The sequence below is a fragment of the Hevea brasiliensis genome, chromosome 15, assembly GCF_030052815.1.
Source record: "Hevea brasiliensis isolate MT/VB/25A 57/8 chromosome 15, ASM3005281v1, whole genome shotgun sequence".
Classification (NCBI taxonomy): Eukaryota; Viridiplantae; Streptophyta; class Magnoliopsida; order Malpighiales; family Euphorbiaceae; genus Hevea; species Hevea brasiliensis.
In genome coordinates this window covers 64,936,554-65,008,642 of record NC_079507.1, presented here as the reverse complement: position 1 = coordinate 65,008,642, position 72,089 = coordinate 64,936,554, and the positions used below count along the sequence as shown (strand labels likewise).

General features: G+C 34.8%; 5 protein-coding genes and 1 non-coding gene across 7 annotated transcripts; 2 read left to right on the top strand and 4 right to left on the bottom strand.

Annotated features, from left to right (window-relative positions):
* The first annotated feature begins 5,432 nt into the window (after window positions 1-5,432).
* Window positions 5,433-6,431, top strand: LOC110652016 (metallothionein-like protein type 3). Its single transcript, XM_021807510.2, has 3 exons — window positions 5,433-5,593; window positions 5,786-5,833; window positions 6,086-6,431. The coding sequence occupies exons 1-3, from the start codon at window positions 5,544-5,546 to the stop codon at window positions 6,186-6,188; spliced, it is 201 nt and encodes a 66-aa protein (XP_021663202.2). The 5' UTR covers window positions 5,433-5,543; the 3' UTR covers window positions 6,189-6,431.
* A 308-nt stretch (window positions 6,432-6,739) lies between these two features.
* On the bottom strand, window positions 6,740-9,305 carry LOC110652015 (uncharacterized). Its single transcript, XR_009144086.1, has 2 exons — window positions 8,914-9,305; window positions 6,740-7,582 (listed from the first exon to the last, which is right to left on the bottom strand). It is a non-coding gene; the product is annotated as an uncharacterized LOC110652015 (transcript).
* A 33,597-nt stretch (window positions 9,306-42,902) lies between these two features.
* On the top strand, window positions 42,903-44,395 carry LOC131173770 (metallothionein-like protein type 3). The gene is made up of 3 exons (XM_058135947.1): window positions 42,903-43,424; window positions 43,617-43,664; window positions 43,962-44,395. Exons 1-3 carry the CDS (start codon window positions 43,375-43,377, stop codon window positions 44,080-44,082), a joined length of 219 nt encoding a protein of 72 aa, XP_057991930.1. The 5' UTR covers window positions 42,903-43,374; the 3' UTR covers window positions 44,083-44,395.
* Window positions 44,396-44,587: 192 nt separating this feature from the next.
* On the bottom strand, window positions 44,588-46,920 carry LOC110648634 (cytochrome c oxidase copper chaperone 1). 2 transcript variants are annotated; one of them, XM_058135946.1, is made up of 2 exons: window positions 46,754-46,920; window positions 44,588-45,415 (listed from the first exon to the last, which is right to left on the bottom strand). In XM_058135946.1, the coding sequence occupies exon 2, from the start codon at window positions 45,375-45,377 to the stop codon at window positions 45,135-45,137; it is 243 nt and encodes an 80-aa protein (XP_057991929.1). In that variant the 5' UTR covers window positions 45,378-45,415; window positions 46,754-46,920; the 3' UTR covers window positions 44,588-45,134. The 2 variants fall into 2 exon arrangements, with proteins under 2 accessions (XP_057991929.1, XP_021658615.1); XM_021802923.2 differs by having other exon boundaries at window positions 44,588-45,388; window positions 46,754-46,908.
* Window positions 46,921-47,554: 634 nt separating this feature from the next.
* LOC110648628 (uncharacterized) lies at window positions 47,555-48,947 on the bottom strand. Its single transcript, XM_021802917.2, has one exon. It carries the CDS (start codon window positions 48,388-48,390, stop codon window positions 47,956-47,958), a length of 435 nt encoding a protein of 144 aa, XP_021658609.1. The 5' UTR covers window positions 48,391-48,947; the 3' UTR covers window positions 47,555-47,955.
* Window positions 48,948-50,273: 1,326 nt separating this feature from the next.
* Window positions 50,274-59,311, bottom strand: LOC110648635 (probable hexosyltransferase MUCI70). Its single transcript, XM_058136394.1, has 9 exons — window positions 57,936-59,311; window positions 55,994-56,287; window positions 55,351-55,564; window positions 54,328-54,437; window positions 54,052-54,251; window positions 53,674-53,777; window positions 51,653-51,840; window positions 51,363-51,562; window positions 50,274-50,677 (listed from the first exon to the last, which is right to left on the bottom strand). Exons 1-9 carry the CDS (start codon window positions 58,168-58,170, stop codon window positions 50,429-50,431), a joined length of 1,794 nt encoding a protein of 597 aa, XP_057992377.1. The 5' UTR covers window positions 58,171-59,311; the 3' UTR covers window positions 50,274-50,428.
* Window positions 59,312-72,089: the final 12,778 nt, after the last annotated feature.

Below are 72,089 nucleotides of genomic sequence, written 5' to 3'. Positions count from 1 at the left end.
CTGCATGTGAATAAATTTTTTGAATAAATCTTTTACTAAAATGCTCATCGAAATACAATTTTTTTTTTGTTTTATATTATATGTAATTCATTTTTTTTCTTTTTACTTAAACTATTTTACCAATTAATCACTTTTATCTAAACGCCGACATAAATATATATTTAGTCTTAAATTTTGCTCGAAATCTATAATTATCCTGTGTTTTATTAAATTTCTTTCATTTCAAAATTTTAATCCATATTTAGGAATATTTTCTTTTGAAATATTTATGCATTTAGTCATTTTCTCAGAAAATTGAATTTCTTGGTAAGTGATAAATATTAAAATATAATGGCATTTTATCAAATTATATTTGATAAACTAAAAAGATACCATTGCCTTCCATTTTTTTACTTAAATTATTATTAAATGCATTTTTGTTTTTCTTATTTAACTTCCCCAAGATTATTGAATTAATAGCATATAATTAAATATTAATTTTATAATAAAAAAATAATGATTCAAAATTTAATAATCTCATCTCTTTTAAAGAATTTTAAAATATCTAAAAAAAAAAATGTTGCTGCTCATGCATTCTCGAGATTCAGAGCGAATTTTCAAGTTGAAATGTATCAATCCGGGATAAAATCTCTTCCTTGAGGGATATTATATAGTAGATCCATAATTTTATGTTAGCATTAAATTAATTATAAAAAGATAATTAAATATAAAAATTAATTATTATTTAAAAAATTATTTTAATACATTAAAAATTAAAATTTGTATGATACATTATAATTTAATTATTATTTAATAATTAATTTCTCATTTAATATATGATTCCCTGCATGAAATAATTGATTCATTATATAATTTTTTCTTTTTTGGATGTTTATTTTTTTTTTTTGTCGAACTTGATTTAGTGTGTTTAGTCAACTTAATAGATTATAGTTTGTATTATATTTGATAGATGATTTTTTATTATTTAGATTATATTATATTTTTTAAATTTATTAATTAATTTTTTATTTTAATAAATTATTTATAATTATAAGAAATAATAAAAAACTATAAAATATTATAAATAATAATTCAATTAATTGTAATATTTATTATTATATAATAAAAAATATGTATTACAAATAAATAATATATTAAATATTCTTAATAATTATTTTATATATCAATAATAATAATCGTTGAATTTAAATATTCTGATATATTTATTATAATAAATTATTAACTATTAATTATATTTAATAAATAAATTAAACATATTATTATATATCTCTTCTCATGAATAACTTTATTTATGAATTCAAATAAATTTTGTAAAATTTTAAAATTTTAATGAGACATTGATGTTATTAAACCTAACTTAAAATTTAACCTAATAGAGAAATCTAAATATAAAATTAATTGAGTATATTTAATTATTTAAAGTCGTTTCTTTAACTTTTTTAATATATATATATTATCTGATGCGATTGAAAACTCCGCCCAATTTAATAGTCAAATCAATAATATACCTAGACAACTCAATATATGAAGCCAAATTTAATAAATTTAATATTAATCAAACAAGCATAGCTTTCAATGTACACAAAAACTCTAATAGAAATGTCACCCTTCTTTTTTTTATTTAAATTTAAATTTCATAAATTTAGAGTCTGTTTAATTCAATTCAATTAAATTTTTATTTAAAAAATTTATTGAAATCGACTATATGGATTCTTTTTTTTTTCATTCTAAATAATTTTAGGTAATTTAAGTCTGTTTGTTTTTAAAAAATAAATTTTAAAAAAATATTTATATATTTTAAGTATTTAAAATACTTAATGAAAATATTTTCTTAATAAATAAATTATTTTTTTAAATAAAAAATTATTTTTTAAATTTTAATAACTTTCTTAAAAATGTAAAAATTTTTATAATAACAAGATATAAATACATATTATTAATTTAACATTCTAACCAAATATTTTTTAAAACATAATTTTTATAAAATATATTTTTTATATATAAATTATTTTCTTAAAAAAATAGATGCTTAAAATTACTTTAATATCAATAAAGTAAAACTTATTGGTGCATCATTCCATTTTAAACCTTATATAAAAAAATTAAAAAAAAAAAGGGTCCAGAATGTTCTAATGCCCAAAAATATTTCTTTAGCAGCGCTTGCTGCCCGATGCACATGTTTTTCTTTGTTGCTAGAGATTTTAATTGGCCCATTAGGATATTTTTAATTGGGCCTGTGCCTTAAGGCCCCTTTCCTTTGTTGAAATGTAATTTTATATTATATCAAGTGAAAACAAATAAAATTTTATTTTTACTTTTTAATTCAAGTATTGAATAATTATTTTTAAAAATATTATTTTTAGGATATTTTTAATAAAATAAAATCATAATTAATATATTTTTATATTTATTTATTAAATTAATCATATTTAATTTATTCTAAAAATAGTGTAAAAATTTTATGAGAAAGGAAATTTTCTTGAAGTTTGTCAAGTGAGATATTTTTTAATTCCTTGGTCATACAAATTAGAAAATCTTGATTTGGACATGAAGAGAAAGTGGAGGGGCGAAGAAGAGGACAAGCATATGATATCTTAATATTCCCACTTGCAGAAGATGGATATAAAGATTGAAAGCATGTATGTAAGGCTGTAATTTATTTGACAATAAAATTTTGAAAATAAAATTTTTTTTCAATGAAAATTGAAAATAACAGTTGGCTACTTGGACAAGCAATTGTTATATGACCACTCCTAAGTTTTTCTGTTTTGTTTCCATATTACACAGTCACCCGAATTTTATATTTTAAGGGTTTCGTTGAAAAAATACATATTATTTTTTAAAAAATACATATATATTATATACAAAGTCAAAAATTATTATTTCTCTTTAGATAATCATTGAGATTTGAGACTGTCTTTTAAAAGTTGACAATTTAAAAAAAAATCCTATTAATTAATAAAGTTGCTATTGGCTCTTTTTTTTTTTCTTTCTCTCTTAACAGTTTTTTAAAGTTATTCTTGATATAAATATATATATATTTTAAAAATTATGTATTTAACATGTCTAAAATTATTTTTACAAACTTATTAAATTAAAAAAATCTTTAAAAAATTAATGAAACATCACAATGATTGAATGAAATAAAAATAAAAATATGTGTTAAAATATATATTTTATTTATTAAAAGTTATATAAACTTTTTTACTTTAATTATTCGATGTTTCGCACTGAAATTGAAAATAGTATTTAAATGAAATATTTAAAGAATTAGACTGCTGACTTCGCAGACAAGTAATCTAACTATTTGTTGGTATAAATAATTTTTTTTTAAATAAAATTTTATTTGCTTTATATATTCATTCCTTCAATTTAGTCCATTATAAATTTTTAGTTCAATTTAATCTAAAATTTTTATTTTATTTCCAAATTCATCCAAAATTGAGGAATGTGTAACTCCCTCACCACTTTGGTGTATGAGTTGTTTTTTTTTAAAATTTTTAATACTTTTAAAATTAATTATTTTGTTAATTATTTTTAATATTTATTAAATAATTATAATCAGTTAATTTTTTATATTTAATATTAATTAATAGTATGGAAATAAAAATTTAATATTTTATATTTTTAATTTTAATTTAGTTATAATTTTCTAATTTTAAATTAAAAAATGAAAATATAAACATAATTTTTCTAATTTAAATAATTAAAATTAATTATAATACTTTTAATTTTAATTAATTATATGAAAATAAAAAATATATTTTTATTAATTTTTAATTTAATTAAATATAATTTTATAATTTTTATTTTTAATTAATTATATGAAAATATAAAAATAATATTTTTATATTTTCAGTTTAATTAATAATATTAATAATAAAACATAATATTTTTGATCTTTTTATTTAATTAACTTTATAATATAAAAATAATATTTGATTATTAAAAAAATAAAAAAATAATTAAATATTAAAAAAATAGCTCATGTAATGAGTTTGACCCGATTTGAGCTTAAATCAAAATTTATGAGCTAAATTAAATTAAAAATTCAAAATTAATTAAATTAAACCTCTCCAATAAGTATACCACTAAAATTGAGTTTTATTCCTTTAAATATCATTATTTATTAGTCTTTTATTTTCATAAAAAATTTCTCTCTCATTATTTTATTCTTCTCCAACCATTTTTATTATTTTTCATGGGTGTATTTTTCACACTTACTAAAACTTAACTAGTGACGAAATTCGCCATTAAAAACTTCGATGTAAATTTAGCTAAAAGCTTAAAATTAAGCTAATTTAAACTTTAAAAAAATATAAAGACTAAATTGAGTCTTATTTTTTTTTGTTAATAAAAGGTAAAGGAGTTTAATTAATTAATATTAATAGATTCTAAAAGGTGATTATATATATATATATATATTAAATTTTTAGCACCCAGTCCTTGATGTCACATCAACTCTAAAAGATAAAAAGAAATAAATTTTTCTTTTTGAGCTGGCTTTCTATCCATAAAGAAAGGAATGTTAAATTAAAATGAAAATAATTATTATATCTTAAAATTGTATCATTTCTGCTTTGTCAAAAGTAAGTTGATTGGGATGTCAAAGCTCTGAAATCATGGGAGCAAATAAGTGGGTGTCCCAGATTTTCTCTTAAAATGAAGAACCGATATTTTCTTTTATCAAAAAAAAATTGAAAGAACCGATTTACTCGAGAGCAAAAATATAAATATTATTATTTTGATAAAAGGCCTTATTTGTTGTTCAATTCGTTAATGTAATAGTTCTTATTAATTATATTCACCTTACAGATCGTTGTGATAATATAAGCAGGGATAATTATTAAATTTTAATATATTATATTTTCTTTAAAAATTTAGAGTATAAGGTGATAATTACTCATCCAAAAATGAAGAATAGGCATCTAATCCTTATATTAAGAACGTCATGTCAAAATAGAATCTTTAGCATTTGGATGGTCAATATTTAAATTAAGGGCCCTTATATAATCTAAGAAAATGAACGACAGCAGAAGAATTTCACTTTTTATATGCACTGAACGCAAATTATTGGATTAAAAAGAAGTATTGTATTTGAAAATTTGAATAAGTAAGGAGAGTAGAAGAAGATTCATATCTCTACAAATATTTTTCGAACTAATTCCTGTCTGTAAATGCGTGCAGTTTCTTGGATTGTTTAAAGAAAAGAAAAGAAAATACATGCAGTTTCTTGGAAAGGGAAATGAAATAGACATGAGAGGAGGATAGATGGCCGAGCACCTCCATTATCAAGATTCCTTCGGACTCTTCCTAAAGAGGCGTGTGTTCCTCTCATGCCTAAGTGGGCCCTCCCCCGCCCATCTCGTCATGGACCCCATATCCCTCCATTGCTTGCGCCTGCCTCTCCTTCCATCTCCAATGATCTCCTCTATAAATTCAGGCATGACCCAAGAGCAGAGGTATAGCCATTTGATTCAAAAACTCAATAACCCCCCAGTTTTCTTCAGTTTCGAAGCTTCCTTTTACGTTAATCCACCACCATGTCAAGCACCTGCGGCAACTGCGACTGTGCTGATAAGAGCCAGTGCGTGTAAGTATTATCAAGTACCTATATACTTCGTAGCACAAAATATTATAAAAGATAATAGGGTTGTAGTTGATTTAGTTGAAAATAAACATGGTTTTGCATGGCCTATTTACATTTCTTGACTTGAAGAAGTTTCATCCTCTTGCTGCAAGTTTTTATATTGATTATTGATGCTAGGGGGTTTGATATTTGCAGGAAGAAGGGCAGCAGCTACACTGCTGACATAGTTGAGACTGAGAAGAGGTATGCAAATTCAATTAATAATTCAATCTCACCCAATATATATTTTTTTTGAATTGTAATGTAATTTATGACAATACAAGTTAAATACTATGATAACCCAATGAGGAAAATGAAAAAGGAAGCTTTTAACAGGTGAAATAAGATGAAAATGTTCATAAAAACTTAATGAAAATTCCATAGATTTTGTGAAGACTTTGATTTGAGATTTTACACTTGCAATCCAGCACTAATTGAATGTTTCATCTCTTGCAGCTTTGTCTCTACTGTTGTCATGGAGGTTCCCGCCGCCGAGCCCGACGGCAAGTGCAAGTGCGGTGCTGGCTGCACCTGCACTGACTGCACTTGTGGTCACTAAACTTATAAAAACTTAAAATATAGTGTGAGGTTGCAGGGGAGTCGCTAATAATGCAATTGTACTAAATAATGTGTTTTCTGTTGTGATACTTGTGGGCATGGGGTGAAATACTCTATGTTTCCTTGCATAGAGTGTTTAATGGCCACATCTATGGCCTTTGTGTCGCTTAATTAATGAATTACTAATAGTACAAACCTTCTTCTAGTTATCTTTTCCGGATATCTAGTTTCTTTCGTTTCCCAACTGTTTTGATTCTTACTTCATAGCTATAATTATTCGGCTCCATTGGCAAAGGAGCCCTAAATAAATTCCCAGATCACACTATTTGTTTAACTGTATTTACAGGTTAAATTAAGTATAAATATTACAAATACTATCTCAGTGAAGCACCCTGCATCTAGCTAGGACCTATAGATCCCACGAATGAAGTGTCATACAACAATAACTAATCCCCAATATGAACTTAAAGGGAAAGAAGAAAGCTGGAAGAATATGTTTTCTACACTGAAGAAATAGCATGCACGCTACGATGATAAGTAATGGCATAAAAGTAAATTTAAATTTTAGAGAATCTGTTTTCTATATCCGTATGGGCACCATGGCACAATCATAAATGGTTCCAAATAAGGAGCAGATGAGAAGACAACGTCAAGGTGTTACAAGTACGGGGATATGTTGCCTGCATTAGATGTTCAACTCAATCTGATAACAGTCACAGAGGCATCCTCCCAGAGTTGCAATTGCAAACCTTGTGAGTAGTGATGCGCCATTAGATCTCAGGTCCAAGTCTTTTAAACCAACAAAAACAATATCTAACATAAACAATTAGAAATGAGCAGAATACCAATGGCATCTCAAGAAAAACATCAGATGATCAGCACCCATAAAAAGATAAGACAAACAAAAACTAGAGCGCATCATGTACTCTTGTCTACTTTGAATTGTTAAGACTGCCTCATAATTTCAATAAATTGCACAAGTTGAAACACAATTCAAGAAAAGCGGCCCTATTCTTGCTCTATTCCTTAACTACTGTGGTATGTATGGTTCCAAAAGCAAGTATCCTACGCCCCAAATAAGTATCAAATTATCAACTTAACCATTGAATCAATCTCAAACATTAAAACCGTCAGCTCGAAGGCACTGATGATGAGCCTCAATCCATTTTGCACAAGCATTTTCACCATGCTCCACAATACATTCATCCCTCAGCTTCTTAGTTTCAGGGCAGGCACAGCAAATCTTCTTTTTTTGCTTTGATTCTGGCACAGATGTTGAGATTGCTGAACCCTTATTTTGCTCTGATCCTGGCAGAGATAAGGTTGAGGAAGCATTTTGCAAAGGCAGCCCACCCATTGCCACAAAGTCTAAAAGATATTACTATGAGAAGGACTCTGCTCGGGAGAACAACAAAGAACAAAAGACCATCAGATTCAAAGCTAAGAATAGAAGAAGAACAGATCTCTCCTCTGCTGCATAGCATCTAATATATCAACTTCATAAAAGCAATTGGACAGAATAGAGATGAGAAATCTGCTAACCTCTCATAAAACAAACATTCCAGCCCAAGTTGTGACCCATTAACGAATTTCATCAACATTAAAAAAAAAAAAGGTGAAATGTCTGCCAATTATTCCATTGAAGAATAATAAAAGTGATTTCCAAAATAATTCGCATCATGTTGTGCATATCTTAAAATGCATGGCCTTATATGTTATTGATCCAAGTTCCTTCATATGTCTCAAATGATCAATGTTTCAAGAACAGGAGGCAACCACCCCTAAAAAGCCATATGAATCTTTGAACATCAATGAAGCATGTTGACTCAAAATAAACTTTCTACTTAACTATTTTTGCATTGAAAATAATTGAGCTTTGATATTTAGTGATGGAACAATAATCATTACTCAACCCCTCACCAATAAATTTCAGAGGCAGAAGTAAAGATTCAAGACTACCAACAAGTTTATAAGTATATAATTAGATGTAATTCAAGTTTCTTAACCTTGAAGAGAATGAGAATAGAAAATAAAACCAACACTTTGAATGTTTAATGTACTTCTAGCAAAATCTAATTAGTCAATTATTTATAAAATCTTATTTGCCTTCCCTTTCTCACAACCTCCACTTTATCATTCTAAATTTCATTGTTCATTCATATGTTCGCAACAACTATCATTATTCATTTTTAAATTTCACAGAAACAAAAAGATATTCCAGAAAAGTGGACCTAGTAAAAACAATGAAACTAAAGAAGAAGACATTAAAAAAAAAAAAACTGATGCTAATAATTTGCTCCTGAATCATAACAATTATGAACAAGCAAACAAAAATCGGAAATCAAACAACTTGACCCAATTAAATAATTTAATTTAGAGGCGTAGGTGGGTAGGCTTAGGTGGTGGTTGAATGTCTATGAGCGAAGAAGCAATGCACAACAATGGTCATAAAATGGACTGGGTTTGCGTGGTATAATAAGAACCATAAGCTTGTGTAGAAGAAGAGAAAAGAAGGAATATTTTTTCCAAGGATAAATCAGTTGATTATCTATTAACTATTTAGTAAATTTTCTAGTTGAACCTTCAATATTGAAATCCAAGGATCAAAATAACACATACAAAAGCTCCATTCAAAAACAAATTATATATAAAGCAATCGCTGAAGCAGCTAATGTTCCATTGAGAAGATAAAAGGAATAGAAGAAACAGAAGGTCTAGATACTCACCTGATTGAGAGAGGATGTATCAGAGACAGGAAGGCAGAGTTTTGGGTGATTTTGGATTTGGTGGGTGGTTGTGTTTCCGGAAATCTATGGGAAAGCTTTGCGGAAGAACCTGAAGAAGCGCCTTGAGTTTTGAGTGGTTTATAAATGACGTCGTTTATAGCTTTTTCTTTGGGTTAAGGCAAGGAAACTATATTTTGTAGTCCCTTAATTATGCCTTAATTAATATTGGAGTGCCTCAATGTTTAAAACTAATTCATTTAATCCTTAAAGTTTGGTGCAATCAATAAGTAAATCCTTTCGTCTTTTAAGTCGATTTGGCCAAGGAAAGGCTAGGACAGCAAGAGAGAGGCAGCAAAAGGGAAATTTTTGTCTAGGGTTACTATGATCTAAAATAAAAACATACGACACAATTCACGATGTTTGTGTGTATATATATATAAAATAAAAAAATATTTAAAAAAAATGACACATGATATTTTTTTTTTAATTTTATTGTGTATTGCTTTTCATAAATATTTTTTATATTAATTATATTTAATTTTTTTATTTCTCTTTTAAATATTTTTATTATTTACAATACTATCTTAATATTTATGATTTAAATTATTTTTTTTAATTTAATTTTTAAAAATTAAAATTTTTTATAATTAAGTGTAATATTTAAAAATTATTTATATTATTTTATAAATACTAATTATTATTTTATTTTTCTTTTAATTGTTATTATTATTTACAACACCATCTTAATATTTTTTATTTAAATTATTATTTTTTTAAATTTATTTTCTAAAAAATTAAGACCTCCTATGATTAAATATAATATTTAAAAACTATTTATATTATTTTTTATGAATTTATTTATACAAAAATATTATTTGCCACGTGTTATCTTATATAATAATAATAATAATAATAATAATAATAATAATAATAAGTTATTGATGGCCATTAGTTTAAAAAAAATTAATCATTAATTTGTAATCCAATAATCAACTATCATATAATTTAATCAACATTAAATTATTTCTTATATTTAATAAATATTTTTATTATATTATTATATTTTTTATTATTTTTATTATGAAATCTTTATTAAAAATTTTGAGAAACAAAAAGTATACTTTACATAAAAAGTTATAAAGATAAAATATAAAAATTTGATTTATTTATTATTTTTTATGTTAATAATTTAATTTTTTTATTTCACTTTTCTAAAATTAATTAATACTTATTATTATTATTATTATTATTACCAACTTATGACAATTTAATTGAAACGGCCAAGTAAATATGTCATGATCCGATTCTATGGGACAGACAGACACTAGGACCTAAGCCAGCATAAAACTCTCGAGACCCATAGTAAGCTTTACTATTCCTAAATTGTCACGACCCAAAATTTTGTGTCACAACCGGTGGATAATTTAAATATTTTTAAATCATGCAAGCCTTATCAGAGTATCTTGAATAAATATATTGTCACTTACTAACAAAAAAAAATAGATAAAATCATAAACAAATACTGAATAAACAACATAAATATCCTACAAGTAAACTGCGGAGTCTCTACAGATTTCAAATAAGAACTTAAACTGTTCAATAAAGTAAACTAATTATTAACCCGAGGAAATATGAATTCAGGCATACCATGATAACAAATCAAAAATTGTCTCTCTCCAGAAAATGGACTGAATATTTGGATCAGCTGCAGAATTTTACTGATCTGAAATAGATAATAGACAGAGAAAACGTGGTTTGAACTAATGCTCAGTGAATAATAATTACAGCACGCTTGATTAATTTCGCAATAAATTTTCTATCCAATAAAATCATGTTCATGCTATCAAAATCATTAGTAAAATAATTACATAAAACATATAAAAATCATTCAAATAAATTTTATGATACAGTACACCAAGGTGATGATACCCCATATCACCAAAGGCTAGATGATAAGTGCGCTACCAGATATTAGATACCTTCCTCCTCCTTCACAGATATCAATACATGTGATACTAATACAAACCATAAATTATAATGATGCATGACTTAACAATGCAACCTAATACCATGATAGCCCACACAGTAGGGCCAGATAACAGATACAGATACTGGGCACAGATACCAATTCAAAACAGAAAATCAATTTGTACAAATCAATCAAAATCAATAAAAAAAATTTCAGATAACAAATAATAACTAATAGTGCAATTCCAACAGTTCATTTCAATAATTGCAGATAATCAATAAGATCAAATCAACCTCAAATCAATTCAGTGTAACACATCGATAAATTTTATAGTCAGATATCAATCAATATAAAAACATTAAAGGCTTGTTTCCAGAATCCTAACGGCTCTAATGCAGAGATAATTGATAAAATTAATTATTTAATTAAAATCGGAATAAAATTCAATAATAAAATAAAACTATAGAAAATCACATGTAAAATAATTGTTAAAATATTGATTTAAATTTTCATTTAATAATAAATTTAAAGCTAAAAAATTTTAAAATGGACTAAAACGGTGTCATATACTATAATTACCACTTTCCTGAAACCTCCAAAACAATAGCTAGATTCAATAAAAGATAGACAATTTCAGTTGATAGATTAAATATTCGAATATCCTATATATCTAAAATAAAGTAAAAATTTGATCAACTAAACTAATATGACAGACTCATTGAATATATTGAAAAAAAATTTTAATATAACAACGAAAAAAAATATATATATATACACACACACACACATAGGATCTCGATAGACGACAGACGAAAACCTCTTTTACATATGTATATATATATATTTCAGTGGAATTCGGCGAATGAACAGCCCTCTCCCTCTCATTTATATATATATATATATATATATGTCCCATAATAATCATGATTAACCCAATTAAATATCAATGGTCAAAGAGAAAAATGAATTTATAGAGTAGTTGTAATAATTCAAGGAAAGAAAATAAAAATCAAATTCACCCATTATTGAATAAAGAAAGGGAATTTTTATCTGAAAAACAGAATCCAATGTGGTGAATAGAGAAGTAAGAATTTAGGGACTCTCGGCGCACATCAGATTATAAATCATAAATTTATATATATATATATATATATATATATATATATATATATAAATAAAATATGATAAAAATACTTGTTAAGAGTATTTGGTAGAAAAAAATGAAATAAACAGGTTTTTGAAAGTACAGTTTAGCAGAAAAAGATGATTAGGGTATATATATTTTAAGAGTTCCATTAGGTATAAAATGGGATAAGAGTTGTTATTGAACTGTATTATTCAGATTACAAATATATATTTAATTTCAAAAATAATATATATATATAATTAAATAAATAAGTAGGCCATCCAATAAAATATTTCTTTTTTTATAAATATATTAAAATATTATTAGCTAATTAAAATAAATAAATAAATAAAATATTGGGTTTCCACGTACTTCCCCCCTTAAAAGAAATTCGATCTCCAAATTTAAACAAACAAAATTCTAACCTGAATAATTAAATAAGTGGGGATATTTGGCTCGTATTTCATATTCTACCTCCCATGTGGCCTCACTACTTGAGTGATTATGCCACTAGACTTTGACCAAAGCCACTTCCTTAGACCGAAGTTTTCTAATTTGTCGATCTAAATTCTTTACTGGTTGCTCCTCATATGACATTTTATCCCTAAATTGTATGGTCTGAGGTTGCAAAACATGAGATGGATCTGGTACATACTTCTTAAGCATAGAAATATGGAAAACTGGATGTACATGTGTAAAACCAGGTGAAAAGGCTAAATGGTAAGCAACTGCTCCAATTCTCTCCAAAATTTCAAATGGACCAACAAAACGAGGGTTAAGCTTCCATTTCTTCCCAAACTTTATGATTCCTTTCATAGGAGAAACTCTTAGAAATACATGATCACCAATCATAAACTCTACATCTTTATGCTTAGGGTCAGCATAACTTCTTTGTCAATTTTGAGCAGTCAAAAGTCTATCACGAATTAGTCGAACCTTCTCTGAAGTTAACTGTATCACCTCTGGTCTAGTAAACCTTCTTTCTTCAACTTCATCCAAACAAATCGGTGACCTACACCTTCGACCGTATAATGCCTCATATGGAGCCATCTCTATACTTGCCTGATAACTGTTATTATAAGCAAACTCCACTAAAGGCAGATGATGATCCCAACAGCCACCAAAATCCATAACAAATGCACGAAGAATGTCCTTTAACGTTTGTATGGTCCTTTATGACTGTCCATCTGTTTTGGAGTGAAAAGCAGTACTTAAGTCTACTCGTGTTCCTAAAACTTCTTGGAATTGCTTCCAAAATTGAGAAGTAAACTAAGTACCACGATCAAAGACAATAGAAACTAGAACACTATAAAGACTAACAATCTTGTCTATATAAAACTGTGCAAGTTTAGCAAAGTCATATGTAGCCTTCACAGGAAGAAAATGAGCAAATTTTATCAATTTGTCTACTATCACTCTGATTGCATTGTAACCACCTCGTGTACTAGGTAAACCCACAATAAAGTCAATGGCAATGTGCTCCCACTTCCACTCAGGAATAGGCAACGGCTGAAGTAACTCAGATGGTCTCTGATGTTCTGCCTTAACCTATTGACAAGTCAAACATTTAGCAATAAAGTCTGCAACATCCCTTTTCATGCCACCCCATCAATAATGCTCTCTTAAATCATGATACATCTTAGTTGAACCTGGGTGTACTGTGTAAGCAGAATGGTGTGCCTCCTCCATGATTTCTCTTCTCAACTCATAAACACTGAGGACACAAAGTCTAGTGCCATAACGAAGAGCTCCATCATCATTTAACATGAACTCTTGAGCTTGGCCTTGATGAATACTATCTATAATCTTACACAACTGAGAATCCCTCTTCTGAGCAGCCTTAATTCGATCAATCAAGATAGGCCTAACTCGAAAATGTGCTAAGAATGACCTAGATATGATTTCAAACTCTACTCGCTGATCTAGCAACTCATGTAATTCACCAATCAGAGGCCTCCTCTTGGTAGATATATGGGCTAAACTACCAGAAGACTTTTGGCTTAGAGCATCAACCACCACATTAGCTTTTCTAGGGTGATATTGTATGGTGCAATTATAATCCTACAACAATTCTACCCATATCATTTGCCTAAGATTAAGATCACGTTGGTTAAAGATGTATTTGAGACTTTTGTGGTCAGTGAAGATTTCACAAGTCTCACCATACAGATAGTGCCTCCAGATTTTCAAAGCATAATTACTACAGCCATTTCCAAATCATGAGTTGGATAATTCTGTTCGTGCCTTTTCAACTGACAAGAAGCATATGCAATAACCCATCCATGCTGCATCAAAATAGATCTTAAACCAATCCTAGAAGCATCACAATACACTGCATAACCCCTTGATCCAGACGAAAGAGCTAACACTGGTGTTGTAGTCAAACGAGTCTTAAGCTCCTAAAAACTTTTTTCACCAGCCTCAGACTATTGAAATTTCACATTCTTCTGTGTCAACTTAGTTAAAGGTACTACAATACGAGAGAAGTCTTGAACAAACTATCTATAATACCCTGCTAAACCCAAAAAACTACGAATCTCTGACACAGTTGTTGGTCTAGGCCAATGAAGCACTGCCTCAACTTTTTTCTTATCAACACACACCCCATCTTTAGACATTGTATGGCCTATGAAAGCCACACCATCTAACCATAACTCACATTTTGGGAACTTGGCATATAGCTTTTGTTCTCGTAAGGTCTGAAGGACAATTTTCAAATGCTGCTCATGCTCCTCCTTACTCTTTGAGTACACTAGAATGTCATCAATGAACACTCTAACAAACTAATCTAAGAAAGGTTTGAAAACTCTATTTATGAGATCCATAAAAGCAGCTAGAGTATTGGTAAGACCAAAAGGCATTACAAGAAATTCATAATGTCCATACCTAGTCCTAAAGGTAGTCTTGAGTATGTCTTCTTTCTTGACCCTCAATTGATGATACCTAGATCGAAGATCAATCTTGGAAAAGCAATTTGCACCTTGAAGTTGGTCAAATAGGTCATCTATGTGTGGAAGAGAATACTTGTTACGCACAGTCATCTTATTCAATTGCCTATAATCAATGCACATTCTCAAAGACTCATCCTTTTTTCGCATAAATTGTCACTACCCAACCTATGGGCCGGACCGACACTAGGATCTGGGCCAGCCTAAAGCCCCCGAGGCCCGTAGTAAGCCTAACTATTCCTTAACCCAACTCTAAGGCCCATTTGGGCCCAACTTCAAGAATTCAATCGGACAGAGTCCGGCCATAAAATGGACCTTTCAACGAGGAGTTTTTTACTCACCCAACCTATAAACACATTATATAATCAATTGGGGAGCTCAGCTCACCCTCCACATACTCATACAACATAAAAATAAATGGGAGCTCAGAGCTCTCATCCAGTCCATCAATATGCATAAAATAATAAGTTTACAGGTCCAAAATAACAATATATATTACAGACCCAATTCAAATAAATATTTCTAACACATGCGGAAATTCTAAGAGTTAACGGGTTTATACAAAAATAAATAAACGACCTGCGAGGGAGAAAAGCAGGTTAACCTCAAAAATATCCTCCTGTGGCCTGGAAAAATATTGAACAGGAGTGAGAGTTCAACTCAGAGAGTAAAATATCAATTTTAACCATAATCTCTATAACTATCTAAAGCTAATGCACCCTGTAGAGTGAAATGCAACATCAGCAATAATTTCACATCATAACAGCAAAAAGGTAATTTGGAGCACTCACACACTCAGTAATATCAATTATAATATATGGGAGCTGATCCCCTATACAGCTCTCTTAAATCCAACCTGTGCCAGCGAAGAACTCAGCTCGAACTTTCACTTAATAACCAAATCGGGGTCCTAGCGAAGAACTCAAGCCGTGTCTACCCCGAAGGACCGGGTCCCAGCGAAGATCTCAAGCCGTGTCTACCCGTCCTATCCATAGTCAACACCACCTCACACGCATACCAACGCACGCACACTACTCCAAATTACCACAACAACATCCATGGCACTTTAATAGTTGTGAATGCAACATAAAACGTGCCTAGAGTTTAACTACATAGATACATATATATAAGTGATGCATGGGCATGCTTAAACATATAATAATATCGAAATTACAATTAAAATTAATATTTTACTCACAGACTTGACAGCAGACACTGTGGCGGCTGGGCGGAGGAAGAAGGCTGTCCCTGCTCACCTGATAATTTTATTACAATCATTTAATAAATTTGACTCAATACAAACTAAGAAAAGACCAAATACGTCCTAAGTCGTGCCGAAAATCCGGCAGAGTCTCCCCTATACTTAGGACCTACCCAACCTGCAAAAGGGCTCAAAACGCACTTCTATATTCACCAACCATACACCCACAACTCAATCATATCACACAGCCCCTCCTGGGCCCCTTCAAACAGTCATCAATCACAATAGATAAATTTACAGTTTAGTCCTTATAATTGATCACTTTTGCAAAAACTGCCTAAATAAGCTCTAAAAATTCTAAAACTTTGCCCCGCGGTCCTTAGCAATATTATTAGGCTATTGCAAAAAGAATCATAATTTTCTGAGCTATCACGAATATTTTATGGATTTTTAATTCCATTTAAGTACTATAAAATTACGAAAAAGTAAGGTTCGGGTTTACCTATGCTAATTCCGACTTTGGTGACGCACTCGAGATGTCTGACAATGGTGGGGTAGCCAAAATCTCGATCCAATTCTGAGACTTTTTCGATAACCAGTCTGTCTGGCCGGAAATTCATAGATCCGGACAACTGTCGAATTTCCTTGAATTGAAGATACCTACATGAAGCCCACAACACGGGAGTTGGTACATAAATTTTACGAAATTTTCTAAGCTCATTTAATGCTTAGAAAAACACTACGAAGTTCCGTGGGACCCACCGAAAAACGGTGTAGGAAAAATTTGAAATTTATATCGCCGCGAAGCTCTCGACGAGTGGAGCGCTCTGGTACTCTCGGTTTTCTCATGGGGTTCACGGTTTGTGAGAAATCTAGCCCAAAAGTCAAAATGAACTAAAACTTCCCGGGTAAAAATTGGACAAACCGCTAGATGGAAAGCTCTCGATGAGTAGATGGGTTTAGACACAAGATCCGGCCCAATCGGTGGCTGAATTGACAGGATTTCAGTCGGGAAGACGAAGCGCCACGCGTTGTCACACCTTACCCCTCCGTAAGGCATAACATGATCCCGTAGAATACTTAATGAACTACCGAACTTCACCTACCGATAACTCATTAAGTACCCTACAAGGGATTTTAAAATAATTTTCTTACATTTTGGAAGTGGTGAGCATTTTGGTAGGAATTAAAAACCATTTATTCAAAGTTTAAATACTAGTAAAAAATTTTGTCCATTTTAATTTTGCCGCAAATTTTATAAAAATTTTGACAGAGTTCCATTTGTAATTGGAGAAAACAGTTCTTCAAATGCCTGAGAAAAACACTTCCAAAAATTTTTCACAACTCCCAACCTCCAATAAATCTCAATCAACTCAATTCAAATCACTTCAAAGTAATTCCACAATATAAATCAAAATTCATCATCTCAAAATATTTAATACTTCATTCATAAGGCATAAAACATGAAATTTACATGTATAAATATTAATTTACAGAAGGAAATCCAAAAATAATATTATTACAATTTATTTACAACAACTCAACTTACATTGATACATACAACATTATTATATTTACATCAAAACTAACTACAAGGGTATAAAATAATACCCGTACAAAAAGACCAGAGTAGTCCTCGATTTAATAGCAGCTCACTCTGCTGCTTTCTCCTTGCTCTTATCTGCGACAGCAAAATAAGCTATCGCTGAGTATAAAATACTCAGTGGTGCACAATAAAAATTTAAAATGCAATACATAAATCATTCATTGATGAAACACAATATGAATACTTCTCAATCACATTTCACAAATATCAAAGCTCATAATAACACCATTTAGTCAAATAATTCATTAAACACAGTGTTGCCAAAATCATACATAACTTAAGCCATGACACAAAATTTCGATCAATGCCGTGTTGTACACCACGACAAAGCAATTTACAACCCCATTAATCGAAATCAATGAGGGTGGTGGCTAACTAGCTAATGAGTACTCATCCGATCTCAACCTCAACTGGCAAGCCAGAGAGGGAGGAAAATAAACGATCTCAACTCCATCAATGAAGGAGGAATAATGTGATACTGTCATGCTAAGTGTGAACATAAAATCAATTCAAAACAATTTATTCAAATAATTTACTGAAAATCTGGTAAATTTTCAAGTCATATTCACAATCATAAATGGCAACACAATTCGTAATTAACTCAAGAAAAATCAAATTTACAAGAATCATATATTTAAACAAAAATTACTGTGCACAGACCTGACGTGAGTCGCCTCTAGGCCTTGACTCAGTCTCTCTGAACCTCCAAGTCTTTTTTAGCTGAAACACACAGTTTCACAGTGTTTCAGTACCATAACTTAGCATAAATCCAAAAATAAATTTCACTTCATTTTTACCTAGCTTTAATGTGCTAATTTCGACGTTCTCGAAGTTTTTGTGTTTCGGGTTACTATTCACTACACTATTCAAGTCAAATTATTGACTTTCTAAAGCTTAATAGGTATGGGAACTCCAACTTCACCCACATACCACATTTTGGTCATTAAATTTGTTGGTTTTGGTCATTTTCTCAAAGCTTAAGTCCTTTTGGCCAAATTGTCAAATTTTCAGTTTTGGTGCTCCAAGTTGCACTGTTCCATTGGTAATTTTACTGTTGGAATTTGGCAAAATTTCCTTCATATAAAATATTTCTTATTGTCTTAAGTTTATTCTCATTTTTGAATCACTCCAATTGGAGTTTTGTAGCTCAAGTTATGGCCATTTGAACTACGGCTGCCGGATTGGAAACAACCCAGATTTTCTGGGCAATTTTGGTGCTGGCAGATTTGGGTCACCAACTTGGGGTGGCCAAATGGCTTGGTTTCTGGCAGAATTTGGACTTGTGTTCTTCATGAAAGTTTTAGGTCTATATCTCATCTAACCACTGGTAAAATTTCAGGTCAATTTGACCTGCCTAGCTCGAGTTATGACCAAATGAACAAATACTGTTCATTTGGTCAGTTTGTACAGTGGCAGACTGCTCTTACTCAACTTTGGTCAATTTGTTCACTAGGTTTTGGTCACTTTTTGGGCATGGTTCCTAAATGAAAATTGTGTCATTTTATGTCTATTTTCATCCCCAATTGGTACCATATCAATTGGACTTGTAAAATTTCAGTTTTGGTCCTTCAAAGTTGACTTGGTCATGCTGCCAGCAGCATGACCATACAACCTCCGAATTTAACTTGATTTCCAACCATTCCCACACAACTCATTTGGTCATAATTGACCATTTTTCACTTCACAATAGGTCAAAGATATCATTTACTTATTTCTCACATTTTTTGTTCACAAACCCTAACTCATCCATCTCATGCATTTAATCACAATTAGTGCTCTTCAACTAAATAAGGTTTTTAAACTCATTCAAATTCATCAAACCATACAAAATCATAATCCCCTTCAACAGGCCAAAATTTCAGTTTGGTCCTCCCCCCATATTTTTATTTCATTTTATTAGTTTCTAAGCTCATTTCAACAACTAATTATGCATTTAAAATGGAAAATAACAAGTTAACATACTAACCTCTCTTAAAACTTCAAATCTCTATCTTTTGCCCTTCTTTCTTCTTGTAATCTTCTTCTTAAGTTGCAATAACAAGCTCTAGTAAGGTTTTTAGGGGAGTTATGAAGATTGAGTGAAGGAATTTAAGCTTAAGTGTAAGCTTAAATGAAGAGTTTTCATGGAGGAAATTGGGAGTGAGTGAGGCGGCAAAGAGAGGAAGAAGAAAGAGCTTTCTAATTTTTTTTTTTCTTTTCTTTTATAAATTTTGGCTTATGGAAGACCATAAAAATCTAATTTAATAATTCAATTAATTAATTTTTTTATGGTATCATGCATGAGGTCATGCATGATGTCATCGCCTTTTTACTTTTTCATTTTCCTCTTTTTTTTTTCTATTAGTTCTTTAATTTAATTCTCGATTCTGAAATTTTCTTTTCTCCGATTTTATTTGATAGTTAGGTCAGGAGTCAGCTCTCGGGGTCAATTGACCAAATTGCCCCTCCCCGGTTCATCCCGGTTTGCAAATAATTTCATATTTCTTCCGGCTCCCTGACCTAATTATTTGACTGGCTTAACAGTTCTTTTTCATGATTTTCTCTTTTCCACTGTGTTCATAAGAGTCCTAAGGACTGCAGCGTCACATTTTATGGTTCGAAATTTGAGTTTAAAACGACTTCGCAGTCATTCCCGAGGAGGTCACCCATCGCTGTGACTCTCGGCTCGTTTAACTTATTATGTTCTGTTTTTCTTATTTATACTTAACTAATTAGCAATCACTAATTATTTGTGTTTATGGTTTCTCTAGTTGTCTTAAGTATGGTTCTAATCCCCTTAATTGTCCGGACCGACACCGGTCACCGGAACAATGAAATATACCAGGCTATACTCTCCCCCCCTTAAATAAATTTCGTCTTGAAATTTTACCTGGTATCAATCTCTGAACAGTTGTGGGTGCTGTCTCCTCATGTCCTCCTCTCGTTCCCAAGTAGCTTCTTGGCCCGAATGATGGTTCCACAGCACTTTTACCAATGGTATCTGCTTGTTCCGTAGCTGCTTCACCTCATAAGCCAGAATCTTTATGGATTCTTCTTCATATGTGAGGTTTGGATTCACTTCAATTTCTTCTACTGGTAGTACATGAGATGAGTCTGATCGATACCTCCTCAACATAGACACATGAAAGACGTTATGTATCTTCTCCAACTCTGGAGGTAGTGCCAAACGATATGCCAAAGGACCCACTCTTTCCAATACCTCATATGGCCCGATAAAACGAGGACTTAGTTTCCCCTTCCTGCCGAATCTCATAATCCTCTTCCAAGAAGAAACCTTGAGGAAAACTTTCTCACCCACTGCATACTCAATATCCCTTCTTTTCAAATCAATGTAGGACTTTTGACGGTCTGATGCAGCTTTAAGTCGATCTTTGATCACCCTAATTTTCTCTTCAGTCTGTTGAACAATTTCGGGTCTAATCATTTTTCTTTCACCCACGTCATCCCAACACAACGGGGTTCTACATTTTCTGCCATACAAAGCTTCATAAGGAGGCATCCCAATGCTTGATTGGTAGCTGTTGTTGTAAGAAAACTCAATCAAAGGCAAGTGTGTATCCCAACTACCCTCAAACTCAATCACACAAGCCCGTAGCATGTCCTCCAAGATCTGAATTACCCTCTCAAACTGGCCATCATGCGTGGGTGGAATGCGATCGAAGTTCAATCTAGTTCCTAGGGCTCTCTGAAGACTACCCCAGAATCTAGAAGTGAACCTAGGATCTCTATCTGATACAATGGATACTGGCACTCCATGAAGTCTCACAATCTCATCGATGTACAACCTGGCCAATCTGTCTAAACTGTAGTCCATTCGGACTGGCAAAAAATGAGCAGATTTAGTCAGTCTGTCGACAATGACCCACACTGCATCATGACTCTTCTGTGTCTTTGGAAGTGCCATCACAAAATCCATTGTTATTCTCTCCCATTTCTATTCTGGCACTGACAGTGGATGTAACAACCCAGTTGGTACTTGATGCTCTGCCTTTACTTGCTGACAAGTCAGGCATTTGGATACAAACTCTGCCACATCTCTTTTTAAACTCATCCACCAGTAATGCTCCTTTAGCCCTCTATACATTTTTGTACCACCAGGGTGCATAGCAAAAGGAGACTCATGTGCTTCCTTCAAAATGATCTGCCTCAAATTAACATCATTAAGAATACATATTCTGCCCTGGTGTAGCAGTAAACCATCATCTCTGATTGAGAACTCTGGTTTCCTGCCCTGCCGGACTTCTTCCAACAGCTTATGATACGTTTTATCATTCTGAGCAGCCATTCTGATATGATCAATTAACACTGGCTGTACATGTCATGCCACTGCTGTCTGCCCCTCATCATTAATCTCTAAACTGGCATGTAATGATCTCAACTCATGTACCAAAGACAAAGGAGTAACCCGTAGACTTGCCATAATCTTGCGACTTAAGGCGTCAGCCACAACATTAGCTTTCCTTGGTTGATAGTCTATTAGACAATCATAGTCTTTTATCAACTCTAACCATCTCCTCTGTCTCAGATTCAACTCTTTATGGGTGCCCAAATACTTCAAACTCTTATGATCTGTGTAGATGTAACATTTCTCCCCATACAAATAGTGCATCCAGATCTTAAGAGCAAACACAATGGCTGCAAGCTCCAAGTCATGTGTCGGATAATTCCTCTCATGCGGTTTCAGCTGGCGTGATGCATAGGCAATGACATTTCGATCTTGCATCAACACACAACCTAACCCATTGTGAGAAGCATCGCTGTAAACTGTATATTCTTTACCCGGTGTAGGTAAAGTCAGGACTGGAGCCTCTGTCAAACATCTCTTCAATTCATCAAAACTTTGCTGGCATTTGTCCGTCCACTGAAATTTCACATCCTTTCTAAGTAGCTTGGTCAATGGAGATGCCAACATGGAGAATCCCTTCACAAATCGACGGTAGTATCCAGCTAACCCCAGAAAACTGCGAATCTCTGTGACATTTCTGGGTGGCTTCCAATTAAGGACAGCTTCAATCTTGCTAGGATCTACCTTAATACCCTCAGCTAATACTATGTGCCCCAAAAAGGATATCTCCTTCAGCCAAATTCACATTTTGATAATTTGGCGTATAGGTGTTTCTCCCTCAAAGTCTGTAGTACAATCCGCAGATGTCTATCATGCTCTTCTGCATTCCTCGAATTGACCAATATATCATCGATAAATACCACAACAAACTGGTCGAGATATGGTCTGAAGATAGTGTTCATCAAATCCATAAAAGCAGCCGGAGCATTAGTTAACCCAAACGGCATGACCAAGAACTCATAATGGCCATAACGGGTTCTGAAGGCAGTTTTAGGTATACTATGCTCTTGTACTTTCAACTGATAATAACCTGATCTCAGGTCAATTTTGGAGAACACAGCTGCACCTCTCAACTGATCAAATAAGTCATCAATGCAGGGCAATGGGTATCTGTTCTTTATTGTCACCATGTTCAACTACCGATAGTCAATGCATAACCGGAGAGTACCATCCTTCTTCTTTACAAATAACACCGGCGCTCCCCAAGGTGACACACTAGGGCGGATGAAGCCCTTGTCAAGCAACTCTTGCAACTGTACTTTCAATTCCTTTAGTTCTGCTGGTGCCATTCTGTATGGTGTTATGGAGATTGGGTCCACACCAGGCATAACATCAATTTCAAACTGCACCTCTCTTTCTGGAGGTAATCCTGCCAATTCATCAGGAAATACATCCGAAAAGTCACATACAGTAGGAATCTCCTTCAGTGCTGGACTCCCCCCTTGGGTGTCTATCACATGTGCCAAGTACGCCTCACACCCTTTCTTAATCATTTTCCTAGCCAGTGCAGCTGAAATGATGTTTGAAGGTAATAACTATCTCTCCCCATGTATTACTACATCACCATATTGAGGAAGACCAAAAGTGACTGTCTTCAGTCCACAGTCAATCATAGCGTGATGCCTGGCTAACCAATCCATGCCCAAGATAATGTCATAATCTATGAAGGGCATTTCAATTAAATTAGACAGAAAAGTGTGTCCTTGGATCACCAAAGGACAATCCCTATATAACCTATTTACCCTGACCTCCTGGCCTAATGGACTAGTTACTAGCACATCATAGTCCATTGGTACACACTGAATAGCAGTAGAACACATCACACTAGCACTAACATACGAATGTGTGGAGCCAGGATCAAATAACACATATACATCTTGGTCAAGGATTGAGAAAATACCAGCTACTACATCTGATGTTTCAGCTTCCTCCCTCTGACGCATGGTATACACTCTGATTGGTGCGCCACTGGGTACTGGCTGGTTAACAGTGCTTTGACTTCCAGGAGTGTTACCAGGACCCCTACCTCTGCCTCTGCCTCTACCTCTAGTAGCTGACTGTGACCCTCTAGGTGCTGAGACTTAGGCTGATCCTTCAGATGTAGCAAAAGATCCAGACCGGCGCGGACTAGTGCAATCCTTAGTGAAATGTCCGCTCCCTCCACAATTAAAACATGCACCGGCGACCTTGAAACAAACCCCACCATGAGTTCTACCACAAGTTTCACACTGCCGGACTGATAGAGATCCTCGAGAAGCTTGTTGGCCTACCGACTGACCGGGTGGTCTTTGGCCAGAAAATCTGCCTCTGCTGGATCTATGGGAGCTGGATCCCCCAAACTGTTTCCTCTTTCCAGAACCACTCTCAGATGCTTGTCCCGTAGTCTTTTCAGTCTTCTCTTTTTCTTGTGTACCCTTTTTTACTGCACCTTCTGATTCTATCATTTCCAGTTCCAGGGCCTGTGAGATCAATTCAGCAAAATTCTGATGTCGAAAACCCACAACTTGCATTCTCAAATTCGGCCTTAATCCGGACTCAAACCTCTTACATCTGTCTCTGAGGGTGGAGACTAAGCTTCTAGCATAGTGGCTTAGCCTTGAGAAGTCTCTCTCATATTCTGCTATGGTTCTGTCCCCTTGTTTCAAACTCAAGAATTCTTGTAATTTCATATCTACATATGCATCAGGAACCCATTTCTGCCTGCATTCCCTCAGGAAGTCTGTCCATGTCAACACAGGTGGCTCAACCAGGCTGTCGGGGATGGTCTTCCACCATTCATATGCATCCCCTTGTAACAAGGAAACAGAATACTCGAACTTCATCTCTTCCGTACACTGCAGTTTTCTGAAAACTCGTTCCATTCTTTCCAACCACTGTTCTGCCTCCAGTGGATCCACAGTGCCTTTAAACTCGGTGGCCCCAAATTTCATCAATTTTTCATATTGCCGAGCTGAGGGCTGTGGTTGTGTTACAGGTACTGGCATTTGAGCTTGGGGCACATTACCCGCCATTTACTGGAGGAACGCAGCCATCTGCTGTACAAATTGAGTAGGGAACTGCAGTGTTGGAGCAGGAGCTGGAGTGGCTGACCCACTCACGTTCTGGAGTGCTGGGGTTTCCCTTTGAACCTCAGCCTCAACAGATTGTTCTTCGGAATGATCTCCTCCTTCCATTCCGTTTCCCAAATTTTCTACTTCCTAAGATCAAACACAAGGAGGTTGACCTCCGTTAGTGCATATTCATGATGTAAATATGTCATATGTATCAATTAAAGACACTTGAGCAGTTGTACTTATCAATAAAATATTCATACACATAGTCAAAATTTATTAAAAAACCATGCTCTGATACCACTAAAACATGTCACACCTTACCCCTCCGTAAGGCATAACATGATCCCGTAGAATACTTAATAAACTACCGAACTTCACCTACCGATAACTCATTAAGTACCCTACAAGGGATTTTAAAATAATTTTCTTACATTTTGAAAGTGGTGAGCATTTTGGTAGGAATTAAAAACCATTTATTCAAAGTTTAAATACTAGTAAAAATTTTTGTCCATTTTAATTTTACCGCAAATTTTATAAAAATTTTGACAGAGTTTCGTTTGTAATTGGAGAAAACAGTTCTTCAAATACCTGAGAAAAACACTTCCAAAAATTTTTCACAACTCCCAACCTCCAATAAATCTCAATCAACTCAATTCATATCACTTCAAAGTAATTCCACAATATAAATCAAAATTCATCATCTCAAAATATTTAATACTTCATTCACAAGGCATAAAACATGAAATTCACATGTACAAATATTAATTTACAGAAGAAAATCCAAAAATAATATTATTACAATTTATTTACAACTACTCAACTTACATTGATACATACAACATTATTATATTTACATCAAAACTAACTACAAGGGTATAAAATAATACCCGTACAAAAAGACTAGAGTAGTCCTCGATTTAATAGCAGCTCACTCTGCTGCTTTCTCCTTGCTCTTATCTGCGACAGCAAAATAAGCTATCTCTGAGTATAAAATACTCAGTGGTGCACAATAAAAATTTAAAATGCAATACATAAATTATTCATTGATGAAACACAATTTGAATACTTCTCAATCACATTTCACAAATATCAAAGCTCATAATAACACCATTTAGTCAAATAATTCATTAAACACAGTGTTGCCAAAATCATACACAACTTAAGCCATGACACAAAATTTCCGATCAATGCCGTGTTGTACATCACGACAAAGCAATCTACAACCCCATTAATCGAAATCAATGAGGGTGGTGTCTAGCTAGCTAATGAGTACTCATCCGATCTCAACCTCAACTGGCAAGCCAGAGAGGGAGGAAAATAAACGATCTCAACCCCATAAATGGAGGAGGAATAATGTGATACTGTCATGTTAAGTGTGAACATAAAATCAATTCAAAACAATTTATTCAAATAATTTACTGGAAATTTGGTAAATTTTCAAGTCATATTCACAATCATAAATGGCAACACAATTTGTAATTAACTCAAGAAAAATCAAATTTACAAGAATCATATATTTAAACAAAAATTACTGTGCACAGACCTGACGTGAGTCGCCTCTAGGCCTTGACTCAGTCTCTCCGAACCTCCAAGTCTTTTTCAGCTGAAACACACAGTTTCACAGTGTTTCAGTACCATAACTTAGCATAAATCTAAAAATAAATTTCACTTCATTTTTACCTAGCTTTAATGTGCTAATTTCGACGTTCTCGAAGTTTTTGTGTTTTGTGTTACTATTCACTACACTATTCAAGTCAAATTATTGACTTTCTAAAGCTTAATAGGTATGGGAACTCCAACTTCACCCACATACCACATTTTGGTCATTAAATTTGTTGGTTTTGGTCATTTTCTCAAAGCTTAAGTCCTTTTGGCCAAATTGTCAAATTTTCAGTTTTGGTGCTCCAAGTTGCACTATTCCATTGGTAATTTTACTGTTGGAATTTGGCAAAACTTCCTTCATAGAAAATATTCCTTATTGTCTTAAGTTTATTCTCATTTTTGAATCACTCCAATTGGAGTTTTGTAGCTCAAGTTATGGCCATTTGAACTACGGCTGCCGGATTGGAAACAACCCAGATTTTCTGGGCAATTTTGGTGCTGGCAGATTTGGGTCACCAACTTGGGGTGGCCAAATGGCTTGGTTGCTGGCAGAATTTGGACTTGTGTTCTTCATGAAAGTTTTAGGTCTATATCTCATCTAACCACTGGTAAAATTTCAGGTCAATTTGACCTGCCTAGCTCGAGTTATGACCAAATGAACAAATACTGTTCATTTAGTCAGTTTGTACAGTGGCAGACTACTCTTACTCAACTTTGGTCAATTTGTTCACTAGGTTTTGGTCACTTTTTGGGCATGGTTCCTAAATGAAAATTGTGTCATTTTATGTCTATTTTCATCCCCAATTGGTACAATATCAATTGGACTTGTAAAATTTCAGTTTTGATCCTTCAAAATTTAACTTGGTCATGCTGCCAGCAGCATGACCATACAACCTCCGAATTTAACTTGATTTCTAACCATTCCCACACAACTCATTTGGTCATAATTGACTATTTTTCACTTCACAATAGGTCAAAGATATCATTTACTTATTTCTCACATTTTTGGTTCACAAACCCTAATATTCAAAACCCTAACTCATCCATCTCATGCATTTAATCACAATTAGTGCTCTTAATCCTAACCATTCAACTAAATAAGGTTTCTAAACTCATTCAAATCCATCAAACCATACAAAATCATACTCCCCTTCAACAGGCCAAAATTTCAGTTTTGTCCTCCCCCCATATTTTCATTTCATTTTATTAGTTTCTAAACTCATTTCAACAACTAATTATGCATTTAAAATGGAAAATAACAAGTTAACATACTAACCTCTCTTAAAACTTCAAATCTCTATCTTTTGCCCTTCTTTCTTCTTGTAATCTTCTTCTTAAGTTGCAATAACAAGCTCTAGTAAGGTTTTTAGGGGAGTTATGAAGATTGAGTGAAGGAATTTAAGCTTAAGTGTAAGCTTAAATGAAGAGTTTTCATGGAGGAAATTGGGAGTGAGTGAGGCGGCAAAAAGAGGAAGAAGAAAGGGCTTTCTAATTTTTTTTTTCTTTTCTTTTCTTTTATAAATTTTGGCTTATGGAAGACCATAAAAATCTAATTTAATAATTCAATTAATTAATTTTTTTATGGCATCATGCATGAGGTCATGCATGATGTCATCACCTTTTTACTTTTTCATTTTCCTCTTTTTTTTTTCTATTAGTTCTTTAATTTAATTCTCGATTCCAAAATTTTCTTTTCTCCGATTTTATTTGACAGTTAGGTCAGGAGTCAGCTCTCGGGGTCAATTGACCAAATTGCCCCTCGCCGGTTCATTCCGGTTTGCAAATAATTCCATATTTCTTCCGGCTCCCTGACCTAATTATTTGACTGGCTTAACAGTTCTTTTTCGTGATTTTCTCTTTTCCATTGTGTTCATAAGGGTCCTAAGGAACGCACCGTCACATTTTACGGTTCGAAATTTGAGTTTAAAACAACTTCGCAGTCGTTCCCGAAGAGGTCACCCATCGCTGTGACTCTCGGCTCGTTTAACTTATTATGTTCTGTTTTTCTTATTTATACTTAACCAATTGGCAATCACTAATTATTTGTGTTTATGGTTTCTCTAGTTGTCTTAAGTATGGTTCTAATCCTTTTAATTGTCCGGACCGACACCGGTCACCGGAACAGTGAAATATACCAGGCTATACAAATAGGGGTGTTACATGCGCTGCGTGTCGCGTCATTCGCACAATGATTGCCGACATTCCAGTGGTCAGTGAGAGAGGAGGTGGGAGTAGAGAGAAAACGAGAGAGAGAGAGAGAGAGAGAGAGAGAGAGAGAGAGAGGAGAACGCGCGCGGGAAGGAAGAAAAAGGAAGAAGAAAGGCTGGTCCAATCCGATCCGGTTCGATTTGATCGGTTCGATTCAGAATACAAAATTTTGAATTTTTACTCTGCCTTGGGACCGAAAACGAGGTCCAAAAGTTTTGAAAAAATTCCAAAAAACTCAGAAAAATTCGTAGACTCCAAATATATTTTTAGTTTTACCACGTGGTCTTTAAATTAATTTTTAAAAATCATCAAAGTTTATATTTTCGAAAAATCGAACCTGATTTCTAAAATCTGAAAAAATTTCAAATAATTTCCTAAAATTCAAATAAAATAAAATATCAATATTTACCCAAAAATAATAAATTTAAAAATTAGGGTGTTACATTCTTCCCCCCTTACAGAAAATTCGTCCTCGAATTTTATACAAGGCAAAATAAAGTACAGGATTACACATTGAACAGATAAGGGTACTTGCTACGCATGTCCCGTTTTGACTCCCAGGTGCACTCTTCCACTGACTGGCTCCTCCACAAAACCTTAACCATAGGGATCTGTTTTGATCTTAACTGCCTCACTTGGTAGTCCACCATGGCTACAGGTTGCTCCTCAAACGTTAAGTTTTTTTTTAGCTCTATTACATCCGGCTATAGTACATGAGAAGGATCAAGAATGTATTTCCTGAGCATGGAGATGTGAAACACAGGATGAACGTGAGAAAGGTTGGGTGGTAGCTCCAACCGGTAGGCAACTGCTCCAACTCTATCAGTAACCTCAAAAGGTCCAATATACCGAGCTGCCAACTTGCCCTTCTTTCCAAATCTCATGACTCCCTTCATTAGAGAAACCTTCAGGAATATATAGTCGCCTACTACAAACTCCACATCCCTCCATCTGGGGTCTGCATAACTCTTCTGCATACTGAAAGCTGTTTTCAATCGTTCCCTGATTAAGGGAACTGTTTCTGAAGTGTACTGCACTAGGTCTACATTATGCACCTTCGCTTCTCCCATTTTCGTCCAACACAGAGGAGACCTACACTTTCTTCCATATAGTGCCTCATAAGGTGCCATCCCTATACTGGAATGGTAACTGTTGTTGTAGGAAAACTCCACCAAAGCTAGCTGATCATCCCATTGACCTCCAAAATCCAAAACACTCATGCGAAGCATGTCTTCTAGTGTTTGGATTGTCCTTTCGGACTGTCCGTCTGTTTGAGGGTGGAAAGCAGTACTAAAGTTCAACTCTGTGCCAAGTGCCTCCTGCAACTTCCTCCAAAATCGAGAAGTGAACTGGGGCCCTCTGTCAGATATTATGGAAATAGGAACTCCATGCAATCTGACTATTTCTCGAATGTAGAGCCGAGCGTACTGTGCAACAGAATATGTAGTCTTTACAGGTAAGAAATGAGCTGATTTAGTTAGGCGGTCTACAATTACCCATATCGAATCATATCCTTGCGTGGTACAAGGCAACCCAGTCACAAAATCCATGGTAATTGTTTCCCACTTCCATTCTAGGATAGGGAGCTCTTGCAGCTTTCTTGACGGTCTCTGGTGTTCAAACTTCACCTTTTGACAAGTCAAGCACTTGGACACAAAATCTGCTATGTCTCTCTTCATGCCATTTCACCAATAGCTATCTTTCACATCATGGTACATCTTGGTGGAACCTGGGTGGACACTATACAGTGTATAGTGTGCCTCTCGCATGATTTCATTTCTGTGATTGTCCACATTGGGCACACATATCCTAGAACCTTGCACTAAGGCGCCATCATTGGAAAATCCAAACTCACCACCTTCACCTTGCCGTACTCTTTCTATGATCTTCATCAATTGTTGGTCTCTATGCTGGGAAACTCTAACTCTTTCTCGCAAGTCTGGCCTCACTGAAAAATGAGCCAACAATACCCCCTCATCTGAAAGATCTAGGATTAAACCTTGATCCATCAACTCATGTACTTCCTGAATCAACGGTCTCTTCTCTGCTGAAATGTGCGCCAAACTACCAGAAGATTTTCTGCTCAAAGCATCTGCTACTACATTGGCCTTCCCAGGGTGGTACTGGATGGTGCAATCATAGTCCTTTAGAAGCTCCATCCATCTCCTCTGTCTCAAGTTTAAATCCCTCTATTAGAAGATGTACTTCAAACTCTTGTGGTCGGTGTATATCTCGCACACTTCACCATACAGGTAGTGTCTCCAGATTTTTAGTGCAAAGACTACAACTGCCATTTCCAAATCATGGGTGGGGTAGTTCTGCTCATGCCTCTTCAGCTGCCTTGAAGCATAAGCCACTACTTTTCCATTCTACATCAAAACACACCCTAAGCTAACTCTGGAGGCGTCACAGTACACGGTATATCCTTCACCACTCATCTGTAGTGTCAACACCGGGGCAGTGGTTAGACACTCCTTAAGCTTTTGGAAACTCTACTCACAGTCATCTGTCCATATGAATGGAACATTCTTCCGAGTTAACTTAGTTAGGGGAGCCGCTATCCTGGAAAAATCTTGCACAAAACGCCTATAGTAACTAGCTAGACCTATAAAACTTCGCACCTCAGTGACTGTTGTAAGCCTAAGCCAATCAGTTACAGCTTCAATTTTCTTGGGATCTTCTTGAATGCCTTCACTAGAAACCACGTGTCCCAAGAATGAGATGCTTCCTAGCCAAAATTCACATTTTGAAAATTTGATATACAGCTGGTGCTCCCTCAAAGTCTGCAACACCATCCTCAAGTGCCACACATGTTCTTCCTCAGTCCGAGAGTATACCAAAATGTCATCTATGAATAAGATGACAAAACTGTCCAAGAATGGCCTGAACACCCTGTTCATCAAGTCCATGAAGGCTGCTGGTGCATTAGTGAGTCCAAAAGACATCACCAAGAACTCATAATGACCATATCTTGTCCTGAATGCTGTTTTGGACACATCCTCATTCCTGATTCTCAACTGATGGTAGCCTGATCGCAGGTCTATCTTGGAAAAGAATCTAGCCCCTTGGAGCTGATTAAACAGATCATCGATCCGAGGAAGTAGATGCTTGTTCTTCACAGTCACCTTGTTCAGCTGTCTATAGTCAATACACAACCTCAATGACCCATCTTTCTTTCTCACAAATAGAACAGGAGCACCCCAGGGTGAAGTGCTTGGACGTATGAAACCCTTGTCCAAAAGCTCCTGTAGTTGCTCCTTTATCTCTTTCAATTCTGCTGGTGCCATCCTATAAGGCGGCATTGATATGGGGTTTGTACCCGGAACAACATCAATGCAGAACTCTATTTCCCTTCCTAGTGGCAACCCTGGAAGCTCCTCAGGGAAGACATCCATGAATTCTCTAACAACAGGAACATTTTCCATGTTGACACCTTCTACAGATGTATCTCTCACCAATGCCAAATACCCTTGACATCCACGCCTCAACATTTTTCTAGCACTAATTGCTGACACCAAATTATATGGAGCCACGCTCCTGTCACCATCAAAACTAAACTCTTCCACACCAGGTATGTGGAAATACACCTTTTTGTTCCTGCAGTCTAAAGTGGCATAATGAGTTTCCAACCAATCCATTCCCAAGATTACATCGAAATCCATTACTGGTAGAGGAACCAAGTCTGCTGGGAGGATCTTTCCATCCACTACTACTGGTCTACCCGGAAAAACCATATGTACATCTATGTTGTCACTAAGCGGGGTAGCTACAGACAAAAGGCATTCTAATGTTGTAGGGTTTCTACCTAATCTCATGGCAAACACAGGGGAGACAAATGAGTGCGTAGCACCTGGATCTATCAAAACACGAGCCTCATAGGAACATACTAGAAGAATACCTGCCACAACTGCATTGGAAGCCTGAGCATCTTTGTGGGTCAGGGTGAAAACCTGAGCTTGACCCCTACCGTGAGTGGCAAAACCCTGATACTGACTTCTAACTCCTAATCTGCCTCCAATTCCACGTCCCCCTTGTCCTCGGCCCTGTTGGCCACTGAACTGACTGCCTGCCATGCTGGAAGCACCAGGATACAACTGACGAGGAACATTTGCAACAGAACCTTGTGACCCCATCTGTGGCTCACTGAACACGGGGCATTCCCTAGTAAAGTGACCTGGTTGGCCACACCTGAAGCATACTCCTGAACCCATCATACAAGGTCCTGAATGTCCTCTTCCACACTGTGCACAAGGTGCCAAGGAGGATCCTGAACCAGACCCAGAACTGCTGTACCCCGAACTGTGACCACTGCTGGATCTGTACCCTAGTCTGAATCCTCAAGATTTGTGTCTAAAACCACTCCTCTTATTCCTGCTTCTTCCTCTGTAATTAGTTTGGCTACCACTATCCGTAGTACCTATGTGGGGAACACCTGAGGAACCCTCTACTCTATTTTTCTTTGCCCTTCCACTGTCATCCACAGCATAGCTAATCTCTATCTGTCTGGCTCGATCAACTACCACATCAAAAGACTGATCAGACATCATGGCCAGGTTTGCATACCTCCTGTCAAGCCCCTTTAGGAACCTCTTCACCTTCATAGTTTCTGTAGCTACTGCTGTAGGGGCATACCTGCTCAGTTCCAGAAATTCTATAGTATATTCATCTACAGACCTGCCATTCTGTCTTAAGGCCTCAAAAGCCCACTGCTTTTGATCTCTGAAACTTTCTGGTACAAACCGGTTGATGAACAGTTCCACAAACTGAGTCCACGACAAACCCTCCATCCGAGGTAATATGTAGTCATTCATCCATTGTCTAGGCATAGGCCCCATGACATGCTGCATACACTCTATAAGTCTTCTATCAGTCAACTGCAACTCTGTTCCTGCCTATCTGCAGGAATCCAAAAACTGATATACATCGTCTGACACATCATAAGTACCAGGCACCAACTTCTTAAAATTGATTATCTGTTTGTAAGGTTCCCCTCTTGGTGTGATGGACTGCTACTGCTGTGGAGGGTGGACCATATACTGTACCATCATATCGATGGTTCTCTGCAACCTGGCTAGAGTAGCTGCCATGGGGTCCATGGGACCCTGTGCTATAAAAGACTAATCCTGAACTGGTGGCAGCTGCTCTTCTACTTGAGCAGCTCTAAGCCTCCTACCCCACCTCCTCGGGACAGGTGCCTTATCCTGTGCTGACACCTCGTCAGGCACATCTGGTTCTGGTGCAGTGGCAGCTCTCCTGCTTCTACGCATTTTCCTGAAATTCAGCAGCATTAGCCCATAAAATTCAAAACTGCACATTACACAGCTCTATAGACTCATATTTACACACAATATATGAAGCAGAGACTAGAAGCAAATGTGACAATGCAAGACGAATGTGGACCCTATTTTCCGCATGTGACTCCTATTAGACTCTTCCCAATACTTTAGATAATTTTTCCCTATGAATCTGGAGCCTAAGCTCTGATACCACATTTGTCACGACCCAACCTATGGGCCGGATCGACACTAGGACCTGGGCCAACCTAAAGCCCCCGAGGCCCGTAGTAAGCCTAACTATTCCTTAACCTAACTCTAAGGCCCATTTGGGCCCAACTTCAAGAATTCAATCGGACAGAGTCCGGCCATAAAATGGACCTTTCAACGGGGAGTTTTTGACTCACCCGACCTTTAAACACATTATATAATCAATTGGGGAGCTCAGCTCACCCTCCACATACTCATACAACATAAAAATAAATGGGAGCTCAGCTCTCTCATCCAGTCCATCAATATGCAAAAAATAATAAGTTTACAGGTCCAAAATAACAATATATATTACAGACCCAATTCAAATAAATATTTCTAACACATGCGAAAATTCTAAGATTAACGGGTTTATAAAAAAATAAATAAACGACCTGCGAGGGAGAAAAGCAGGTTAACCTAAAAAATATCCTCCTGTGGCTCGGAAAAATATTGAACAGGAGTGAGCGTTCGACTCAGAGAGTAAAATATCAATTTTAACCATAATCTCTACAACTATCTAAAGCTAATGCACCCTGTAGAGTGAAATGAAACATCAGCAATAATTTCACATCATAACAGCAAAAAGGTAATTTGGAGCACTCACACACCCAGTAATATCAATCATAATATATGGGAGCTGATCCCCTATACATCTCTCTTAAATCCAACTTGTGCCAGCGAAGAACTCAGCTCGGACTTCCACTTAATAACCAAATCGGGGTCCCAGCGAAGAACTCAAGCCGTATCTACCCTGAAGGACCGGGTCCTAACGAAGATCTCAAGCCCTGTCTATCTGTCCTATCCATAGTCAACACCACATCACACGCACACCAACGCACGCACACTGCTCCAAATTACCACAACAACATCCATGGCACTTTAACAGTTATGAATGCAACATAAAACGTGCCTAGAGTTTAACTACATAGATACATACATATAAGTGATGCATGGGCATGCTTAAACATATAATAATATCGAAATTACAATTAAAATTAATATTTTACTCACAGACTTGATAGTAGTCACTGTGGCAACTGGGCGGAGGAAGAAGGCTGTCTCTGCTCACCTGACAAATTTATTACAATCATTTAATAAATTTGACTCAATACAAACTAAGAAAAGACCAAATACGTCCTAAGTCGTACCGAAAATCCGGCAGAGTCTCTCCTATATCTAGGACCTACCTAACCTGCAAAAGGGCTCAAAACACACTTCTATATTTACCAACCATATACCCACAACTTAATCATATCACACAGCCCCTCCTGGGCCCATCCAAACAGTCATCAATCACAATACATACATTTACAGTTTAGTCCATATAATTGATCATTTTTGCAAAAATTCCCCAAATAAGCTCTAAAAATTCTAAAACTTTGCCCCGCGGTCCTTAGCAATGTTATTAGGCTATTGCAAAAAGAATCATAATTTTCTGAGTTACCACGAATATTTTATGGATTTTTAATCCGATTTAAGTACTAGAAAATTACGAAAAAGTAAGGTTCAGGTTTACCGATGCCGATTCCGACTTTGGGGATGCGCTCGGAACATCTGACAATGGTGGGGTAGCCAAAATCTTGATCCAATTCGGAGAATTTTTCGGTAACCTGTCTGTCTGGTCGAAAATTCACAAACCCAGACAACTGTCGAATTTCCGCAAATTGAAGATACCTACAAGAAGCCCACAACGCGGGGGCTAGTACATAAAATTTACGGAATTTTCTAAGCTCATTTAATGCTCGGAAAAATACTACGAAGTTTCATGGGACCCACCAAAAAACAGTGTCAAAAAAATTTGAAATATATATCGCCGCGAAGCTCTCAACGAGTGGAGTGCTCTGGTACTCTCGGTTTTCTCGTGGGGTTCATGGTTTGCGAGAAATCTAGCCCAAAAGTCAAAATAGGCTAAAACTTCCCGGGCAAAAATTGGACAAGCCGCTCGATGGATTTCGGTGTTCTTGGTGTCTATGGAAAGCTTTCGAAAAGTAGATGGGTTTAGACATAAGACTCAGCCGAATCGGTGGCCGGATTGGCTGAATTTCGGCCGGGAAGACAAAGCATCTCGCGCTGCGCGTCACGCGACGATTGCCGGCCTTCCAGGCAGCGGCCAGCGAGCTGGGGTGGCTGGGGAGGCGCGCCGGCGGGCTGGGGTGGCTGGGGAGGCGGCTGGCCGGTGAGGGGAGGTGGGAAGAGAGAGAAAACGGGAGAGAGAGAGGAAGGAGAACACGCGCGGGAAGGAAGAAAAAGGAAGAAGAAAGGCCAGTCCGATTCAATCGGTCCGATCCGCTCCGGTTCGATTGGCCGGTTCGATTCAGAATATAAAATTTTAAATTTTTACTCTACCTTGGGATCGAAAACGAGGTCCAAAAATTTTGAAAAAATTTCAAAAAACTCAAAAAAATTCGTAGACTCTAAATATATTTTTAGTTTTGCCACGTGGTCTTTAAATTAATTTTTAAAAATCATCAAAGTTTATATTTTCGAAAAATCGAACCCGATTTCTAAAATCCGAAAAAATTTCAAATAATTTCCTAAAATTCAAATAAAATAAAATATCAATATTTACCCAAAAATAATAAATTTAAAAATTAGGGGTGTTACACAAATAACACAGGAGCACCCCATGGAGAAACACTAGGGTGAATAAACCCCTTATCTAGTAAGTCCTCTAATTGCTCCTTCAACTCCTTAAGTTCTATAGGTGCCATATGATAAGGTGCCATAGATATGGGCTCAATTCTAGGAACTAAGTCTATACTAAACTCTACCTCTCACTCTGGAGGTAAACCTGATAAATCTTTTGGAAACACATCAGGAAACTCCTTAACCAATATAACATTCTCCAAACTTGCACCTTCTGCCTGAACGTCTCTAACATAAGCTAGATACCCCTTACACCTCTTTCGCAATAATCAGCTAACACTAACTGCTGAGATAAGATTACTAGAGGCTATACTGCGATCTTCCTGAAATTGAAATTTTGCTTCCCTAGGAATTTTAAAGAATACAACTTTATTATGGCAATCCAATGAAATGTGATAAGTAGCTAACCAGTCCATGCCTAAAATCACATCAAACTCAAACATATCCAAAGAAACAAGATCTGCAGCTAATTCCATATCTCCAATGTGAACTATACATCCCCTATACACCATATCAGTGTCTATTGCATTCCCCATAGGTGTTGATACAGATAAAGGATACTCTAACAAAGTAGGTGATGTACTAAATCTCATGAAAAAGTATGGAGAAACAAAGAAATGAGTGGAACCGGAATCAAACAGTACTCTAGTATAAAATGAACAAATAGAAAGTGTACCTGTCACTACTGCATTAGATGCCTAAGCATCTTGCCCAGTCAAAGGAAAAACCTTGGCTTGACCTCTACCACCAGATGTCTGTCCCTGAGTTTGAGCAAATCCTCTACCACCCTGACCACGACCACCAGAACCCTGACTTCTACCACTATACTATGAAACTGGCTAAACCTAAGAGGGAGTAGAATGTGCTGCCTGACTAGAACCCTGAGTTGTCCCACTAATAGGACAGTCCTGTCTATAGTGTCCCAGCTGTCCACAACCAAAGCATGCGCTAGTAACCCAATAACAAGTGCCCTTATGTAGCTTACCACAATACTGACAAGGAGTGAAAACAGGCCCAGTGCTAATCTGACTATACCGAGCATTCCCTGCATGTGTCCTCTGCTCACATCCCTAACCAACTCCGGATTAATGTACCTTATTGTCAACTGTAAACTGAGAACCCTGCTTATTACCGTGATAAGAACTCCGATGACTTTGTCCTCTATTAAACTGATTACCCTAACCATCTTTCTTAAACCGCTTGTGTTGCTCACGAGCCCAATGTTCATCATCATACATCTCCATCTGTTTAGCCCGATCAACCACCTCCTCATATTTAGGTAGTCGTAAAGGAGCTACACGATCAATTAGCCTATCTCATAAGCCCCTTTCAAACCTGCGAGCCTTTTTCTCTTCATTTCGAATCAAGTGTTTACTAAAGCAGGAGAATTTAGTAAACTTCATCTCATACTCTGTAACTATCATATTGCCTTGCTTCAACGTTTCAAAGTCCAAAGCCTTAGCCTCTTGAACACTAGGAGGGAGAAATCGCTCTAGGAAGAGAGAGTGAAACTCAGGCCAGAGGATAGAACCTTTGGGTCGCCCATTCTTCTTAAAGAGATACCACTCACGAGCAACTCCCTTAAGCTGATTTCCTGCGAACATCACCATCCTAGCACTACTACAACCCACAGTGTCATAACACCTCTCCATGTCATCTAGAAAATCTAAGGGATCAACTAATGCATCCTCTCCAATGAACTCCTTTGGTTTTAACTTGAGAAAGTCTGTAGAGTCAAGAAATCGAGCCCTGTCCTGAGTTGGTGCTGAAATAGGGCCAACCACTGGTTATTGTTATTGAGTTGTAAGGTACTCAGTTATAGTATTGACAACACTATTCACTGCATGCAATCCTACTGTCAGATCCGCCACAGTAACCTGACCAGTTCTAGGTGCTTAAGATGCAGTAGCTAATTGGAATGGTTGTGCCCCAGTCTTAGCTATAAGCATCTGTTTAGATGTCTTATTAATGGTTTGAGGTAGTACCTCCCCTGTTGGATCAAGGTTTGCACCATTAAGCCCCTTGGTCCTAGCTCTCCTCTTACGTTTAATAAACCCATGCACCTATTCATTTTAATAAACAAGCATTAAATCTGAAGATGTGAGCTAAATTAGGATAGGTGAAAAAGTACGAAGAACGTAGATATCTAAAGCAATGATAAACTGAAAAGATGTTAAGGATCCTATGCTTCGCAAGTTTACTAGACCTAAACCGGCTCTGATACCAACTTTGTCACGACCCAAAATTTTGTGTCGCGATCGGCGCATAATTTAAGTATTCTTAAATCATGCAAACCTTATCAAAGTATCTTGAATAAATATATTATCACTTACTAACTCAAAAAAAAAAAGATAAAATCTAAATAAATAAACACCGAATAAATAACATAAATATCATATAAGTAAACTATTTAATAAACTAAACTAAATTCATATTTTAACCCGAGAAAATATGAATTCGGGCATACCATGAAAACAAATCAAAAATTTTCTCTCTCTAGAAAATATATTGAATATTTGGATCAGCTGTAGAATTCTACTGATCTGAAACAGATAACAGATAGAGAAAACGTGGTTTGAGCTAATGCTCAGTGAATGATAATTACAGCACACAATGAAACAGGAACAGACAGACGCTTGATTAATTTCGTAATAAATTTTCTATCCAATAAAATCATGTTCATGCTATCAAAATCATTAGTAAAATAATTACATAAAATATATACAATTATTCAAATAAATTTTATGGTACAGTACACCAGGGTGATGATATCCCACATCATCAAAGGCCAGATGGTAAGCGCGCAACCAGATATTAGATACCTTCCTCCTCCTTCACAGATATCAATGCAAATGATACTAATGCAAACCATAAATTGCAATGATGCATGACTCAATAATATAATCTAATACCGTGATAGTTCACACGGTGGGGCTAGATAACAGATACAAAAACTGGGCACAGGTACCAATTCAAAATAGAAAATCAATTTATACAAATCAATCAAAATTAACAAAATAAATTTCAGATAGCAAATAATAACTGATAATGCAATTTCAACAGTTTATTTCAATAATTTCAAAGAGTCAATATGATCAAATCAATTTAGTGTAACGCATCGGTAAATTTTATAGTTAGATATCAATCAATATAAAGACATTAAAGGCTTATTCCTAGAATCCTAACGGCTCTAATGCAGAGATAATTGACAAAATTAATTATTTAATCAAAATCGAAATAAAATTCAATAATAAAATAAAACTCTAGAAAATCACATGTAAAATAATTACTAAAATATTGATTTAAAATTTCATTTAATAACAAATTTAATGCTAAGAAATTTTAAAAGGGACTAAAACGGTGCCATATACTATAATTACCACTCACTTGGAACCTCAAAAACAATAGCTAGAGAAACAATTTTAACTGACAGATTGAATATTCGAATATCCTACATATCCAAAATATAGTAAAAATTTGATCAACTAAACTAATATGACAGACCCATTGAATATATTGAAAAAAAAATTCAATATAACAACAATATATATATGTGTGTGTGTGTGTGTGTGTGTCCCATAGTAATCATGATCAACTCAATTAAATATCAATGATCAAAGAAAAAAAATAAATTTCTAGAGTAGTTGTAACAATTCAAGGAAAGAAAATAAAAATCAAATTCACTAATTATTGAATAAAGAAATGGAATTTTTACCTTGAAAACAGAATCCAAGGTAGTGAATAAATAAGTAAGAATTTAAGGATTATCTGCGCACATCAAATTATAAATTGTAAATTTATATATATATACATATATAACAATAAATGAAAGATGATAAAAATACCTATTGAGAGTATTTGATAGAAAAATAAAGAAATAAATGGGTTTTTGAGAGCACAATTTAGCAGAAATAGATTATTGGGGTATATATATTTTAAGAGTTTTATTAGGTATAAAATGGGATAAGAGTTGTTATTGAACTGAGTTGTTCAGATTACAAATATATATTTAATTTCAAAAATGATATATATATATATATATATATATATATATATATATATATATATATATATATAATTAGATAAATAAGTAGGTCATCCAATAAAATATTCATTTTTTATAAGTATATTAAAATATTATTAGCTAATTAAAATAAATAAATAAATAAAATATTGAGTTTTCACACAAACTCATAACCAGAGCTAAAATTAAGGCCCAACATACTAATAAAATAAAATAAAATATTATATATTATTTTTTTTATTCGATCCAATCCAACCCGATAACCATCAGAAATCAAAACTAGAGGAGCTTAGCTCAACACTGCTATCATTATGTACAAACTATTTAATATCATAAAAATTTGTCATTTATTAATACCATAAATACATAACCCAATGTCACAGCGGAGTTCTAGTTATTAAATAAATAAATAATTTAATAGATACAAGAACTATTAAACTAAAAAGCATAACCTACAGAGGAAAATACTTATTAGATTTTAACAAATAACTTGCTCCTCCTACAACTTGAGAAAAATATTTGAATAGTAATGCGTTCGACTCAGAGAATTTAAATATTGATTATAAGTGTAATTTTTATAACTAACTAAAATTAACACAATTCAATCATGAAATGTACATCCATCACATATAATAATTAATTCACTCAATATTGGCACGAAATGTTAATTTGAAACTACTCACATATCTAGTGTCTATGAGTCTAGTATGTGCATTGTGATTTATTAATTATGGGTCTAGTATATGCATTGTAATTTATTAATTATTTTTTTTTACTTTACATAAAATTTTTAAAGAATAAGTTTTTTTTTTTATTAAATTTTGGATAACTTATAAAATTTTCCCCAAATTTAAATAATTGAAGGTAACTAAATAATAAAGGTTTTATCGTCATCCATTTATAAAAAACAGGTCACATATAATATAAAATTTTCATTTTTATAGTAAAAATCCATGGACAACTTGCCTATAGTGGAAGGCGATCACATCTCGGATATCATGCTCGGATTGGCTAATCTTAAATTATCATTAATTATCTAGTCCAAAGCCTTTGACAGAAAATAAAAAATAAAAATAAACACATCCCACGGCCTTTTGGGACAATATTGAGCTTGGAATTTAATAGTCAAAAGTGAATATTTTTGGACTCTAAAAGATTATTATATATATATTTTTTTTTAATTTCAGGACCCAGTCGCTGATGTCACAGTAACTCTAAAAGATCAAAAGAAATGAATTTTTCTTTTTGAGCTGGCTTTCCTATCCATAAAGAGAGCAATGTTAAATTAAAATGAAAATAATTATTATATCTTAAAATTGTATCATTTTTGTTTTGTCAAAGCTGTGTAATCATGGGAGCTGACAAGTGGCGTCCCTGATTTTTCACTAAAAATGAAAGAACCGATGCAAAAATATAAATATTATTATTTTGATAAAAGGCCTTGTTTGTTGTTCAATTCGTCAATGCAATATTCCCCATAAATTATTAATAATATTTATATTGCAAATCGTTGGGATAATATAAGCAGGGTGAGCTATTAAATTTTAATATATTATATTTTTATTTAAAAATTTAGAGTATAAGGTAATAATTACTCATCCAAAAATGGAGAATAGGCATCTAATAGAATCTTAAGCATTTGGATGGTCAATATTTAAATTAAGGGCACTTATATAATCTATGAAAATGAACGACAGTAGAAGAATTTCACTTTTTATATGCACTGAACGCAAATAATTGGATTAAAAAGAAGTATTGTATTTGAAAATTTGAACCAATAAGGAGAGTAGAAGAAGATTCATATCTCTGCAAATATTTTTCGAGCTAATTCCTGTATGTAAATACGTGCAGTTTCTTGGATTGTTTAAAGAAAAGAAAAGAAAATACAAGCAGTTACTTGGAAAAGGGAAATTACGTAGACATGAGAGGAGGATAGATGGCAGAGCAACGCCATTATCAAGATTCCATCGGACTCTACCTAACGAGGCGTGTGCTCCTCTCATGCCCAAGTAGGCCCTCGCCCACCCATCTCGTCATGGACCCAATATCCCTCCATTGCTTGCGCCTCCCTCTTCTTCCATCTCCAGTGATCTCCTCTATAAATTCATGCATGACCCAAGAGCGGAGGTACAGCCATTTGCTTCAAAAACTCAATAACGCCCCAGTTTTCTTCAGTTTCGAAGCTTCCTTTTACGTTAATCCACCACCATGTCAAGCACCTGCGGCAACCGCGACTGCGCTGATAAGAGCCAGTGCGTGTAAGTATTATCAAGTGCCTATATACTTGGTAGCTCAAAATATTATAAAAGATAATAGGGTTGTAGTTGATTTAGTTGAAAATAAACATGGTTTTGTATGGCCTATTTACATTTCTTGACTTGAAGAAGTTTCATCCACTTGGTGCAAGTTTTTGTGTTGATTATTGTTGTTATGGGGTTTGATATTTGCAGGAAGAAGGGCAGCAGCTACACTGCTGACATAGTTGAGACTGAGAAGAGGTATGCAAATTCAATTAATAATTCAATCTCACCCAATCTACATTTTTCTTGAATTGTAATGTCATATATTCAAGAAAATAGAATACTAGGGTTAATTTTGATTCGTTATGATTTATGACAATACAAGATAAATACCATGATAACCCAATGAGGAAATGAAAAAGGAAGCTTCTAACAGGTGAAATAAGATGAAAATGTTCAAAAAAATGAAAATTCTATACTTAGATTTTGTGAAGACTTTGATTTGAGATTTTACACTTGCAATCCAGCACTAATTGAATGTTTCATCTCTTGCAGCTTTGTCTCCACTGTTGTCATGGAGGTTCCCGCCGCCAAGCACGATGGCAAGTGCAAGTGCGGTGCTAGCTGCACCAGCACTAACTGGGTCACTAAACTTATAAAAACTAAACGTAATTAATGAGTGTGAGGTTGCAGGGCAGTCGCTAATAATGTACTTGTACTAAATAATGTGTTTTCTGTTGTCATAATTGCGGGTATGGTGCGAAATACTCTATGTTTCCTTGCATAGTCGTTTAATGGCCATATCTATGGCCTTTGTGTGGCTTAATTAATGAATTACTATTAGTATAAGCCTGCCTCTAATTATCTTTTCCTGATATCTAGTTTTTTCCGTTTCCCAACTGTTTTGATTCTTACTTCATAGCTATAATTATTCCGCTCCATTGGCAAAGGAGCCCTAAATAAATTCCCATATCACACTATTTGTTTAACTGTATTTACAGGTTAAATTAAGTATAAATATTACAAACACTACCTCAGTGAAGCACCCTGCATCTAGGACCTAGAGATTCCACGAATGAAGTGTCAAGCAACAATAACTAATTCCCAAATATGAAGGGAAAGAAGAAAGCTGGAAGAATATGTTCTCTACACTGAAGAAATAGCATACCTGCTACGATAAGTAACGGCAATAAAAGTAAATTTAAATTTTTGAGAATCTGTTCATTATATCAGTATAGGCAACATGGCACAATCACAAATGGCTCCAAATAACGAGCAGATGAGAAAACAACGTCAAGGTGTTACAAATACGGGGATATGTTGCCTGCATTAGATGTTCAACTCAATCTGGTAGCAGTCACTGAGGCATCCTCCCACAGTTGCAATTGCATACCTTGCGAGTAGTGATGCCCATTAGACCTCAGGTCCAAGTCCTTCAAACCAACAAAAACAATATCTAACATAAACAATTAGAAAGTAGCAGAATACCAATGGCATCTCAAGAAAAATATCAGATGACTAGAGCGCATCATGTACTCTCGTCTACTTTGAATTGTTAAGACTGCCTCATAATTTCAATAAATTGCACAAGTTGAAACACAAATTGTCAAGAAAAGCGGCCCTTTTCTTGTTCTATTCCTTAACTACTGTGGCATGTACGGTTCCAAAAGCAAGTAACCTACGCCCCAAATAAGTATCAAATTATCAACTTAACCATTTGAATCAATCTCAAACATTAAAACCTTCAGCTCGAAGGCACTGACGATGAGCCTCAATCCATTTTGCACAAGCATTTTCACCATGCTCCACAATACATTCATCTCTCAGCTTCTTAGTTTCAGGGCAGGCACAGCAAATCTTCTTTTTTGGCTTTGATTCTCGTACAGATGTTGAGATTGCTGAACCCTTATTTTGCTCTGATCCTGGCAGAGCTAAGGTTGAGGAAGCCTTTTGCAAAGGCAGCCCACCCATTGCCACAAAGTCTAAAAGATATTACTATGAGAGGGACTCTGCTCGGGAGAACAACAAAGAACAAAGAACATCAAATTCAAAGCTAAGAATAGAAGAAGAATAGATCTCTCCTCTGCTGCATAGCATCTAATATATCAACTTCATAAAAGCAATTGGACAGAATAGAGATAAGAAATCTGCTAACCTCTCATAAAACAAACATTCCAGCCCAAGTTGTGACCCCATTAATGAATTTCATCAACATTAAAAAAAAAAAAAAAAAGGAGAAATATCTGCCAATTATTCCATTGAAGAATAATAAAAGTGATTTCCAAAATAATTCGCATCATGCTGTGCATATCTTAAAATGCATGGCCTTATATGTTATTGATCCAAGTTCCTTCATATATCTCGAATGATCAATAGTTCAAGAACAGGAGGCAACCACCCTTAAAAAGCCATATGTGTTTTTGAACATCAATGAAGCATGTTGACTCAAAATAAACTTTCTACTTAACTATTTTTGCATTGAAAATAATTGAGCTTTGATATTTAGTGATAGAACAATAATCATTACTCAACCCCTTACCAACAAATTTCAGAGGCAGAAGTAAAGATTCGAGACTACCAACAAGTTTATAAATATACAATTAGGTGTAATTCAAGTTTCTTAACCTTGAAGAAAATGAGAATAGAAAATAAAACCAACACTTTGAATGTCTAATGTACTTCTAGCAAAATCTAATTAGTCAATTATTTATAAAATGTTATTTGCCTTCCCTTTCTCACAATCTCCACTTCGTCATTCTAAATTGCATCTTTCATTCATATGTTCGCAACAACTATCATTATTCATTTTTAAATTTCACAGAAACAAAAGGGTATTCCAAAAAGTGGACCTAGAAAAAACAATGAAACTAAAGAAGAAGACATTAAAAAAAAAAAAAAACTGATGCTAATAATTTGCTCCTGAATCATAACAATTATGAACAAGCAAACAAAAATCGGAAATCAAACAACTTGACCCAATTAAATAATTGAATTTAGAGGCGTAGGTGGGCACGGTTAGGTGGTGGTTGAATGTCTATGAGGGAGGAAGCAATGCACAAAAATGGTCATAAAATGGACTGGGTTTGCGTGGTATAATAAGAACCATAAGCTTGTATAGAAGAAGAGAAAAGAAGGAATATTTTTTCGAAGGATAAATTTTGTTGATTATCTATTAACTATTTAGTAAATTTTCGAGTTGAATCTTCAATGTTGAAATCTAAAGATCAAAATAACACATACAAAAGCTCAATTCAAAAACAAATTATATATAAAGCAATCGCCGAAGAAGCTAATGTTCCATTGAGAAGATAAAAGGAATATAAGAAACAGAAGGTATAGATACTCACCTGATTGAGAGAGGATGTATCAGAGACTGGAAGGCAGAGTTTTGGGTGATTTTGGACTTGGAGCGTGCTTGTGTTTCCGGAAATCTAGGGGAAGCTTCGTGGAAGAATCTGAAGAAGTAAAAAGCGCCTTAAGTTTTGAGCGGTTTATAAAATGACGTCGTTTATAGCTTTTTCTTTTGTGTTGAGGCGATTAAATAAAGAGGAAAATTTATTTTATAGTCCCTGAATTATGCCTTAATTAATATTGGAGTCTCTCAATTTTTAAAAATACAATTAATCCTTAATGTTTGGTTCCGTCAATAGTAGATCCTTTCGCCATTTTTAGATCAACTTGGCCAAGGAAAGGCCAGGACAGTAAGAGAGAGGCTGCAAAAGATGAAAAGTTTTGTTTATTCTCAGTTCTATTATTTAAAATATAAATATATAATATTTATATATTTAATAAATGAGTCAATCATTTATGTTGATAAATCAGATTTAAATAATCCAAATTTAAATAAGAAAAATGTGCAAAGGAATTAATAGTCAGGGCATAAGCTGTGTGCTTTGGTTCACTTACCATTTTACTAAAACACATTGAAAAGGTCCCCTTAAGAAACTTGGAATTTTCCATGACAATTAAGAACTTGAAATTATCCATATCAAACAGGATTGGAGATGTAATGCTTGTCTGATATCCCAGATTCGAAAAGAAGGACAAAAAAAAAAAAACTGAGAGAATTGATGGACAGGAAAAAAAAAAAAAAAGGGGCTCTTTGAACAAGAATGCCAAGGCAAGATTGGCTACAACAGCAAGAGAGAGGCAGCAAACGAATAAAATTTCTGAATTCACATTTCTCATCATCAAATATACAGGGATAGGGTCGATTTAGTGAGAAGTTCAGAGATTGGTGACATTAGCTAAACATCAAAGTAAAGATTCAAATGAAAGCAAATATGCCAACAGCAGATCCCATCTGGCCATCTTCACTTTCCTTCAACTCGAACATTTTCAAGATCTCATAAGCAAAATCTTATCTATGGTTTGCCTCCAATTCTTCTTTAGTTCCAGATTCACTCAGCAATCTGCAACAAACAGCCAAAGATCCCACCTGGGAAAACCCAGATTTCTGGACCAATTCCAGCTGAAATTTATTCTAAAGAAGCCCAGAGCCTGATCAAGTTCAGCAAGGCCTTTCCACGGCACAACAATTGTGTTATTGCTAATCATACTTCTCTCTCCATGAGTAAACAAGAAAGAAAACCCAGGAAAGAGCCAATGCAATATCACCCACAACCTGCCTTGGTAAATCACGAGCTAGATCTTCAAGCTTCCACTCAAAGTAAATTCTCCAAAAGGCCACTGAAACATGAATCAGCACACAACCCTTTGCAAAAAAGCTTTGGAATTCTCTATCCTTGACAAATGCGACCATGAACAACAGGAAACCAATGGCAAACAAAAGCAACCCAGAAAAGGAATCAGACGTTTGGATCAAGAGCTGGTCATGGGGTGTCGATCCTTTCAGCTTAGAAGCTACCTCAATGCCATGGCCAAACACGGACACCTCATTTGTGTAAAACATCATCAGAGCTCCACAGGTTAGAGCTATCAAAGAATGAAGCATACATATCAAAAGGAAACCAGATGAGCCCATCTGATCACGCACAAGATTAAGTTTCTTATCTCCTCCTTTTCTCCAACATAAACCAAGTACAAATAGACGAACAACAAAAGCCTTCAAACCAAAACCTACCTTATCAATAGGAAACCAATTGATAAAAACCCTTCACCTACTTCGTTTTAATGTGTGATCAAAATCATAACCCCAGGATTCTTACAACAAAGAAAATGAAAACCCAATGATCAAGAAACCAAAACGATCTTCGTAACCAATTGTAACATAAATTTAAATCAAGAATCAGAACGAGAACCCCAAATAAACAACTTAATTTTCAATTTATAACCAACTACAAGAGCTCATTTTTCCAGCAACAAAAACCTTTAAAGCTCAAACCTCAAATTTAGCCGAATCCAGTTGCAGAGAGAAATCCAAAAAAAAAAACCTTCGTATACAAAAACCCACAAATCAAGAGGTGAAGACTGAAGAGGCAATGAAAAGGAAACAAACGAAACGAAACAGAAGGTGTGGGGTTTTAGTAGGGAGAATTGTGTTCAATTTTTGGATAAACATTTATGGGTCGCTGTCATTCTGCTTAATTAATGGACACAAATATTTAATTTTGTGGGTCACCTTGTTAATTATTGATACAATGGGTTAAAAATATTAGATAAATAATAACGAAAATTAATGGAGAAATTTTTGTTCCATTGTTTTTTCTTAGTTCATTTTATTTTATTTTAATATATATATATATATAATATATATATATATATTCCAAACTACAACAACACGCATCCACAAAATGCCATGCTTTTCTGCTTGATTTGCTACCCAATTCAATGCTTATGGGTCACGGGCTTATGGGTCTAGTATGTGCATTGTGATTTATTTATTATATTTTTTTTACTTCACATAAAATTTTTAAAGGATAAGTTTTTTTTTTTAATTGTGAATAACTTATAAAATTTTCCCTAAATTTAAATAATTAAAGGTAACTAAATAATAAAGGTTTTATCGTGATCCATTTATAATAGAACAGGTGACATATAATATAGAAATTTCATTTTTATAGTAAAAATCCATGGACAACTTGCCTGTAGTGGTAGGCGATCTCATCTCGAATATCATGCTTGGATCGGCTAATCTTAAATTATCATTAACTATCTAGTCCAAACTCACTGAGCCTTTGACAGAAAATAAAAAATAAAAATAAACACATCCCATTGCCTTTAAGACAATACTGAGCTTTGAATTTGATAGTCAAAAGTGAATTGAGATAAAACAGAGGATTAGCGGTGGATGGAATGATGAATGCAACGTGGGAATGGAACACTTTACTGTATCTCAACCTGTACTGCTTTAATGCTTCGTGCTGTATGCCAACCCAACCAGACAGCCATATTATTATATCAATCATAAAGAGAGATGAGAAATCATTTTTCCAAAAACAGGAAAAAAAAATCATGGGAGACATGAGGCATCCAACACAGCTGTTAGATTTTGCTGGTACAATTCATTGTTTGCATTATTCATTTCGCTATCTTTCAGCTCGTGTGCGATATAAATTCTATCCAGAACCTTTTCTCTTTTTTGTGATCCCACCAAGAAAGAAGAATAAATAAACCTTCTGAACTGACAATCTTGGAAGTGGGCCTCTCCTATTCAAACCTTTTTGGTTTTTTGTTTAAAGAGGGGACTGGGAGGAGGAAATTAAGAATTTGCTTAAATTGAGAGGTGCACATAACCCATGTAAGATTAGTTTATCAGTTCTTTCCTGACAATTGATAGAAGTGAAGGATTATCATCTTCATCCTATTTGAGACCAGTGATTACATTATTCTTGAGCAAACCCACAACATTAAGATCCATGGTAAAAGATGAAAATTAAGATCTGCATCAAGAAACGGAGATCAAGATGGCATGGAATCATTGCAGCTTGTATGAGAATTATTTGGTTGAATGTATTTACAATAATAAAAGAATCAACAGATATCAACAATTTGGAAACAAAATTTTGCGCCACTCTTGACCCTTTGATCATTCTTAACACTTGCAACCAAATCCTACTTCCTCAACTTGCAAATTCAGAAACAAGGAGAAAAGGTTTAATTTTTCTTGCCTGTGAAATGACATGCTTGTCCCTATTACCAGCAACAGACTTGCGGTGATGCCGTGGATTTGATCTCTTATCCTTCCCATGCCTAGAAGAATTCTTCACCGGAGTCCTTCCAGTTGCACCATCACGATTCAGGGGAGGCGGACGTCTAATAACAGAGGCAACAGGGGGGGGCTTGTGCTCTAATAAGTCTCTGTGATAAGCCTGTACATCAAAAATCAAGTGCTGAGCATTCAAATAATCATCAAAAAATTCACAGGTATCATTTTATCAAAACTTGGATATGCATGGAACATGTTAAGATCTAATTAACTTCTTCCTAATCTGCATTCCATTGGTGAATTTTAGCTTCAAATGCTAAGACATGGAGACAAAAATGAATGGTCAGTGGTGCAAAATTTACAGAACCCCTACATAATACCCTCATGTTTGGAAAAGATAAAAAACAGAGGTCTGCCTACAGATTTCCACTGCAGTTGAAACAGACAGTTTTGTCACATACACCCAGCTGAGGAGCCTTTCAGATTTTACATTTCAAAACTAAATTGTACGCCCAACTCCTCGCTGTCTGGAAACTGGGAAAGAAAGCACAAGTAACTAGTATTCCACCATCATAAGAAATAAAGATGATGATGACAACCAGCAACCTAGAGCAAATCTTTTGAGACAGAAAAAGTGGTGTGGTCAAGATGCTAACGTAAACCCAAACAAAACTTAATATGTTAAGGATACTATATAATTTCCAAGCATTAACATTTTCTTCAAATCTTCTGAAAATTAGGTTTTCTTATCATAAATTTAAAATTGATTCAATATGTCAACAAATAAGCAACTTCTCTGGAACAAACACATCCCATAAAATAGTCATTGGTGATGCACAAGCAGATACCTGAATCACAAAATTACGCCTTTCACAGTCCAAAAACATATTGCTGCTCCATTTAACTTTTTCCATAATTTTGTCCCTTACTGTGGAAAAGCTTAACTGATCCCTGGAAGTAAACCGATCAACTTCATTGAACCATAGGCAGGTAAACAGATTTGTAATGGGAACATGTTCTCTTATAATGACACAACCTTCTGGAACATCTGCAAAAACTCGGTCACAAAGAGACAAATTTAGAGCTAAAAATGATGGAAAACAGAAAAGCACTTGCTTCAACATAATCATGCACATACCACTAGTTATTGGAAACTTAGCATTAGTATATGGTGTTAAGCCCTCCCTTATATAAAATTCAATCTGGTAATCAATGGAGGTATTGTCATACTTTCCAGCAGCTTTGTTAGCTTCAGCCTCTTCAAACACATCAAAGCGCCTGTAATGTCTTGAGATTGCAAAATTAGCATTTTGGCTCCACAAGAACCTGAAGTCCAAAAAAATAGTTTTATGAGGCTAGTGTATTGGGTAATCAAACTAGATCTCAAATCAAATCCATATAAGTTCCTACTTTTGGGTCCAGATATGTAACTCAATGACAATCTATGATAGAGATGTTTATACCAAAAACTACTTTAAAATGAATTAATGTATCCAGAAGTCAAATGCCAACACGTTCAATGATATGAAACAGCACAATGATGACAGATTCCCCTGTCCCATGCAGCAACAAAAGCATTATTTGCTTTATAAATGCTTTAATCCCCAAGGGAATGCCAATGCCCTATTGATTAGAATTTAGGACTCTGTATTGGAGATTCCAAGTTCTAATAGCATCATGATTAGGTTTGTCTTATGAACTGAGGGTGGACTACTCCCTATCAAGTAGAAAGGGGAAAAAAGATAAGAATAAATGTAAAGCGATGGTAACCTAATCAACTTAGCCAATAAAAATAGTCCACATTTGTAATTATTAGATATACATTTTTGGAAGAAATTAGGAGCGTAAGCAAACTAGTGTGCCTGGTGAACAGTTTGTGCACAAGCTTGATAAGAACTTGTTTGTGATTCTTTATAAAGTTAAATCAACGAGTTTGAACAAGATTTTAAAACTCATTTAATCAATAAATAAACATGACATAAGTAAGCTTGGCTCAATAATGTTTGTGAACTTGTTAGTTTTAGGCTTGTTTATATTTATTTCTTTAGTGTTCTTGATATTTGACAAAAATTGTTGATTATGAACCAACATTAGGCTTTTAAAATTCATAATTTTAATGATAAGAATGGTGAAATTTTAATTCAAGTCACTGTATACTATAAGAACAACTGTAGGCCATACATATAAAATGGAATTTTTAAATGAAAAGATACTACCAATAAAATATAGTGTCATAAACAGAGCAAGAAGATGTGGAACTTTGTCCCAGATCAGTTTGTTGCAAGGGAGAGTGTTGAGTTCCTGGGACAAGGATCCTCGCCTTGAAGAGCCTACGGTGGATGAAAACAGGAGCTTGTTAGAGGGAGCCCCTAAACCTCAAGATTCGTAAAACAGAGAGAGAGTCTCTAACCTCAAATAATTTGGAAATAATCTGTTAGATTTATTAATTCATACAACCCTCTTTATATGGCAGAGGTTTATAGAGTTTTATTGAAATCCTATCATCAATAGTCCTAATCCAACAAGATTTATAACTAACGAAGAAATTAAGCAATTACATCAGGAAAAATAATTAGGAAATAACAAATGTTGCCGTCGCAATCCTTTAGCTGCGCATCCCAGGTTTCTAGCTTTTTTCCCACGAACGCAACCACAATAGAGAGGGGGCGATGGCCTCCTTATATGGAGGAAAGCACCCCTCTCTTGCACCATAGTGGTGGCTTAAAAGCAAGCATGTGGGGCTCACTAGTATTTTTCCTAACAATATTTTGTCTTTTATGTACCACTGTCAGTGTCAGTGGCCTTTTTACCCAATAACAAGTCTAAAAAGGGGGTGAAGTTTGTTATGTTGGGGAGACTAAGCAGAGCCTGAAAGAGGAAACTCAGCTGGGCTCGGTTTGTTTATGCCCCTAAAAATTAGGATCAAAACCTCAAATGTCAAGCACTGAGATTAAAACACTAACAGGCATTTAACAAAATTTCCTAGTCAAGCCTAGTTATTAGATCCACATAGCAACAATAAACCTTTCATGCATGTCAAATTGATGTACCAAGAAATTTAAAAGAAAGATGCAAAAAGTTGGGAAGTGAAGCACAGATCTTGATGATTTATTCATGACCATTTAAGCAAAGCAAATTCAAACTGAAAATGGGTTGTACCTCTCAAGAACTTGATAGGGATCCACAACAAGTTGGAGTTTTCCATCAATCCATATTGAATATCGAACATTGGGCAAGATCCTATGCAACAGAAGCTTTGGAACCTGCCCCATTCCATGACAGCACAACAACATCCCTCATTAGTAACATCACACAAGGTTTTGGGAATCAATTCGTAAAATTAAAAAATGATTTTTAGCATAAAATACATCTTTTAGAATTTAAATAAATCAAAATGAAAATCTTTTTGATGATCAATTGAGAGAAAATTAAAAAAAAAACTACAGCTATGCTAGGATTGGTATAAGAATTTTGTCTAAAGAAGTTTGAGAAAGATACGTCAGAAAGACCAAATCAACAAAACAGAAGCAAACTGACCTTTCCATTACGTCTTGAATCACTATAAGGAATGTTATGGACAACAATAATCCTCCATAATCCGACCTTCATATTGCTATCCATGACACTAGAGTTCTTCATATATGCTTCTGTCTCTTCATCAACAAACATGTAGAAAGGAACATTTTTCCTTGATGCTTCACTAATGTTCTTGGGCTGTTGGATTATGTCATATTTCCCTGGCAAGAGAGTAACGATGAGGAAAGGATGCATAAAACAAAATATTTTAGTAGACTGGCTTATGCACAACAATACCAAATATAGCTGATGCGACAATGACATCATGAAACTGCTCCAACTCCATAAGGTCAGCTTCATCAATATCAAATCCAGTCTGGTGACCCGGTTTACTTCCTTTGACAAATCTGACAAAAGAATATGCATCAGCAGATAGACACATATATCAGAAATAACTAGAATTTCTTACAGAACATTGTAGATACCTCTAAAATTTTAAATTAAATTAAAATTCTTGCAAAAAGAGGAAAATAGACATTACTAAGAATAGAAAAGGATTAATTAAAGAGCTAGTGGATTAATCCTTAAATTTTGAATGGTTAAGTAGAATTAGCTTGATGGGTTCAGAGCAAGGCTCATCAAGGGAGGATTCATACTCCTTGACCTTTCCACTTGGTCAGGCCATAAATAATTAGGAGTTGGAGGTAGTGGGCTTGAACTATACTTCTTTTAAGTGAAAATTTGTCCACTCTTAAAGATTGTGCCTTGTGTCACATCATCAGTGGCTCTCAAGCCATCAAATTCCCTATATATACCCCTTTGTTTCCCTTTTTTGGGTCTTAGAATCAACCTTGGAAATCCCACCCACCCACTCTCTCCCTAAAAAATCCTACAAACCTTTTCATATCAATCACCAACCAAATTTGCCTTACATATCATTTACCTATCAACTTTCTCTTACTTCATCATCATTTACCGACCAACTTATATCCCATTCATCTCACCAACATCTGCTACCTCACCCTACTTTCCCCTCATATCTCTCACTTGTACCTTGTAAAGTTGTACCCCCAGTCTGCCGCACAGAAAAATGTCCATTAAGATTGTCTGCTCTTCCTCCCATGCCTCTCACTATTTCATTCTTTCCCCCATGGATGTAATAAGTGGACAACGCTTCCCCTCCCCTGCTTTTGACTCAAAGAATGCATATCTATAGGCACCACAGTTCAATGTACAACAATGACCATGAAAGATTCATTCAGGATACCTTCAGTACTTGTAATATCACTTAAGCAACAAGATCAAGAGAATGATACCTACCCACAATGCACTGTCATCGACTCTCGTATATCAAAAGAATCATTCCTCTGCTTTAAAGAAGGATATCCACCAAAATCAGAACCTCCATGAGGTTCAGTTTTGAGTGGGTTTTCATCAACAACATATGTCAGATTGCGAAGCACTGGCGATACTGATGGAGAAATTGGCATTCTAGCTCTGGCTTGCTCCACGGGAAGGTAACAAACTGAACAGGCTGAATGACATACAAGAAGGAACAAATCAAAATTACGTGAACAGGCTACACGCTAAATTCAGGTAGTTTTACTGAACTTTTGGTTTTTGACATACTTCATTATGTCAAGATGTCAACAGATTTGTCTTATTAAAACCACACATATTGATCCATTCTTCATGGTACAAAAATGACTATAACAATTACATATTGATTGCAGGTTTATGCCACCTTTACCTTCAAATAAAGTGAAGAGCAGATTCTTGCTGTAGAAAATTATTTATAGCTTTTTATATATTCATATCATAAAGTCATGAAGTTATTTATTATTACAGATTCATGCACCAGTAGCAACTCAAACTTGTGGTGCAGTCCAATCTATTAATCATGGGCAGATAATTAAAACATGATGATGAAGAACAACCACTGTCAAAACAACTCAAGACTTACGACGTGGCCCACGCTGTCTTCCACCAGGTGGAGGGGGCGGAGGGAGTGCAAATTTGTGGCATGGATGTTGTGATGAACCACTAGCTGCCTCACTATGTTGATGGAGAGGAGCTTTACTTCTACCATTTCTTTTCTTAGTGTCAATATCAACTGGCAGATCACTTGACCTACTACCTGCAGCACTAGGTCGATGTAGAGGAGAAGCACTCCTTGTTTTAAATTTTCGCACAGTGTGAACATCAGGTAAATGGTCACTTGATCCTTTAACATTTGAACCTGTGGTTTCTGTTGCATCTACAGAAAAAAAATGTAAATCAAAATGCAGTGAATAATCTAAGAAATAATGAAGTATTACAGTTATAGAACCATGACATAATTGGGTGAATGGGGAAACTAATTAATAAGATCTTTTCATTTGGCTGATGGTTATTATAATCAATTGTCTTAAACTCAACTCAACTCAGCTCAACTAAGCTTTTATCCTAAAAATTTATTAGAGTCGGCTATATGGATTCACTTTCTCCACTCTAACCGATTTTGAGTTAAATCCTCGAAAATATGTAATACTTCTAGATCATGTTGTATTACTCTCCTCTAAGTCAGTTTAGGTCTACCCCAATGTGCTCTACTTATCTAACTGGAACCACCGTATGTCTACTCTTCACATGACCAAACCACCTCAATCTCCCCTCTCTCAACTTATATTTAATTGGCACCACTCCTACCGTTTCTCTAATACTCTCATTACGAACTTTATCTAGTCTAGTATGGCCACTCATCCGCCTTAACATTCTCATATCCGCAACTCTCATGTTAGACACATACTGCTCCTTTATTGTTGAACACTTACTACTATATAACACTTACTACTCCTCACATCCCCCATTTACTTGAAAGATTGAGCCGAGATATTTAAAGTGATTACTTTGAGGCAATACCACTCCATCCAAACTAACTCATTCCCTATCACCAGTTCGGCCTTCACTGAACTTGCAATGCATGTATTCTGTATCCGTTCTAATTAACTTAAAGCCCTTTGACTCTAGAGTATTTCTCCAAAACTCTAGCTTTCTATTGATTCCTTCTCACATCTCATCTATCAGAACTATGTCATCCGCAAACATCATGCACTAAGGGATACTTTGTTGTATATGTTTCATCAATTCATCTAGAACTAATGTGAAAAGATAAGGGCTCATAGCTGAACCTTGGTGTAATCCAACTGAGATAGGAAAAAAATGCTCTATTTCTATATACGTTGCTATCAATAGTTAAATGAGGAACAAAAATGGAATTCTCTATGTCAGTCTGTTTGCTTTCTCATGAAGAACCTAAAGTATAATTGATAATATTAAAAAAAAAAAAAAAACTATTATCTGATTATGGTCGACCAATGTGTGGTCCTGAGAAGGGTAAGTCAGATAGTCCTACATATTATAAGAAACCTTTGTTCCAAGTTTTAGAATCTTTCATTGAGACCAGAACTTGAAAGTACTGGCCAATTCAAGAAACAAAGTCCTTTTTTTTTTTTGGGTGATTGTTTCGCATAGAAATAGAACTATTAAGCCCCTTATATATTCTGATGCAAGATGAGGGGAAAAAGGCTAAATAATTCAAATTAAAATCTTTTGAATAAAAAAAGTTGGTAACCAATTCAATAACTATATTTAATTTTTTACTTCAACCATGTGACTCTACTCATTTTTTGTTTTCCCCACCAATGAGTAAAGAACAAGCAATGAAAACTAATCAATAGATGTCTAATCCTTCATGAACAGATTATTTCCCTACTACTTTTAAATTACTGATTACCAAACGAGAACTACACATAGAATATGAATGCCCAAATTGTTCAGATTTGATGCAAAAATAATAGGAGAAATGATTAAAACAAATTAGCATGCTTGCTTACAACAAAATAGCAAACATGTTCGAAACAAACCTTTGCTAACGGTAAGGGAACCCCAAATGAAAACTAGGAGAGCAAGTGCAACCAAGAGAATCATTGCAACCCTTCTTCGACCCAAGTACCGGCAAATAACAGGGAGAACCCGCTCTTTCTCCCTCAGACTCGGTACCAGCATTTTTGAAGAAGATTTCCGCGCAATGGATGGAAATTTTGCTGAAGACTGTGACGAACCATAGCTTCCTCGTAGACCCAATGACCCTCCAGTCATTGTACTTCCAAACCCACGACTATACTTTTCATCTCTTTTTCTTACAAAACCAGTTTCAAAAACTATAATGTGAAAACCAAGTCCACATCAGTCTTAAAAATCATAAACTGCTTCTTTCATACTTTAATGATTTGAATACCAACAATTTCACTTTGGTTCCCCCTTTTCTGTTTGTGTCTACAAGCTCCTTGTCATGCACATAAAAGAAACCACAATTGTATATCAATGCAATGCAAATCAATCTCACCAGGCAAAACCTTCTTCACTGAAATCTAAAAGCTGTGATATCAAAATGAATACCCAAACAGGAAAGAAAAATAAAAAACCTGTGTTATCCAAAAATTAGGGCCTAAAAAGAAAACTAGCGAGCAAATTAATTCCAAGACCGAAGCCGGTTCTCAAATTTCACTCAACTGACGCATATATAGTCTCAAATCCCAATGTTGCTCCTGATTATCCAAAACCCCACAATGCAAGCTAATCTCTTCACAAAAATAAGCAAGCAAACTCAATTTTAATTCACATTAGCGACAACACTCCACCTGCAAACCACATTTCATTTCCACCAAAATCCGGTCTCCATCTACAAATCCAATCAAACAAATACCAACAGAAATTCATTCCAAACTCCTAGCAAAAACATTAACCAAAAAACCCACCTCGAAACCGCATTCTATTTCTATGCAAATCCAGTCTCTCACTAAAACTCCAATCAAACAAATTCCAAACAAAACTGATTCCCCAGTTGAATCATAATCTCGAACTATAAACGCAGCACTTCAAATCCACAAGAACCCAAGTACATTCACATCAAACACCCAACGAATAAAAAAACGACACAAAATAGAAAGAACGAAAGAAAGAAAACAAAAAAAAATCTATCAATCAAATGATACACCCCCAAAATTCCAGAGATGGGTTTGCCTCTGCAATGCGCTTCGATATCCCCAAACCTCAGATTTGAATTCTAGTGCTGCTCTGAATTGGGTTTGTTAACATTCATTTTCCGTCCAAACTTTGGAGTGTTAGCGTTTGTCCGCCTTTGAGATACCAATGTTTTCTGTTTGATATTCTGCAAAACAAATGAGAGTGTGGCACTTGAAAGTCCAGGCCGAGGGAGAACTCGGCAGTTGACACATGTAATTATGCTTTTTTTTTGTCAGAATTATTATTTAATTCTGAATATTATTATTGTTATTCGCGAAATAATCTATTTATTATTAAATCAATTAATTTTTTATCTACATTAATGACGTTTTTAGTTAATTTAAAGTATATATATATATATATATATATATATATATATATATATATATATTGCAATTAAAATTTTTTTATAGGAATTGGAGACTTGAAGCCCAAAAACAAAGAGAGGCTCCCTGGCGGAATAACAGAAAAGCTCTCAGGCCTAAACATCAAAACCTAGCCAACTAGACCACTCCATAGTCTAAGGTCCAAGACCCATAAACAACCCCAGCAAAGTGGCCAGCTCACCCAAAAACCAAAATTCGGCAAAAAAACAAAGAACAGCGTTATCGCTTATCCTTTATCCTTTATCGCCTATCCTTTACTCCAGGCCATGCATAGCATCAATGCTTGATTTGGAGGCCTCAAGCGAGGATTGAAAAAAAAAAAAAACTCAGATTTGAGCAGATCAACTAGAGCTAAGCACAGGCAAAGTGAAGCACATAGCCAAAGGAGCCATATCTCACCGAAAGGAGAAGCCATGGAAGCATCTCATTGGCAATGATTAGCAGAGGTAAATGGCAACGAGACTTTTCAGCGTCTCTCGCGCTAGGATCCTTAACCAAAGACAACCAAATTTATAGAGATAAAAGTTTCTCTAAATGTTAGAGAGAGATCAATTTTTATTTTATTTTATTACAATTAATTAATTGATATTTCAAAGTAAATAAATTGATATGTTGATAATATAGTAATACTAAAATTAAATTAAATTATTATAACAACTTAAATATTAATTATTTTTTCGTTTATTTATAATTTTTCCAATTAACACTTGACTGTTTATTTGTGAAGCATACAATACTAGATTCTTGCTTCATTTAATTGTGATTCGCAATTTATTAATTTTAGATTCATCTACTTATATTCACAATTTTTAATGTGTTTATGTGGGGGCAATTTATACACTTTGTCTTTAATATTGAATTTTATCATATAATAAATAAATAAATAATTAGATTTTACCTAAATTTCATAAAACAGCATTATAAATATGTAATTATAAAAAAAAATACAACAGTATCATTTTAATCTCTGGTTTACGTGGGAAATAAATGTTATCGCAATTATGTACGGCTAATTGAGTTGGGCCACAAAAAACAAAATCTCAAGTCCAGCCCATTCAAGAATCAGCCTTGTGGACAAAACTTCTCCAGCAACCTCAACATTTCCGCATAACATGCCAATAAAAACAAGTTTGCCACTTTAATAAAATGAAACACATTAATCACCTTTTATTGAACGATATTAGAAATATCATTAAATTTTTAAATTCATCACAATTAAAATTAAATAAGAATAAAACACATCATAATAAAAGAAAAACATTACTGTATTTTTTAAGGAAATAAATAAATAAATATATATATATATATATATATATATATATATATAGTGATTTTGTACTTTAACACGTGAGAAGCCATTGTTTAATTTTTATTAATTTGATATATTGTGTTTTCCTCTATTAGTAAATGTAGTTAAAACTGTTAATTACTGATAAATAATATTAAAGTGATCAATACGGCAACAAATTAATGTCATGTATTCTCATATAAGCGTAACGTATATCATATATTTTTGTATCAATTTAATAATTATTAAAAATTATTATAACTATAAAATTTAAATTAATCCGCACCATATAATACTGAGCATATGACTGATCTTTTAGAAAAAAAAAATCATAGACAATTAAATGAGAAATAAAAAAAAAGCTTTTTTATATATTTTTTTAAACATAAAATATAAAGAAATTGAGTTGATGATTAAAGATTTACAAGGCCACAAGCCCACGATATAGAGTTTGCAATTGAAACTCCCTTCCAAACCTTACAAACAAATGGCTCAAAACTCAGAATAATATGGAGCCCTAGGAATACATGGGTTAACCCATTATTTTCTCCATTGGCAGCCACCAAACCAACATCAACATCATGATGCCTTTTATCATCTGCACAGGCTGAAGAGAAACTGAGGATGACCAAAGGGGAGCTGCAAAAGCAGGACAAGAAGCACCATGGAGGACACCAAACTGGATCAAAATTCGCTATCCGGTAATATCAAATTCCCCCAACCAAGTGCATCAATCCCAATAGACACAATGGAGTAAGCAACAGGAATTTTTACCATACAGGTGGTGTACTGTATAAGTAAAAATGCAATAATAGAGTGGCATTGAAGCAAATTATAGAAAGGGAGTGAATTATGATCAGCTTTAAGAATACGCTAATCAAAATATAATACGAAGGACAAAAACGCTAATCAAAGTAGCGTTCGGAAAAAAAAAATACAAAACATACAGATACACTATTTTAAGCAGCGTCTTAAAAGCAAAACGCTATTTTAACTAACGTCCGAAGATTAATAGCGTTTTTCACCAAAATACTAATAATAGTAGCATTTTTGCATCGTACGCATGTTCAAATTCCATGCAAAAGTTTTGACACCAAAACGTCATTCATAATAGGGTCCTCCTTGGCCATCATACAATATTTAACTTAAATTTATTTAATATTATTAATATAATTAATGTGTAAAATATGTTTTTGTTTTAGATAAAAAATAATAATGTATATAATATTTAAACCATGCTATTGAGAATTTTCTTGTTTTATTTTTTAAAACATGTTAATTTTGTATTTTTAAAAATACATTAATTTTATAGATTAAAATTATTAAAGTATAAAATTTTAACCGTATTTATTAACGAAAATATATAATGTAATTTTTGTTTAAAATATGTTAGTTTTATTAATTAAAAATATTAAATTATAAAATTTTAATCATATTTGTTAATGAAAATTTATATTGTAATTATTTAAAAAATATTAATTTTATAGATTTAAAAATATTAAATATTGAACATATAGTGATACTGTACAATTTAAATTACCAAAAATTGTACCAATAAACTAAATTGTCACGACCCAACCTATGGGCCGGACCGGCACTAGGACCTAGGCCAGTCTAAAGTCCTCGAGGCCCGTAGTAAGCCTAACTATTCATTAATCCAACTCTAAGGCCCATTTGGGCCCAATATCAAGAAATCAACCGGACAGAGTCCGGCCATAAAATGGACCTACCAACGGGGAGTTTATGACTCACCCGACCTGTAAACACAGTAAATACTCAATTGGGGAGCTCAGCTCACCCTCCACATACTCATATCATCATAAAAACATATGGGAGCTCGGCTCCCTCATCCAGTCCATCAAACATGCATATCGTCATACGTTTACAGGTCCAACATGGTAATAATATTACAGACCAAAATCAAATAAATATTTCTAACACATGCGGAAATTCTAGGAGTAAATAAAATTACACAAATATTGACAAACAACCTGCGAAGGAGAAAAGCAGGTTAACCACAATAAAATCCTTCTGTAGCCTGAAAAAAATATTGAACAGGAGTGAGCGTTCGACTCAGAGAGTAAAATATCAATTTTGAATTTTTACTCTGCCTCGGGACCGAAAACGAGGTCCAAAAATTCCGAAAAAATTCCAGAAAACTCAGAAAAATACTTAGACTCCAAATATATTTTTAGTTTTGCCACGTGGTCTTTAAATTAATTTTTAAAAATCATCAAAGTTTATATTTTCGGAAAATCGAACCTAATTTTTAAAATCCGAAAAATCTCAAAAAAATTCCTAAAATTTAAATAAAATTAAAATACCAAAAATGCTCATAAAATTTAAAATTTTGGGGTGTTACATTCTTCCCCCCTTACAGGAAATTCGTCCTCGAATTTTTACACAAGGCAGAATAAAGCACATGATTATACATTGAACAAATAAGGGTACTTGCTACGCATGTCCCGCTCGACTCTCAGTGCACTCTTCCACCGATCGACTCTCCACAAAACCTTAACCATAGGGATCTGTTTGGATCTCAGTTGTCTCACTTGGTAGTCCACTATGGCTACAGGCTGCTCCTCAAATGTCAAGTTCTCTTTTAGCTCTATCACATCCGGCTGTAGTACATGAGAAGGATCTGGAATGTATTTCCTGAGCATGGAGATGTGAAACACGGGATGAACGTGAGAAAGGTTGGGTGGTAGCTCCAACCGGTAGGCAACTGCTCCAACTCTATCAGTAACCTCAAAAGGTCCGATATACCGATGTGCCAACTTGCCCTTCTTTCCAAATCTCATGACTCCCTTCATTGGAGAAACCTTCAGAAATACATAGTCGCCCACTGCAAACTCCACATCCCTCCGTCTGGGGTCTGCATAACTCTTACGCCATCTGAAAGTCGTCTTGATCGTTCCCTGATTAAAGGAACTACCTCTGAAGTGTACTGCACTAGGTCTACATCATGTACCTTCGCTTCTCCCATTTCTGTCCAACACAGAGGAGACCTACACTTTCTTCCATATAGTGCCTCATAGGGTGCCATCCCTATGCTGGAGTGATAATTGTTGTTGTAGGCAAACTTCACCAAAGCTAGCTGCTCATCCCATTGACCTCCAAAATCCAAAACACTCATGTGAAGCATGTCTTCCAGTGTTTGGATTGTCCTTTCGGACTGTCCGTTTGTCTGAGGGTGGAAAGTCAGATCAATTTCAATCAGTGTGCCAAGTGCCTCTGCAACTTTCTCCAAAATCGAGAAGTGAATCAGGCCCTCTCCGATATTATGGAAGCCGGAACTTCTGCAATCTGACTATTTCTCGAATGTAGAGCCGGGCATACTGTGCCACAGAATATGTAGTCTTCACAGGCAATAAGTGAGCTGATTTGGTTAAAAGGTCTACAATTACCCATATCGAATCATATCCTCGCGTGGTACGAGGCAACCCAGTCACAAAATCCATAGTAATCATTTCTCACTTCCATTCTGGGATAGGGAGCTCTTGCAGCTTCCCTGACGGTCTCTGATGTTCAAACTTCACCTTCTGACAAGTCAAGCACTTGGACACAAAGTCTGCTATGTCTCTCTTCATGCCATTCCACCAATAGCTATTCTTCACATCATGGTACATCTTGGTGGAGCCTTGGTGGATATTGTACAGTGTATAGTGTGCCTCTCGCATGATTTCATTCCTGAGGTTGTCCACATCGGGCACACATATCCTAGAACCTTGCACTAAGGCGCCATCATTGGCAAATCCAAACTCACCACCTTCACCTTGCTGTACTCTTTCTATGATTTTCATCAATTGTTGGTCTCTGTGCTGGGAAACTCTAACTCTGTCTCTTAAGTCTGGCCTCACTGAAAAATGAGCCAGCAATACCCCATCATCTGAAAGATCTAGGATTAAACCTTGATCCATCAACTCATGTAATTCCTGAATCAATGGTCTCTTCTCTGCTGAAATGTGCGTCAAACTGCCAGAAGATTTTCTGCTCAAAGCATCTGCTACTACATTGGCTTTCCCAGGGTGGTACTGGATGGTGCAATCATAGTCTTTCAGAAGCTCCATCCATCTCCTCTGTCTCAAGTTTAAGTCCCTTTGTTGGAAGATGTACTTCAAACTCTTATGGTCGGTGTATATCTCGCACACTTCACCATACAGGTAGTGTCTCCAGATTTTTAGTGCAAAGATTACAGCCGCCATTTCTAAATTATGGGTGGGGTAGTTCTGCTCATGCCTCTTCAGCTGTCTTGAAGCATAAGCCACTACTTTTCTATTTTGCATCAAAACACACCCTAGGCCAACTCTGGAGGCGTCACAGTACACAGTGTATCCTTCACCACTCATAGGTAGTGTCAACACAGGGGCAGTGTTTAGACACTCCTTAAGCTTCTGGAAACTCTCATCACAGTCATCTGTCCAAATGAATGGAACATTCTTCCGGGTTAACTTAGTTAGGGGAGCTGCTATCCTGGAAAAATCCTGTACAAAACGCCTATAGTAGCTAGACCCGTAAAACTTCGCACCTCGGTGGATTGTAGGCCTAAGCCAATCGATTCTGACTTCAATTTTCTTGGGATCCATTTGAATGCCGTCACTAGAAACCACGTGTCCCAAGAATGAGATGCTTTCTAGCCAAAATTCACATTTTGAAAATTTGGCATATAGCTGGTGCTCCCTCAAAGTCTGCAACACCATTCTCAAGTGCCACACGTGTTCTTCCTCGGTCTGAGAGTATACCAAAATGTCATCTATGAATACGATGACAAAACGGTTCAAAAATGGCTTGAACACCCGGTTCATCAAGTCCATGAAGGCTGCTGGTGCATTAGTGAGTCCAAAAGACATCACCAAGAACTCATAATGACCATATCTTGTCCTGAATGCCGTTTTGGACACGTCCTCATTCCTGATTCTCAACTGATGGTAGCCTGATCGCAGGTCTATCTTGGAAAATAATCTAGCTCCTTGGAGCTGATCAAACAGATCATCGATCCGAGGAAGTGGATACTTGTTCTTCACAGTCACCTTGTTCAGCTGTCTGTAGTCAATACACAATCTCAATGACCCATCTTTCTTTCTTAAAAATAGCACAGGAGCGCCCCAGGGTGAAGTGCTCGGGCGTATGAAACCCTTGTCCAAAAGCTCCTGTAGTTGCTCCTTCAGCTCTTTCAATTCTGCAGGTGCCATCCTGTAAGGAGGCATTGAAATGGGGTTTGTACCCGGAACAACATCAATGTAGAACTCTATTCCCCTTTCTGGTGGCAACCCTGGAAGCTCTTTAGGGAAGACATCCATGAATTCTCTGACAACAGGAACATTTTCCATGTTGACACCTTCTACAGATGTATCTCTCACCAATGCCAAATACCCTTGGCATCCACGCCTCAACATTTTTCTAGCACTAATTGCTGACACCAAGTTATATGGAGCCACGCTCCTGTCACCATCAAAGCTAAACTCTTCCACACCGGGTATGTGGAAATACACCTTTTTGTTCCTGCAGTCTAAGGTGGCATAATGAGTTGCCAACCAGTCCATTCCCAAAATTACATCAAAATCAATCACTGGTAGAGGAACCAAGTCTGCTGGGAGGATCTTTCCATCCACCACTACTGGGCTACCCGAAAAAACCATATCTACATCTATGTTGTCACTAAGTGGGGTAGCTACAGATAGAGGGCATTCTAAAGTGGTAGGGTTTCTACCCAATCTCATGGCAAACACAGGGGAGACAAATGAGTGCGTAGCACCCGGATCTATCAAAACACAAGCCTCATAGGAACAGACCAGAAGAATACCTGCCACAACTGCATTTGAAGCTTGAGCATCCTGGTGGGTCAGGGTGAAAACCCAAGCTTGACCCCTACCCTGAGTGGCAGAACCCTGATACTGACTTCTACCTCCTGATCTGCCTCCAAATCCATGTCCCCCTTGTCCTCGGCCCTGTTGGCCACTAAACTGACTGCCTGCCATGTTGGAAGTACCCGGATACAACTGGCGAGGAACATTTGCAACAGATCCCTGTGACCCCATCTGAGGCTCACTGAAAACGGGGCATTCTCTAGCAAAGTGACCTGGTTGGCCACACCTGAAGCATACTCCTGATCCCATCAAACAAGGTCCTGAATGTCCTCTTCCACACTGTGCACAAGGTGCCAAGGAAGATCTGAACTGCACCAATCGCTGTACCTAAATCGTGACCACCGCTGGATTCAGATATCGTGTCTGAACCCTAGAGGTTTATGTCTAAAACCACTCTTCTTGTTCTTATTTTTTCCTCTGTAATTACTCTGGCCACCACTGCCCGGAGTACCCATTTGGGGAACACCTGAAGAACCCTCTGCTCTGTTTTTCTTTGCTCTCCCGCTGTCATCCGCAGCATAGCTAATCTCTATCTGTCTGGCTCGATCAACTACCACGTCAAAAGACTGATCAGACATCATGACTAGGTTCGCATACCTCCTGTCAAGCCCCTTTAGGAATCTCTTCACCTTCATAGTTTCTGTAGCTACTGCTGCAGGGGCATATCTGCTCAATTCCGAATTGCAGAGCATATTCATCTACTGCACTGCCATTCGCCTTAAGGCCTCAAAGGCCCACTGCTTCTGATCCTTGAAGCTTTCTGGCACAAACCGATTGATGAACAGTTCCACAAACTGAGTCCATGAGAAACCCTCCATCCGAGGTAATATGTAGTCATTCATCCACTGTCTAGGCATAGGCCCCATGACATGCTGCATACACTCTATGAGTCTTCTGTCAATCAACTGTAATTATGTTCCTGCCTGTCTGCAGGAATCCAAAAACCGATACGCATCGTCTGACACATCATAAGTACCAGGCACCAACTTCTTAAAATTTATGATCTGTTTGTAAGGTTCCCCTCTTGGTGCGGTGGACTGCTGCTGCTGTGGAGGGTGGACCATATACTGCGCCATCATATCGATGGTTCTCTGTAACCCAGCTAGAGTAGCTGCCATGGGGTCCATGGAACCCTGTGCCATGAAAGATCGTTTCTGACCAGGCACCGCTCTTCTACTTGAGCGACTCTAGGCCTCCTACCCGCCTCCTCGGGCAAGGCGCCTCATCTGTGCCGACACCTCGTCGAGCACATCCGTTCAGTGCGATGGCGGCTCTCCTGCTTCTACACATTTTCCTGAAATTCAGCAGCATTAGCCCACAAAATTCAAAACAACATGTTACACAGCTCTATGGACTCATATTTATACATAATTATTTGAATCAGAAACTAGAAGCAAAGATGACAATGCAAGACGAATGCGGACCCTATTTTTCCACATGTGACTCCTAGTAGACTCTTCCCAACACTTTAGACAATATTCCCTAAGAATCTGGAGCCTAAGCTCTGATATCACATTTGTCACGACCCAACCTATGGGCCGGACCGGCACTAGGACCTGGGCCAGCCTAAAGCCCCCGAGGCCCGTAGTAAGCCTAACTATTCATTAATCCAATTCTAAGGCCCATTTGGGCCCAATATCAAGAAATCAACCGGACAGAGTCCGGCCATAAAATGGACCTACCAACGGGGAGTTTATGACTCACCCGACCTGTAAACACAGTAAATACTCAATTGGGGAGCTCAGCTCACCCTCCACATACTCATATCATCATAAAAACATATGGGAGCTCGGCTCCCTCATCCAGTCCATCAAACATGCATATCGTCATACGTTTACAGGTCCAACATGGTAATAATATTACAGACCAAAATCAAATAAATATTTCTAACACATGCGGAAATTCTAGGAGTAAATAAAATTACACAAATATTGACAAACAACCTGCGAAGGAGAAAAGCAGGTTAACCACAATAAAATCCTTATGTAGCCTGAAAAAAATATTGAACAGGAGTGAGCGTTCGACTCATAGAGTAAAATATCAATTTTGAATTTTTACTCTGCCTCGGGACCGAAAATGAGGTCCAAAAATTCCGAAAAAATTCCAGAAAACTCAGAAAAATACGTAGACTCCAAATATATTTTTAGTTTTGCCACGTGGTCTTTAAATTAATTTTTAAAAATCATCAAAGTTTATATTTTCGAAAAATCGAACCCGATTTTTAAAATCCGAAAAATCTCAAAAAAATTCCTAAAATTTAAATAAAATTAAAATACCAAAAATGCTCATAAAATATAAAATTTTGGGGTGTTACATAAATTATAGGAGGCTATACAGAACGCTAGCTTAATTAGCATTCCGAGGCCACACCCGTATATGCAGACATAAAACTTTGTATTAATTTGTACATTTAAAAAAAAATTAATTGTGAAATTATATTTTCACAAAATATTGGTAACATAAAAAAAAAATAAGAAATTAAATAAAATTTGTTGCTTTAATATTCACATAATACAATGTACAAAAAATTAGAAATTAAATAAATTTTTTTCTTTAAAATATTAAAATTTAAGTCATATGAGACAAAAAAAAATAGTAAATAAAATTTATTATCCTCAATTAAATTAATTTGCATGTGATATTAATTTTTATTCTTATTGTAATTATGGATAATTTATTTTGTTAATAGCAATTAATAAATTTAAGTATTAAAAGAAATTAAATTATTATTTATTACATGTGAGCATCAATAACAACATAAAATTTAGATATTATAATTGATTTTCACTTAATATCAAATTAAGTTTTTAAAAATTTGTATGAAATTAAATTACAATCTCTTATAAAATTTATAGTTTTTAAAAAAGTGTGGGTTGCATCGTGTTGTAACTAAAACTAATGACTATATAACACACGATGCAACCCACACTTTATTAAAAACTATAAATTTTATAAAAGATTGCAATTTAATTTCATACAAATTTTAAAAACTTAATTTGGTAGTAAGTGAAAATCAATTATAACATCTAAATTTTATATTGTTATAGATGCTCACACGTAATAAATAATAATTTAATTTCTTTAAATACTTAAATTTATTAATTGCTATCAACAAAATAAATTATCCATAATTACAATAAGAATAAAAATTAATATCACATGCAAATTAATTTAATTGAGAATAATAAATTTTGTTTACTATTTTTTTCTGTCTCATATGACTTAAATTTTAATATCTTAAAGAAAAAAATTTATTTAATTTCTAATTTCTTGTATATTATATTATGTGAATATTAAAGCAACAAATTTTATTTAATTTCTTATTTTTTTCATATGTTACCAATATTTTGTGAAAATATAATTTCATAATTTTAATTTTTTTTTACGTGTATAAATTAATACAAATTTTTATGTCTGCATGTACAGGTATGGCCTCGGAATGCTAATTAAGCTAGCGTTCTGCATACCCTCACATAATTTAGTTTATCGGTACCATCTTCTGATAATTTAAATTGCACAATACTACTATACGTTCAACATTTAATATTTTTAAATCTATAAAATTAATATTTTTTAAATAATCACAATATAAATTTTCATTAATAAATACTGTTAAAATTTTGTACTTTAATTTTTTTTTTAATTTTATAAAACTAACATATTTTAAAAAAAATTACATTATTTATTTCCGTTGACAAATATGGTTAAAATTTTATACTTTAATATTTTTAATCTATAAAATTAATGTAATTTTAAAAATACAAAATTAACATGTTTTAAAAAATAAAACAAAAAAATTCCCAATAGCATGGTTCAAATATTATATACATTATTATTTGTTATCTAAAACAAAAACATATTTTACACATTAATTATATTAATAATATTAAATAAATTTAAGTTAAATATTGTATGGTTGCTAAGGAGGACTGCCATTATGAATGGCATTTTAGTGCCAAAACTATTGCATGGAATTTGGATGTGTATACGATGCAAAAACACTATTATTATTAGCATTTTAATGAAAAATACTATTAATCCCCGAACGCTAATTAAAATAACGTTTTATTGTATAATGCTACTTAAATTAGCGTCTCTGTGTGTTTCATATATTTTTTTTTCTGAATACTACTTTGATTGACGTTTTTGTCATTTATATACTATTTTGATTAGCGTCTTTTGCAAGTTGACCATAACTCATCCAATTTTCATAATTTGTCTGAATGTCATCTTATTCTGATATTTTTATTTGTACAGTATACATATTCGATAAAAATTCTTACGTAAAACCATACTAGACGAGCCAAATTGACTAAGACCAGTGCCAGATGAATCGGGAAATGGCATGGCAAGAGCACAAACATCTCATTCTCCCTTAGCCCCCACTAGACGGTACCCATGCATACCCATCAATACCATCAAGAATGCCAACAGACAGGGATAACTCCCTTCCATTAGAAACAAAGAGGATGCAAACTGATCTGCATTAGGGCCCTCACTATGAAGCACAACCACCACAGATCATCTGAGGAACAAACCAATCAAAACTCTACACAACCCAACTAAAAGGAGAAGAGGGCAAGCCACCATTTAGCTGGTGAAAAGGGAGGAACAGGACAGGGGACAGCTACAAAACTCAAAACTACTGACTGATATTCAACAAGAGAGAAAATAAAACTCGCACTAAAAGAGAAACAAGGCTCTTATTATGAAAACTTTTTTATACACTTGATTTATAACAAATTTAAGATATAATATATAATAAAATATATATGTAAAATAAACAAAATTTATATTTATATTCGAAGTTGATAATAAAGAAGTCTAAATAAAATTTGTCCCATACAAAAGTCGGAATAAAAGTGCTTCATGATGTTGGGTCAGCCCCATGTGTTCACGAGCAGTCATAAAACCTATGGGCATAGCTATAGACCCACCATCATAATTCATGAAGTTTTTATAAGCAACCAAAAAGAAGTTAGACGATCTTCGCTACTGGATTAAGTTAAACCAGACCGCAACAAATCAATATTTATTAAATTAGGCAAAACTATAGCAAATTATAAAACTTTACCATTAATCATGGCATCATATATAAGGAGTTAATTATACTGAGTGGGGCTCAAAGTATATGATAAAAAATTTTTACGTAAGCGAGGGAGGTTGATAATAATTATTATTATTTTATAACTTTTTACAGCAATATCTTGGCTAATTTGATAATAATGCATACTCAAAGTTATAAAAATAATAACTATTATATATGAGAAAAAAATAATAAATTTAAAATAATCATGCTAAGAATCATTTGTCAATGGCCAAATCAAGAAAATGAGTTTAATCATAATAAACAATATCAATAAAAACCCCTATCTTCTAATTTTTATTTTTAAATAAAATAATAATGATTGGTTACTTTTCAAGGTATATCGCTTTCATCTAAATCATTAG

What these genes read in the sequence shown, in the direction of transcription:
- LOC110652016 (XM_021807510.2), top strand. Translation starts at nt 5,544, where the DNA reads ATGTCAAGCACCTGCGGCAACTGCGACTGTGCTGATAAGAGCCAGTGC. An exon ending in GCTGATAAGAGCCAGTGCGT is followed by an intron (nt 5,594 to 5,785) that starts GTAAGTATTATC and finishes TGATATTTGCAG; the next exon opens with GAAGAAGGGCAGCAGCTACA. An exon ending in ATAGTTGAGACTGAGAAGAG is followed by an intron (nt 5,834 to 6,085) that starts GTATGCAAATTC and finishes CATCTCTTGCAG; the next exon opens with CTTTGTCTCTACTGTTGTCA.
- LOC131173770 (XM_058135947.1), top strand. Translation starts at nt 43,375, where the DNA reads ATGTCAAGCACCTGCGGCAACCGCGACTGCGCTGATAAGAGCCAGTGC. An exon ending in GCTGATAAGAGCCAGTGCGT is followed by an intron (nt 43,425 to 43,616) that starts GTAAGTATTATC and finishes TGATATTTGCAG; the next exon opens with GAAGAAGGGCAGCAGCTACA. An exon ending in ATAGTTGAGACTGAGAAGAG is followed by an intron (nt 43,665 to 43,961) that starts GTATGCAAATTC and finishes CATCTCTTGCAG; the next exon opens with CTTTGTCTCCACTGTTGTCA.
- LOC110648634 (XM_058135946.1), bottom strand. Translation starts at nt 45,377, where the DNA reads ATGGGTGGGCTGCCTTTGCAAAAGGCTTCCTCAACCTTAGCTCTGCCA.
- LOC110648628 (XM_021802917.2), bottom strand. Translation starts at nt 48,390, where the DNA reads ATGGGCTCATCTGGTTTCCTTTTGATATGTATGCTTCATTCTTTGATA.
- LOC110648635 (XM_058136394.1), bottom strand. Translation starts at nt 58,170, where the DNA reads ATGACTGGAGGGTCATTGGGTCTACGAGGAAGCTATGGTTCGTCACAG. An exon ending in CCCTATCAAGTTCTTGAGAG is followed by an intron (nt 51,841 to 53,673) that starts GTACAACCCATT and finishes TTTGGACTTCAG; the next exon opens with GTTCTTGTGGAGCCAAAATG. An exon ending in TAAGTTTCCAATAACTAGTG is followed by an intron (nt 51,563 to 51,652) that starts GTATGTGCATGA and finishes GAGTTTTTGCAG; the next exon opens with ATGTTCCAGAAGGTTGTGTC.